Below are 59325 nucleotides of genomic sequence, written 5' to 3'. Positions count from 1 at the left end.
GTTATGCTGAAGGAAATCGTTACAAGATGTGCACGATGGTAGCGCAAATTATGGTCCATGAAGACGAATGCCTCGCTAATATGCTGCCAATATAGTTGCACTATCGTTCGGAGGATGGAATTCACGTATCGTGCTGCCATTATGGCCCCTTCCATGACCACCAGTGGCGTACGTCGGCCCCACGTAATGCCACCCGAAAAGAGCAGGGAACTTCCATCTTGCTGCACTCGCTGGGCAGTGTATCTAATGCGTTCATCCTGACTGGGTCACCTCCAAACACATCTCTGACAGTTGTCTGACTGAAGGCATATACGACTGTTATCGGTGAAGAGAACTTGATGCCAGTCCTGAGGGATGCATTCACATATTGTTGGGCCCACCTGTACCACACTGCATGGTATTGTGGTTGCAAAGATGGACCTCACCATCGACATCTGGACTGAAGTTGTGCATCATGCAGCCTATTCCACACAGTTTGAGTTGTAACACGACGTCCTGTGGCTGCGCAAAAAGCATTATGCAACATGGTGGCGTTGCTGTCAGGGTTACTCCGAGCCGTAATCCGTGGGAAGCGATCATGCACTGCAATACTAGCCCTTGGGCAGCCTGAGCGAGGGATGTCATCGACAGTTCCTCTCTCTCTTTGTCTCCTCCATGTCTGAACAACATCACTTTGATTCACTCTGAGACGCCTGGACACTTCCCTTCTTGAGAGCCTTTCCTGACACAAACAATGCGAACGCAATCAGACCGCAGTACTGACCGTCTAGGCAGGGTTGAACTACAGACAACACTAGCCATATACCTTCTTCTTGGTGGAATGACTGGAACTGATCAGCTGTCGGTCTCCCTCTGTCTACTAGGCGCTGCTCATACATGGCTGTTTACATCTTTGGGTGGGTATAGACAACTCTGAACAGTAAAATAGACTGTTTCCGTGATACAGTAGCCAAAGTCAACATCTATCTTCAGGAGTTCTGGGAACTGGGGTGATGCAAAACTGTTTTTCATGTATGTAATTGGCTTAGAATAACATGTAAACATAATCTTAAATTACTCTAGATGAGATACAGCTCAGAGCATTGTTTGATAGATTGTTACATTAACTCTTAAGGCCATATTAATAATATTTTACCTTTTATTTCTTTAAGTTGTCGTGATCTTACGGTTTCCACTTTGTGCAGCATACTACATGGAAGAACCAGTCAGTAATTGTTTTACCAAAGATGATTTATTTTCATGTATGTGGACTCCTTCAATGAAAATTTCTGTGGGTGTATACCTTATCATAAATTTTGGAAATTGTTGCATTGTGAACACATTTGCATCTCCGCAAGACATGGATATAATTAGTGAGTGTGTTTCTCTTGTAAATGCTTGTCCTTGGCAAGTAAGAAAATTCTTGATGTTATTTTTTCCACAGCTACTGTGATACTATATTACAGTATTCTGAGACACAAACTAAGCCTCTGGGGTTTCCTTGGGGATGACTGATCTTCCTGCTCAATAAAACGTGCTCTTTCCCTGTTCAGATGGCTGTCTTTGGACTTTCATCATAACTGTTTACTTAAAGTCATACTTGATGGACACTCACTGGCAGAGTTTGCAAACTGTGCAGTTGGCTGAATAAATAAATTGTTGTTGATTAAATTGAAGATTTATTGTTACTGTAGTCCAGCAACTTACCGCAACAGTACGGCGCCTTACTGCCACACTGGCTGTGGTGTTGTGTGTAATAGCATATTTTTACCAATTACTTTACAATAATGAATTTAGTTAAAACATGTTTATTATTAATGATATACGTTTCGATTATTGTTGAGTTTTCATGGAAGGAAACTCGCTTCTTGCTACACACATCAGTGTATATGAATCTCACATTGTCGCTACTGTTGTGATTTTACTAGAGCAATGTTCTATTTACTTCACAGGTGTGTATTGTAGTGATAGTCTCGTGTTATCCTGTCTATCCAGTGTTGGTGGTTGAACTGCCTGGCGCGGTCCACTGGGGTTTTCCCCTTGTGATTCCTGGCCCCGCTGTCAGCCCCTGCATCGAGTAGTGCAGTCGCCTCCTCCGTGCGGCCATGCTCGGCCGCGAAGTGCAGCGGCGTGTCCCCGTCCACATTCCTGGCATTGGTGTCTGCAGAGGCCGCCGCCAGCAGCCGCACCACGGCCGGCCGGCCGCCCCATGCAGCCCAGTGGAGCGGCGTGTTCTGGACCCAGTTCCCGGCGTCCACCTCCGCGCCAGCCCCCACCAGACAGCTCGCCGCTTCCACGTGACCCTCCCAGGCTGCCCAGTGCAGTGCAGTATTCTTGTTCCCATCCGTCGCACCCTCATCAGCCCCAGCTGCCAGCAGCATCTGCAGCTCTTGCTCTGTCCCATCGCTAGCTGCCTTGATCAGCCTCCTGCCTTTCTCCGCTGCAGAGAGGGTCCTACACAAAACACAGAAACTCTCATACTTTCCTTCAGACACACACTTCTGATGAAGAAGCGTATCAGAGTGATACCACTGTAACCAATTCTAAAACTCATCTCTCTGACAACTGATAAATCTCCCTTCTGTGATACAGAACACTGAGAAAGTTGTTTTATATTAACGTACAGATGCACAGTTACGTCATCCTCTCAAATTCTTCATGCACTCTTAACAAAAATTTCCTACACTCCAACTCTCAAGATACAAAGTTATCACATTTTGTCACTTTAATTCGTGATCGTTAGTTTTTTGACCTTAGAATTCAGTCGTTACAGAAGTTGTTGCCTTCCATTTCATTCAGCCATTACTACGTCTCTGTGTGCAGCAGTCCTCTGACACTTGAAAATGTGACAAATAATGCTAATGACGTCTCCTGCTATTTAAAGAGAAGTTTCTGTTATTACAGGAGCAAAAGTAAACCCAATTATCAACAAGTTTCTTGTCACAAACTCGTCAAACAGAGAAAGCTACTGTGAACCAGGAAACCATTTAGTAGTGACGTTTCGGATACAGCAATGATACCAAACTGGACTCCTCTACCCCTACACACAATCACACTCATTGACAGATGCACATACACACAAGAACTAACACAAACAAACAAACAAACACACACACACACACACACACACACACACACACACACACACACACACACAGACAAAGAAACATACACATAGAGAAAGAGAGAGAGATAGAGAGAGAGAGAGAGAGAGAGAGAGAGAGAGAGAGAGAGAGACCAAGAGAGAGAGAGAGAAACTTTCGTCTTATATTCCTCTCGCTGTGATGCGCCTTAAGGCGACAGCGAGATCATGAGAGTAAATTAAAGTTTAATGTACTTGTCTCGATATGACAACAGTTGGAAAGTAAATCTTTACATGCGACAATCTCGCTAGGACGGGTCTAAACGAAAATACCTACATGCTGATACAATGCACTGTGCGGCATGTGTTCAGGAGAAGAATTTAGTAACATTTTCTGAAACTAAAGTCAATTAAGAAGTAATTATTTCCATTACTCTGGTAAATGACGTATTAAAATAATGAATCCAATATCCGCTGATCGATAAAATATATAATTCCTTTTTCTAGAAATATTTTGGGCAAACAGATTTGCAAATGTAGCTGATTCTATTTAAAATCATACAGTTGACATACTCAAAACTCATTTTATAGTTCTGATAACTGCATGAGATAATAATGGTTCTTTTCTATATGGAGAGAAACAGACGTGAATCCTGAATGACTGTACAGGAACCAACAGCTCTGAAGCCGTTTTGACTCCCACAGTGCTTAACTTGGTGTGGTCCCGGTGAAGGCAGTGTATTTATGTTTGCCTCACACACATGTTTGAGTGTGTGTGTGTGTGTGTGTGTGTGTGTGTTTTGCGTGTGTGTGTGTGTGTGTGTGTGTGTGTGTGTGTGTGTAGTCTGGTGAAGGTGTAATCACGGTGTGACACTGAATATTTGAAGTAGTGCTACTTAGTTTTTAAATGCACAGATCACTGACAGACGTCAAAGTCACATCTCCAGATTCAAAAAACTCCTACAGATGAGAGCCAGACTCTGAGCTGTTAGGGCAATTTAATACGGAGCAGTGCACGCTGCTTCACAAACAGGCGTTAATCTATCATTACTGGTGCTTTAATGGTAATCATTTATAACCTGACCAGAATCAGTGAAGATTTAAGACACTTAATCTACTACGGTTTCTCATTACTACTGAATATTTTATGGAATCCCCACTTTAATTACAGCTCGCTGCCTCATGAGTACACCCAGTGCATGATCCCCTCTCCTCCAATCCAACAGATTTTCTGGGTGGACAAGATGCTGCAAGTCTATGTTCTGTTAGATCAGTCGTATGTAGGCTTCTGTGCCACAAAGTTTTTCGCTGTTAAAAAATGATCCAATACTCTGTACTCTAAATCTGTTGCTGAAGCAGCCACACACAACTTCTACAGAGCGATGAGTCTTTGCCTTTCATATGTGTGGTTATTGGGGCTGGTATTGGTTCCACCCAGCATGGGCGTGCCTCAGCTGTGAACCGATGATAGCCACCTTCTATACACGAGTGATCTCTGATGGGGTGTGGTGTAGCAGGCAATTTATTGAGTGGTGTTTCTAGCACTGATGTACAATGGATATGGTGGAGACCGGCAAACGATGCCCAAAATTGCATGCATGAAAATGAAAACTACACGCCATAAGCTGTCCTAGTATTTTCTCCGATATTTTTGACAAATATTACATACACATAAACTTTGTTAGTAATAATGAGTCACTCCCAATTCTTTCAGTATTTAGCAGCGGTCCTTCCACTGCCCAAAAAATTTCCTAACAGAACACAGCCAGTGGTGTGTCACTTTCTATGTAATGACAGCATCTTCAAGACTGCCTTTAGTGTCACAATGCTACAGTGCATGCAGATGTAGGATCTCAAACCATGGGACTGACTGTGCTCCCATAAATTAAAAGTTCGCTCTCTGCATATGGATTACTGTGCGTAGAATACTAACAGGAAATGGGGTAATTTATGATTCACTCTGAAATGTAAGAATGACTTTATAAAATATATGTTATACTTAACGGACTTTTAGCCGAATGATTCTCAAAACAGTGTTTTTCATTTATAATTTTGGCACACAATTTTTCCTCTATAGTGATGAAAAATAATGTTTCACCTCATGAAAGTAGCAGGAACACAAACCTACTATAAAAATATAATTCAGTTATAGTAAGATGTTTTGAGAGGCACCCAGCCAGGGTGGCCGAGCGGTTCTAGGCGCTACAGTTGGAACCGCGCGACCGCTACGGTCGCAGGTTTGAATCCTGCCAGGGCATGGATATGTGTGATGTCCTTAGGTTATATCGGTGTAAGTAGTTCTAAGTTCTAGGGAACTGATGACCTTAGAAGTTAAGTTCCATAGTGCTCAGAGCCATTTGAACCATTTGAGAGACAGTATGTGTCATAAACAAAAATTGAAGTGAAATTAATCTAATGCACTAAGAAAGAAGAAGCCAATCACACTGAAAACAATGAATTTGCACTGAAGTGAAATGATATCCTGGAAAACCACTCAGAAAAGTTGAATTTGCAAAGTAATGTAATGAACATTATTGACAGTTTAAATTTTGTTTCACATCACGACCGCAAGTTAGATTTCCTGCTTAGCATGAACAGGCACTTTAACAGATTTTTTAATCTTTCACTTTGAGAGACGGTTAATAGGATTTCTTTTCTTTAAAATGGTGATTTAGTGCATTGGTGATCAGTATATTTCGGTTTAGGAATGCACTTGAATTCCGTGTGTTTGTAAGTTGCTCTGTTGGTGAACATGTTTTTTCCAACATGCAGCTCCATTCATCGTTTGTCTACTATTCAGAATTGCAGGCAAAGTAAACTTGGAGGGATAGGAAACTGTATAATTTATCTGTGATGGGAACATTATCACAATTTACCTCCTACCTGCTGGCTCTGAGTTTTGTGGTCAGTAAGGGATTATTTAGATTATTCCCAGAAAAAAAACTGTGTCCAACTAATACTCGGAAACAGAATCTAGCTTCTGATTTATTAGATCTACATTGATCGACGTGTATCTGCTAGATGCTTCATATGGAATGAGAATGCATTTGGACATAGCAGTAATTTCTTGTCTTTCGTGACGTTCAGTTCCGTGGCTTGAGATCCAACATCTGCATGTCCTGTAGCATTGTGACACTAAAGATGGTCTTGAAGGTGCTGTCATTACACATGAAGGAATACATCACTGCCTGTGTTCTGTTTGGAAATGTTGTGGACAGTGGAAATACTACTGCTAAATACTTTTACCAATGGTATAAGTCTTCATGAAAGTTACCACTTGTATCTTATAAGTAATTTTTGTGTCACAGCCGTCTAGCCTTTGAAGCACTGACATACGGTTATGTTCCTAACTAACTCAAACCATATTGTAAATTGTGGGAAAATACATAAGATCCGCGAGCATTCTCTCGTCTGTTACATTTATGGAGATGATATTTAGGCTAGTTTTATGAGCTGGAACTGTTTCGTAGTCAATTACTGTTCTCGCTGTTCTAACGTGTGCAGTTTTCTGCAAATTTTAGTTCCTGTTGAACTGCAAACTGATTTATGAGCATTTTCCTTACATATCTTCTTCATCTTGGAAACCTGAAGTCCTTGTCATATTACGAGATGTGATTTAAAATCAGAAGCATGTGATGTTGCTGGCAGCAGCCATCCCATACTAACCTGGGTATAGTGGTGTCATAATATGCTGACTAACGATGACTGTGGATGCCTCGTTAATTATAACACTGTATATCATGTTAGTCACTCATCTGTTAAATCGCATTTTGCTCACAGACATATTAAAAATTGTTTTTCACTCAGTCATATGTATTGTCAAACCCAACTATCATTTTCGCTGGATGTGATTTACAAGCTGAGGTCTGATATAAAATATATCTGTACATTCTGGCAATAGATCTGACATGTTCCTAGCTATAGTACAACGAAAACTGCATTGAGTTCGATTCTTTATGAGAGCAGTTTTAATTGGTTGGTTGGTGTGGGGAGTAAAGGGATCAAACTACGCTGACATCTGTCCCTTTCCCAACATTCAAACAGCTCTCAGGTTAAAAACATTACCAAAACGATTTCAGGAAAGTAAAAGGCGAAAGACTGACTCGAAACGACACTGAAGAAGAAAACAAAAAAGGCTAACAAAAGGGGAAAACGTAAACTAAAAGAAAAAACAGTGGATGGTATCAGAACAATGTAGCAGATGGCCAGGACTGGGTGATCACAACAGGGATAAAGGATGAGCGAGCCACTCTGCAACACACTAAAACCTCCAGCCTTAAAGACAAGACTAGACGAACTTGGAAAGGGAAAATACGAACACCAAGGCTAAAAAACAGCAAGGAAAGAGTGAGGAAGAGTTACAATAAAGGTAGAAAAAGCCAGATGCTCACCATTAGATTGTGTGATAAAAATTCCCCTCACAAATAAAACGTAAAACGATGTCAATCGTTAAGACATTGACTCCCAACACCGTTAACAGTGTGATGGGAAGGTTGAAAGTCCACTGTAGAGCAACTAAACTAGGGCAGTCCAGTGAGATGAGGACGACAGTCAAGTGGGACCTACAGCAACACTGAGGTACGTCCTAGCGACGGAGGAGGTGTCTATGTGTCAGCCAGGTGCGGCTGATGTGGGGTTAGCAAAGGACAACAGGCTCCCTGCGAGTGGCTTGCATGGATGATTATCACAGATTTGTATTCTCCTTGACAACACATAGTTTATTTGGTGTACTGACCGTGTGTCATTAAGCATCCCAGATCCTGAAGGCTTTACAGCGTAAGACCAACTGGAGATCAGTGTCCAGTGCGAAGATTTACAGAGTTGGTTTACTGGTAGCATGTTTGGTCAGCCTGCCAGCAAGTTCAATGCCCAGGATCCCAGCATGTCCTGAGGTCCTAATGTAGGTCACTGAATGTCCGCTGTCGCCGAGGGCACAAAGAGACTGCTGGATAGTTAACAGCAAAGGGTGGTGAGGGAAGCACTGATTGAGAGCTTTTATGCTTCTTAAAGACTCACTAGAGATGACGAAGGACTCACCTGTGCAGGAATGGATATGCTGAAGAGTGCGCGAGATAGCTACCAACTGTGCAGTGAAAACACTGAAGCAATCCAGCTAGGAGCTCTGTTCAGCATGTCCAACGTGAGCATAAGTGAAGCCAACAAGAGCCATTGAGCCATCTGTGTAGACTGTTTCTGAGTCCTGGAACTCACCAAGAATAGAGAAAAACTGCCAGTGGAGGCCACAGGTAGAAGTGAGCCTTTTGGGCTATGAGATAGGTCCAGACAAACCAGTGGCTGTGGTATGGACCACAAAGTGAACACATAGAAAAGTGATTTTTCTGACGTTTCGCCAGCACGAGTGGCTGGCATTGTCAAAGTTTCACCCTCCATTGCCGGTGGTGAACTGGAGGCGAGCTGGCGAAACGTCAGAAAAATCAATAGATGAACGTCGGCTGAAGAACCCGAGACAGAAGCCAATAGGCAGTTTGTCAACAAGTGGCCACGAAAGCCTTAACAATTTTGTATTACGCCTCTACGGGGAGGAGATCTGCAGATTGTACCGACGCCTTGACCAACGACGGAAGAAGAAAGCGCGACTGATGTCCTCTCTCGCCTTTCTGTCACGGTGCCGAGATGAATGTGCTACACCTAAGTTCTTGAGATGCAAGCGCCTATTCACCACCGCCCAAGCACATCGTATCTACGACAGAATGGAACGAGTTTTTCTTCGTAAGCGAATACTTACAACACGGAGAGACTTGGCAAGAACGGATCAGGAACTTCTGGACATTTTCTATCAACTAAGTAGCAGAATGCATCGAGACGACTGGGACAAGATCGGCAGCATCACTCACAGGAGCATGCAGAACGAACTCGAGCGCTGCACCGAGCGGCAAAAGAAAAAGTTTGAAAGATGCCGGAAGCAGACCGACAAGGCGATTCCCGAGATGTCACACACAGTGGTCAACTTCACTGAACGACAATTGATCGAAGAGGAAGTGTCTGTTCTTCAAAAAGGAGGGAATTTCGCTATCATCCCGAGAAATATACCTATGGAGGACATCATTGCCAACACCGAAGCAGCCATTCGGACCCTTCCTTGTGAAAGGGCAGAGGAAATACGCACTGAAACAGGCAGGATACTGCGCCGATCAAAATCACCAGCTTGCAACCTGAAGAAAGAAGAAGTACAAGCCATTAAGAATCTCAACGCCGACAAGAGTATATTGGTACTGCGTGCCGATAAGGGGAATGCGACCGTCGTAATGAAGACCGAAGATTATGAGCAAAAGATCCGAGACCTATTAGATCCGACGACGTACCGAAAACTAAGCGCAGATCCGACGCAACGTATCACTCGGAATACGAATCGATTAATCAAGGCGTCTTCTCTGCCGGCGGACATACAGAGAAACCTGCGCAACACAGAAGCCCTACCACCTCGGCTGTATGGATTACCCAAGATCCATAAGAACAACGTTCCACTGAGACCGATCGTTAGCGCTCCTGGCTCACCAACGTATAAACTGGCGAAACACTTGGCCTCTCTGCTCCTGCCACACGTGGGGAAGACCGACACATACATTAAGGACTCAGGACATTTCATTGAGAAGCTGAAGAAACTGAAACTTGCGCCAAACGACATCCTGGTCAGTTTTGATGTTGTTTCGTTATTTACGAAAGTGCCACTCAGTGACGCTCTGGAGCACATCGGTTCCATGTTCCCGCAAGACATCAAAAAGCTCTTCCATGCATGTCTCACCACGAGCTATTTCACGTGGAATGGCGATTTCTACGAACAGCTGGAAGGTGTCGCCATGGGTAATCCTCTCAGTCCAGTGGTGGCCAACTTCTACATGGAACAATTCGAAGCACAGGCACTGGACTCGGCGACTAGCAAACCTAAGGTGTGGTACAGGTATGTCGCTGATACTTTCGTGGTGTGGAGCCATGGTGAAGAACAGCTCGGTGAATTCCTGAGACACTTGAACAGCCTCCATGCCAACATAACATTTACCATGGAAGTAGAAACGGACAAGAAACTGCCATTTCTAGATGTGCTGGTCACAAGGGTCGGCGAAAACCTGGGACACAGCGTGTATCGGAAACCGACACACACGGACCGATACCTGCACAAACTGTCAAACCACCACCCGAGCCAGAAAAGAGGCACGATTAGTACGCTCGTAACGAGAGTAGGACGAATATGTGAGCCTCAACACCTCAAACGAGAAATGCAACACCTGGAAACTGTTCTGCGGAGCAATGGGTACTCCACAAATTACATTAGAAGTGTAACAGAGCCAAACACTCGGCGAAGTAATGAACCAGGAAAAGAAATGTCGGATACGGCCTTTCTGCCATACATTCCCAGAGTGACGGTCAGAATCGGCCGTTCATTGCGCAAACACGGCGTAAAGACGATTTTCAAACCGACAAGGAAGATCAAAGAGTGTCTTAGATCGGCGAAGGAGAAAAGAGACCCACTTGCAATGTCGGGAATATACCGTATACCATGCACATGCGGAAAAGTTTATGTCGGAATGACTGGACGATCAATTAACACCAGGATCAAAGAGCATAAGCGACATTGCAGGTTGAGGCAGGTGGAGAAATCGGCCGTGGTAGAGCATGCACTGAATGAGACCGACCACGTAATAAAATTCGCCGACACGGAAGTTCTGGCTGTAGAGAAGCACTATCACACGTGCTTGTTCAGAGAAGCTGTAGAAATCCAAAAACACGCGAACAGTTTCAACAAGAAAGAGGAAAGCCTTAAGGTAAACGGATCCTGGCTGCCCGTACTGCAGCGAACGACCGTCGCAGGAAGCAAGAGGAGAACCGCGCCGGAAATGACCGCGGAGAAGCCCTCGGACGTTGGCGCGCCAGGTACCTATAGTCTGCGGCCTCCAGTTCACCACCGGCAATGGAGGGTGAAGCTTTGACAATGCCAGCCACTCGTGCTGGCGAAACGTCAGAAAAATCATTAGATGTACGTCGGCCGAAGAACCCGAGACAGAAGCCAATAGGCAGTTCGTCAACAAGTGGCCACGAAAGGCTTAACAATTTTGTACATAGAAAAGTGATAGAAGGAAAGTGTCGAAATCAGTAAGAAGCAAACACAAACTGCAATTGGCATCCCCAATCTGCGCTGCTGTTGTCAGGGATGGATAGCCATATTAGGGAAAGGAGATCATAATTTGAATGGTAAGGCGAATAATGAATATGGGCAGTATAATTCGCAAGCAACTGCTGTCACCTAATTCGCAATGGAGAAACACCAGCCTTTACAAGGACGCTGGTTTGGGAAGCTCCTGTCGCACAGTGGTGTATAGAGTCCAGCAGCTGGAATGCTGAGGGCAAAGCAGAACCACACACCAGGCATCCATAGGGAAGAAGGGACTGCAAAGTGCTTTGCACAGCTGCAGCAGTGTAGGGCGATCAGCACCCCATTCGTTGTGGTGCAGGCATTGAATAACATTAACATACTGCCAGCACATTTCCTTTAGCTGACGAAGATGAGAAGCCAAGTTAAGCAAGTATCAAAGACCAGTCCCAAAAAGCAGAATGTCTCCACTACATTAAGTAGTTGGTCATCAAGGTAAAGTTCCAGATGGAGATAGCAGTACAACAAAAACAGAAGGGCATGACAAGTCTTGGCAGCTGAAAACTGAAACCTGTGAGTGAGGCCCCCTGCTGCACCTTTTGTATGACTTCCAGCAGTCGACGTTCAGCCACACCAACAGAAGAGGAGCAAAGGGAAATACAAAAATCATCAGCATATAGGTGGGGAGATATTGAGGACCATTAACGATGATTAAAAAGATTGGAACGCTCAGGACAGAGCCGTGTGGGACCCCATTCTCTTGGATGTGAGGCGGACAGTGTGAGGCACTAGCTCGAGCTCTGAAATGCGTAGCGACAAAAAGTTCCGTATAAAAATCGGGAGCGGGCCCCAAAGACACCACTCATGCAGAGTAGAGAGGATGTGGTGTCGCCAAGTGATATTGTAGGCTTTTGTCAGACCTAAAAAGGCGGAAATGAGGTGCTTACACAGGGAAAAGACCATTCAGATGGCAGTCTCCGGGTAGAGTAAGTTGTCAGTGGTGGAGCGAACTCGCCAAAAACCGCCCTGGGAGGGAGCCAGAAGACGCTGAGACTTGAGGAGCCAACACAACGGCCAGCTCATCATACATTCAAGCAGCTTGCACAGAACGTTGGCGAGGCTGATAGGACGATAACAGTCCAAATCTAGCAGGTTCTTACGAGGCTTCAGCACTGGGATGATCATACTTTCCTGGCACTGCGATGGGGAGTCGCCATCGCTCAAGATTCAGTTGATGATGACAAGGAAGTGACACTGATAATCCACTGACAGACGTTTAAGCTTTTGGGAATTGATGTGGTCTGCGCCAGTGGTTGAGTCAGGAAAATTGGCAAGGGCACTGAGCAATTCCCACTCACTGAAGGGAGCACTATATGGCTCGGATTGGTGTGGAGCGAGAGATAGGAATTGTCGTTTCACCACTGTTTAATTCTCAGATGCTGAGGTGCGAAGATAATGATCCACAAGACATTCTCCAATTATGTGTGGATCGGCATATACAGCTCCATCTAGAAATTCCATGTACACCTGCAGGAGTCTCATATCCGTAAAAGCATCTGAGCTTGGTCCAGACCTGGGAAGGAGAGGTTCTTGTGCCAATGGTGGAGTTGTATCGTCCCCAATACTACCATCATTCAATGAGCTGACATACCTGGACACGATGCTGTTTGAAGGCAATGACGTGCTCTAGAAATCCATGGTGCTTATGATGTTGAAGGGCCCACCTACAGTTTCTAATGGCCACAGAAATTTAGAGTGACCACCAAGGCACTGACTTCCACTGGGGCAACCTGAGGAACTAGAGATTCAAGACTCAGCTTGAGCAACAATGGTAGTAATGGTGGTCCTATACAAAGGAGATTCAACAGTTGTAGTGCACTTGGAAGCATCCCATTCAGCCTTGGTAAGAGCCCATATGGGCAAGTGTCCAGGCTATGCTGGGGTAGGACAGAAAGAGTGGAAAGTGGTCACTACCACACAAGTCGTCGTGAGATCTCCAGTGGATATAAAGGAGCAGACCAGCACTGCAAACCAAGGGATCAACGGCTCAGTATGTGTCATATGCCACACTAAAGTGACTGGGGGCACCTGTAATGAGGAGGCAAAAACTGAGGTGAGTTAGTAGATCATTGAAAACCTTACAACAGCAACAATTTTGGTTCCACCCCAAACAAAGTTAGGGGCATTAAAATAACCAAGAAGTGGGAAAAGTGGGGGTGGGGGTAGGACTTGAGAAATTAGGGCAGCTAATACATGGTGCAAAACTTCATCGTCTGGAGGGACGTATATATTGCTGATGGTAATTTCCTGCATTGTCCTCACAGCTCCCTCCCAAAAGTGTTTCAAGGGGCATAGGTTCACTACTGACATAGACATAGATTCAGACTCCACGTGTCACAGTCAGTACATTTCTTGTAGTACCCATGTCAGGCACAAAGGGCTGGGGTCCACATTACAGGAAACCACGTTTCCTGAAAAGCAATGCAAAACGCAAATGTAATGCTTAAAAGTTGTCATAATTCAGCGAGGTGGGACAAAAAAACCGCCGCAGTTCCACTGGAACAATAGGTAGTCAGTCATTTGGGAATGCATGAAGGGATCAAGGAGACAGTTTATGCCTCTGTGTCACCATGAGTGCTGGTATCCAGGACTGTCTGAAGCGTCAGCAAGATCTAGGGCCTTGAGGGATTGTACTATCTCCACCTCGTCCTCAGACCTGGAACTGCTTCACGCTACGTGCTGTGGCGCGCGTTTCAAAGCTAACTGCTAGGGACTGGTGGTGCTGGGACCACTGGTGAGCCATAGTAAAGTTAGCTTTGAAAAGCGCGCCACAGCACGTAGCGTGAAGCAGTCGCCCTCCTTTCTCTGACGGTGGTGCTGTTGTCGCAATTGAAGGCTTCGGTGTCTCCCTCTAGAGGGAAAGGGGAAAAGTGAGCTGTTCGCGTGGGTTTATGATGTGGCTGTATGGGCTCTTGTGGAGAGTTTGCAGTTGCGGCATGAAGAAGCGACTTCTCTGCTGGTGCCAGAGGGACAGGGCGCAGACCGCGGCATCAGCGTAAGCGACGCGAACAGCGGCTACATGGTATGCTGCGTTAACTGCTCGTCGCGAAAGGAATCTTCCTGAGCGTGGGTCGCGAGGGGCCTAATTTGCAGTTCGGCCGTATGCTGTCGACCGGCGAGGAGGTTCTGAAAATCGGCGTGCCTTCCTGCGTCCGTTGAAATGGCTGGCAGCGGGCGGCTCGGCAGAGGTGTTGCGTTGGTTCAGCCTGGGAGTCGTAACGCACCACAAGTTGAGTACTGATTGTTACAGATTTTATGAAGTTTAATTGAATTCAATTTAGTTATTTTTGTTAATTATATCAACCGTATATTTTGGGGGTTTCCCGCCATTCATTCTCGTCTTCCCACCTGCGGGAAGGTGGTAATATTAGAAAGGGTGGTCCGTTTGTCCCCTTTTGAGGACGAAAGGGGGGGGGGGGGCGAGTCAGAGTAAATCTGTGGTTAGGTTTGCTTCTTTCCTCTCCCAAATTACCTTCGGGTTTGGTTCAAATGGCTCTGAGCACTATGAGACTTAACATCTGAGGTCATCAGTCCCCTAGAACATATAACTACTTAAACCTAACTAACCTAAGGACATCACACATCCATGCCCGAGGCAGGATTCAAACCTGTGACTGTAGCAGTCGCGCGGCTCCGGACTGAAGCGGCTAGAACCGCTCGGCCACCGCGGCCGGCAACCTACGGGTTTATTCGACTGTTAGCCTCTGCTATGTCTCTGAAAGTCTAAGACACCAATGATTGTACTGTTTAAAATGCAAGGCACTAAGAGTGATTCATTCTCTCGCCTGCCATAACTGGTATTACTAGACTCACATGTAAAAGGTACTCCAAGAAAGAAGAAAAAATTCCTTTTTCTTCTTAGTAAGAACTAGTCAATTGCATAAGGAATTCCTGCTCATCTGGAAGCTCTAACTTACGTAAATTTGTGTTTATGTATATATGGCTATTAACAAGCAAGGTTGTTAATGTATGCCATAGTGGATTATTTTATATTGTTTATAGCCAGCAAGAACTGTTGTGTGTCTTTTCAATTCAGTACCTTTTAAGGCTTTTACTCAACGTGCGTACGTGTTTTATACAGTTAGTTGGTTATGAGTGTGTTTTCTTGCCATGAAAAAGTTTGCCATTTCATTACGGGTAGAAATTGTTGCCCTGAAAGGAGAATGTTGTAACAGTTCGCAAGTCTCAACATGTGGTGCTAGAATTGCTGTGGGAAAACATATGCCCAAATTACCAGCAGTTAAAGCACCATATAGGGGGTAGGACGTATGGTTTTACATCACATCTATATACCATCACCTTGATTTTTTGGGAAATGAACCAACCTCAATGGGCAAGATGTAGGCACCAGTAGCAACCCTATTGGTTTTCAGTCCCGTATAGATATGCCGAATGAAGTGAACACCCCACTGTTCTAAATTGGTGTGGTGCTTGTCATCAGATTGCAAGAGAAGATTGTGGTGGAAAATAATCCCCTCGACCATGTTGTGGGGGACCATGTTGATGGGGGATGACAGAAAGAGGAATATGACTGAGCAGGTCACAGGCGAGTAATGCTCAGGGCTGAGCTGAGGATACTGTCTAATTTAGGACTGCCACATTTCTCATTTTCGACAATACAGCCACTTCATCAAACTTGTCCTCCAGGTTCTTGATAAAGAAAATAGAGGCTTTATAGCCAGAAAGCAGTGCCCATCTATTCTGCTGCAGGCTAAATACCTTGGCGAACAAGGTTCTCTCTTTTCCATACTCCTTTGTTCCTCCCATGGTGTAACTACGGAGGGGAACAATTCAGGATCATATCTGTCAACGTTTTAGTTTACCCTGCCCTTCTTAGAGATTGCTGGCGCCAATCACCAACAACAGATGACTTGGTGCACTTTATTGCAAGTCGTGCGCCCTGATGCCACACACTCTGATCAGAGGCTCTCCCCACAGGCGCCACCCAGCCACAGCAAAGGCCAAAGAATCAGATTCAGTATAACTGTCACCCTTATTTATCCTTCCTGTGCATAATTCTGATTAAATTTATGTGTGCGTTATCTCTACATTTACACAGCACTGTGCTCTCGAAAATTATGGACTACTGCTTTGTAGGCGTGGAGGTGCCGTCTGATAGCGAGCTATATGTGTTCCATCAGGTTCACACGATGCAAATTATGTGGACGATACAAGACGAGTTCAGTATCATTCTGCTCCAGTCAATGTACCACAATCCTGTCTTCGTGACAGGGTCATCGTCGTTGAGCATGAAAATGTACAGGTTATCTGCATTAGTGTACAGGTAATCCTCAGCTGTCATGGTGGCATCGGTGACAGATGTCATCTAAGCCCAGATGATTGCACCCACCTCATAGTCCGGCTTTCGCTGTGCAGCATATATGGACCTGTGCATCTTTTGGGTAACTGTCCACCTGGACGATGGCATGTCTGGACATGGCCATCAGCATAATGTAACCAAAAGAACATGATTCATCCTACTAGAACATACGTTTCCAGTGATCCACTGTCCAGCCGGCCGAAGTGGCCGTGCGGTTAAAGGCGCTGCAGTCTGGCACCGCAGGACCGCTACGGTCGCAGGTTCGAATCCTGCCTTGGGCATGGATGTTTGTGATGTCCTTAGGTTAGTTAGGTTTAACTAGTTCTAAGTTCTAGGGGACTAATGACCTCAGCAGTTGAGTCCCATAGTGCTCAGAGCCATTTGAACCATTTTCCACTGTCCAGTCTCGATGAGCCTGCTCCCACTACAGTGGTAGTGACGGTTCTGGCGTAACCACGAGCGCCGGAACGAAGACGAAGAACGCAATACCAGAGAAGGCAGTGAAACGACATGGGCCAATGGTGCACTGATTAGGGCCGCACCATACCTGCAAGAAGTGAATATAAGCGCCGCTCCTGACAGCCTCGCCTGGACATTTGTCGACAGAATTAGCATGGCATAGCAGAGAGTGCTACGAGAACTGATAGTTGTGATCCACAAACTTTGTGACAGACTTGCCTAAACACTGCATGTTGCACAAGACTCTGATTTATATTGCATGTCGCTCATCGTTTGCGACACCTTTGTACATTAAAATTATGCATTGTCAATCTGCTTTAAGGAAGTGAAACTATTAAAGTTATTAACTTGAATTGTTGTATAGAATTCCGAGAAGGCAGCATGCCTTAGGCAACCTATACGAGGCGAGTGGGGAAGACCCAACAGTTGGCGACAAGGATGGGATGGTCCGTTGACTTGGCGCTTGCATGTATCTTCTTTAAGTTTCAGATGCTTTGCAGTGCCGCCATCAAAATCAACTTCGCCACTGTCCTGTACACAATGATTTTTGAGTGTCTCTTCCCCCTGATTCACGGGTCCAGAGAGCAAAGCGGCCACAGCACATCAAGACACCGCATGACAACCCCATTGAGGTGGAGCCTTCGCCTCCTCCGCCTCCTCTCGTCCTACCGATAGAGCTGGATCCGCCCACAACACAGCAGTCGCCGCGTTCTACATCCTCTACACCAAGAGGTGGACGCATACCCTTTTGGTGGTATCCAGGGGGGCCATTTTTGCCAGAGCACAGTCCGGATGGCGGGGTACGGCTGGAAGCTTGATGTCCCCAGCAGCCACAGCTTTCGGCCCATCGTTGCGCCTACACTCATTCATCCCCCGCCATGGTCGCACTCAATACAAGACCCCTTTAACGAAGACGAAGAACGCAAGACCAGAGAAGGCAGTGCGACATGGGCCAATGGTGCACTGATTAGGACCGCACCATGAATGGATTGACACCTGCAAGAAATGAATATAGGCGCCGCTCCTGCCAGCCTCGGCCCGACATTTGTGGACATCATTAGCATGGCCTAGCAGAGAGTGCTACGAGAACTGATAGTTGAGATCCACAAACTGAGAGACAGACTTGCCTGAACATTGCATATTGCACTAGACTAGTTTATATTGCATGTCGCTCATCGGTTGTGACACCTTTTTACATTAAAGTTAAGTATTGTCAATCTGCTTTATAGAAATAAAACTACTAACGTTTTATGCTTAAGTTATTGTGTAGAATTCTGAGAACGCAGCATCCATTAGGCACCCTATACAAGACGAGTGGGCGAGATCCAACAGTGATGATTTAATCTGTCCACATGCAAACTTGTATCAGATCATGCAGTATGCATATTCACATTCAACAACGTGTGCCAGGTTTTTGCTGTGAACCACTTGTGCTGGCACCAGAATTCTACTCTGCCGCCAGACCACCACCTGCCCTGCTGTACAAAACTCTGACCTCAGTGTTCAGAGATGGGATGTGGGCGCTCAACACTCTGCTCGTGGTTTCACTGGTCTCCAGCCACTTTCTCTAGATGCCGACGACTCTGGCACGTTCGAAGCCTCTCCGTTTCTGAGGTTATCGTTCGTAGGCACTTAGTCTTTCATATCTTGTGATCTTTTATGTAAGGTGTTTTACGCGTTCGCACAGCCGTCAGCGAGGAAGGTCTTAACTTTCTTCTACCTGTACATCGATGTGCTTATTGGAACCATGCATAACAAAAGTATTTCTCGACACACGTTCTGATCTCTTCTTGTTATCCTTACTAACACAATTCTCGACCAGTCTTTTAAATACTGTCGTAGTTTGTTTTGTGTTCTGTTCTAACACTTATTTCCTTCTCCAGTGGTTCCCTCATCGCTTTTTTAGAAATTTTATTAGGATTGCGTCCCTCAGGTTTTCGTAACTCTATAAATTGGTATAATTCCTTTCCTGTCACGTACTTCACTGAGATTCCACTAATTTTGAATATACTGCATACAATATATTTTAAACTTTTTCCTCGACAGTATGTACACTGTGCTTAACGATGTCGTATGTTTTGCGGTGTGCATGTTTGCTTGTCACCTCAAGCAGACAGGTACCTGGCATTTCTACTGATTCCCGCTGTGGTCTGTCTGTTTAGTAATTTTTTTGTATACTTTCTTCTCGTTGGCTGTTAGCATGCACCTCTTCTTGTGTTACATCACCTGCATTACTTTTATGCACCACATTTGGCTAATGCTTGTCAGTTTCCAGTTCGTGATGTAACTTCAGAATAAGTGTTCTGTCTTCCATGATTATGTGTGTGAATTGTATTGTCCTCCTATGGCGTACGAGGCTTTTAAATGTAAATTGAATCTACAGTTTATGCATTCCCATAGCTGAATGTCCTGGTTCACCAAAGCACGAAGTACTGGAATCTCTGTGGAGCAGGCGTTGTGTTTCCTTAAATTCACATATGGACTTTGTACCAAAATATAAACTTTACAATACTTCTTTCGCTCCCATATATCCCCTTGAATAATAAAGAAATTCTTATGTCACACAATACCTTATTTTATTACGCCTTAATTACATTAAGAAAGCATGTTGAATACTGTCATTGTTGCTAATTGAGGGCATGTATATGCATAGTTCACGTGCAAAATACATAGTCTTTGACTTTAACAGTAAGTGCATTGGCAATGAAATCACTATATAGCCCTGTGCATTCACTACAAACATATGACACAGCTCTCTTGGAAGCCATACTATGCTTCACAGCAGGTGCATAAACATACTGCCTGTGTACAGTGGCCTATGGAAGGACAGTGAGGCTAGGACAGAGGAGCATGCTGCTCAGAATGCTGCGTGCTTTTGGCACCACGTCAGTAGAAGCCTTGTGTGTGGTTCTGGGGTCTTGCCGCATTGACATCATTATCCACCACAGAGCGGCGGTGTGCTGGGTAAAGAGGGGTACACACTACAAGATTCCAGTAATAACAGGGGAAAACTTTGTAGACATGACTCAATTAAATAACAGCCACCTTGAGACCTGAAAAATGGACTGGGAGATGATCGACAAAGGCCATCGTGTTTTCTGCTCCTTCCACAATTTACAGGTACAGCTTCATCACAAGCATACGGATCCAAGCCGTGCCGTTGTTCACATTGCGACTGGGCTTGAACGGAGTGGGTCTTAGCTAGAGTACTACACGCACATGTGGGGCATATGGGTCTCCTGAACATGTGACATTACATTCAACACCCTCACACATATAAGATCTGTAACAGAGTATAAGGACATCAAAGAAATGCTACGAGACCCAGACAAATAGTGTGCCCTAAGCAACGCAACTGTTAAGGTTTCAAGAACACTGCACGAACAGACGAGGAAACTCATACGGCAGATCTCAGACAAGCACATGACAACCATAACAACAGGATCCTTGGGACGACAAAAACTGAGACACACCACAGTCATTGATGTAGATGCAGGCACAGAAAATGACACAAGCACGGCAACAACATCAGACAAAGACTCATATTATAAGAGGTTCAATACCTAAAACAGACAAAAAAAGATAACTATAAGAAAGGAGGCATCGCATGTGATTTTTTCATTTACCTGATATGCATTTTCAATACAACAGTTAAAAATGGGAAGGACAACGACTAACTGAAGAACTGAGACACTCATTACATCTAAGGAATATTCTATATGGTGAGGCGAATCTTTAGGTTCTGTGGTTCCACTCCAGCCTATGACATTGCTTAAAGATAAAAACATCATGCTCAGAGACATACAAGATAACATACGACATGTATATGGGTAACTACATCTAGCCATGGCAACACAAATAGTGCAATAGTATGCCCTAGATAAGATCTAATTAGTGTCACTACTCCATAGACAGTATAAACAAATACACTCGCACTCACTCATGATGTATTTCATTTAGTAAGGTTTCTGCCAAGCCCTCCCACATGGAATGGCAACCGCACAAATCATAATTTATATGTTATATTTTGTTTTAACAGTAAAATAATATTTGGAGATCATTCCTTTCCTATGTTTCTATTTTCTGTTCTAAATTACTATGATTTATTAATAATTTATTTCCTACAACTAATTTAATTTACTTTGTAATTAATTGTTGTTACCCTCCATTTATAGCTCAAAACTAATTTTACTAGTGATGTAGAACAATGCAGTATTATATGTAAAATTGCATAATGCACGAGATGCTTTTTAAAATGTCAGGTAGCAGGTCTTTAAATATGCAACAAATGTAATGCATTGTGCACTCACAGTTTTTCTTGAAGTCAACTACCATTATTTGCTACCATCGACAATCGATTTGCATAAATATAAGTCGATATCAGGATCCATTTAGGCAGAAATTTCCCCATGCTGAGTCAAGATCTGTTTACAGAAGACCTAGTATGCCACTACAAACGACTCCACCCGACCACACGCGGAGCAGGATTGCAGATTAGCACGAGCAGCCATCTTGACCATTATGTAGTGACCACCGAAAATTTGTCCCATACTGGCTGTCGAATACGGACTTCTTGCTCATCACAAGCAGTCGCCGTTACTACTAGGCTGCCTTACCACACGACTGCATGTGTGACTTCCAGTTTCATTGAGTCTGATGTTCCAAACAAATGAATTCCAAGAACTACTGCCAGACGACCTCATATTCAGCTCTCGTGGCAGACTGAACCTCCGTCTCTTACAGACGCCATTCATCCAATGGTGCTGTTCCGGCTCATTCTGTGAAACGCAATTATAGTGTCTGCAAAACAAACATGGAAATAAAACTGACAGCTGAAAGTTTGAGCCAAGTGAGGTCGTTTGATAGGATGACCTACTAGTTAAGGCTACTGCTTGTTGCAAATGTTAAACAAGTATTTTACTCCCAGTATGGCGCAAATTTTCAGTTGTTGCTAAATACTGAAACGTCAAAAACTAATTTGAAGAAAAAATGCAGGAAATCACATAAAAATGAACCTTCACTGTAGAACATTCCATAACCTTATTCTGCTGATGGATATTATTTTTACGTCTTTTCCTTCATAATGACCCATCATCATTTCCTTTTGACGACCATAACGAACTTGTACATAATTATTTATTCGCATTAAAGTAATATTTTTAGTTACAATGCATAAATGTAGCTGTAAAACCAATTTTATACAAATTTACTTTAGGAGATGGGAAACCACCACTCACACGATAACTTTCACCCAACACACCTATTCATTCACTAAATTTGGAGAGAAAATGTTGTTTATCGTACCTTTGTCAAATAACTGCGTGAGTGGACCAACTGTGGTCTGAACAGGTTGTAATTCACACTCTGTTCCCACAAAAATATCTCGAGAAACACAATGATAAATGCTTACACAAACATCAAAAATTAACAAATAAAATGCCGTTTCTTGACAATTATAACTTCTATTTTATCGAAAAATACAATAAAGTGAAATTCTGTGTTAGGATAAGATCACTTGGCTAACGCCCTCATAAGTGGTATAGTGAATGTGGAAATCGTGCATGTATAGCATTAGTACTCACCGCAGGAAAGAGACGGAAGCATCGTCAAATGTGGGAGGGGGGCAGGTAGCTGTGTGCTGTGCAGCTGGAACAGGAGCCCTGCTGCAGTTTTTGTGGCCAGTGTGCAGCTGACTGGTGGGGGTGACCTCGCTGTCTCCAGTGGCTGGAATGCTGTGCAGAGACAGAGGGTGTGGTCACGCAGTGCACACGGCCGACAAAGGGCAGCCTACTGCAGACAATGCTGCTGAGAATTTGTCCAGACACAACTAATAGAACACACACTTTCAACATCAGTAGTGGGTCCTCTGAGACGAAGGACTTACCCCTGTGCTAATCGGTTTAGCCCCCACACTAGTAGCATCGCTTATCAAACAACAGGCTGAATAAATTAAAGTACAAATAAAAGATACATGCTAAGGTCAACATTTAGGTTGAACTGACATGACAACTAGTCATCAGCGTAGTTTAAATACATAAAAACAACATTCCTACAGAAATAAAAATGGAAATAATCTTTACATGTACAACTTGTACCATTATCATCAGATAGTATCGGTAGCTGTTAGGGACTTGGCTGTAGGATGCACAGCTGGTAAACTACAGAAGAGTAGATTCTGAACTGTGCACCAAAAGAAATTTAGAGAAGCAAGGGATGCAGAATGTGAGATACTGTGCAGCTATTCCCTTAATACGTTTAACTGTCACCAAAATAGGCAGGTAAATATATTTGTTTCACGTTGGCCAACGAGCACTGTAAATAAACTAGCGAACATTGAGCATTGAGTAAGATAAAAAAGGCAAACAGAAGCATTCTATACATACACTTATGGGTGATATGTAGTCGGAAGTTATTAATTGAATGAAAATAGAAATTCTGTTTAATTCTTATGTTCTATATATACAGTTCTATCACACTGTGGTAAGAAGATTTCCTGTAGAACGAAGAAAAGAGTTGGATTTAAATTAAGGAGACATGGGTTACGTAACACAGGAGACAATGTAATGTTGTGTAAAGACGCATTAAATCATTATTAGTCATTAAATGTGACTAAAGTAAGCTGTGGTTGCTACAAGTGAGGAGAAGATACAGGTTGATAAGTGGAAACTCTATCAGTGATGGAAGCATACATAGGGTGTTCGGAAATTCTCTTTACAAACTGCTAGGACTTGTAGAGGGGGCAGAGTACTTAATATTTTGAACAGGAATCCTGTTTGGAAATGTACTGTATGCATTCTACGACAGTTTGAGTTCACATGTTTAAATCATGTACTTCTGCTTCAGGAAGTGAATTAGGCATGATGTAGTGCAGTTATTAGGTAACAGACCGAAAGTAAACATAACGAAACATCCATTTATCAGTTCCGCACATTTCTTTGCATTAACACTTAAACAATACCTTCTGCATGTACAGTATTCTAGGTTGATTTTGTGTGTTGGAGTAATGAGAACACGTAATATTTAAGTGATAATACAAACAAGGAGGCTTAGCTGATAAACGGATCTTTCGTTGTGTTTCTTTCGAATTGTTATCTAATGACTGTACTGCATCACACCTAACTCAGCTGCTCAAGCAGAAGTGGATGAGTTAAACATCTGAACTGAGACCATTGTAGGAGGGAAACGGTAGCCGGCCGAAGTGGCCGTGCGGTTAAAGGCGCTGCAGTCTGGAACCGCAAGACCACTACGGTCGCAGGTTCGAATCCTGCCTCGGGCATGGATGTTTGTGATGTCCTTAGGTTAGTTAGGTTTAACTAGTTCTAAGTTCTAGGGGACTAATTACCTCAGCAGTTGAGTCCCATAGTGCTCAGAGCCATTTGAACCATTTGAGGGAAACGGTCCTCACTCCCCTCTACAAATCATATAAGTCTCTAAAGGAAATTTCTGAACACACTGTACACACACTCACTCTCTCTCTCTCTCTCTCTCTCTCTCTCTCTCTCTCTCACACACACACACACACACACACACACACACACACACATATATATATATATATATATATATATATATATATATATATATACATAACAATATTTAAAAAACATCTGCAAAAACAAAATGTGTGTGAACTATTGGGCATTAGGATTTTATGGTGTATTTGTTAAGTGAAATAGCATATAAAAAATTATAATGAGACAAAAAGTCTTATGAATACTCATATTGTGGGAGATCTATCAGTAACTGCAATGTATGGGATAGGGAAGGTCCTAACACTGTGAAGTTCTTTGGGCAGCCTTCAGAAACAGCATAGAGAAGTACAAGCAAGGCCGGCATGTTATTAGACAACTGACAGATGTTCCACCAAGAAGCACATACAGCGTTTTGACTAATAAAACCACCTGTCCTAATGTGCTAGAAAATGGGGATGTCCAAATTACAGCATATATCCTTTGGAACAACTGAACAAAATGCAAAAGGAAATGGGGAAGCGTTGTGTGAATCTGCGCATTTTGTGGATCTTCATGAGTTGTAGAGAATGGCCTGTTGTCTCCTGAAGTGGCCGCCGGCTGTTTGAGGACTGAGTACCTACAGCTTCCTGCAGATGTACTTGTGTCACGTCCTGCAACGGAAGTCTTCCTCATGATTCGATTCAGGACCGCACCCTTCTTCTTGGAACCTAGCACACATCTTAAGACGTGTATCTAATAACACTGTACTATTTGTGGAGAATAAACAAAGTTTGTTCTCTGAACTGTATGTATATTTCAGAAATAAACATAGAAAGTGAAGGAGAAACATAGAAATGAAAATGCAGTAGTTATGTGGAAATAGCGATCAGTCTGACCGTCTTCTGTAGAGCACCTATTTTTTCCAAGGTTTGATATTTATGTCATGACAACATCAGAGATGGAAAGTTTTAAATTCTTTTCTGATCTGTTTGAACTGCGCTGTAGAGTTCCTGGTGTTAATGTCGGACTACACGCTTGTTGATCAACGCCATCTTTCCATTATGCAGCATATGTCGCTTGTAAGTATCTCATTGTGAACACCAGCAGAGACAGCAGACAACAATATATGTAATACTGAGTAAACAGATTTATGGTGAATTGCACATCACACAGAATAAAGCCTGTAGGCTCGCTGCCCTCGCTGCTCACACTACACATCGTTGTTTCTGTTGTACATCTGCTGTGAGCAGCACATCACTGTGTCCACCACTGATATGGCTCCTGCTGTCTTCACAGCAAATTTACCACTTATTCAGATACTTTACACCACAACCTATATGGCTGTTGCACATATGCAGTTCAGCACAAACAATGACCGCAAATAATGATAAAATCATTTATAAATCAATGAATAATTTAGTTCTCCAATGACTTTTTTAACCTAACCTATCCGCTAATAAGTCCAGTGGGACCTAGTACTTCTTTAAATCTAACAGGTGTGAATATTACAGTTTAACAAGTCAAGGCTGCATAATACTAAACACGAATTCTTTACAGACGAATGGAAATGGTAGAAAGCGAGCACAGGAAGACCAGTTTGGATTCAATAAAAATGTTGCAAGACGTGAGGCAATACTGACCCTACGACTTGAAGATAGATTAACGGTACGTAAACTCACGTTTGTAATATTTGGGGACATAGAGAAAGCTTTTGAGAAAGTTGACTGGAATACTCTTTTTAAAATTTTGAAGGTGGCAGGGGTCAAATACAGGCAGCGATAGGCTATTTACAATTAGTACAGAAACCAGATGGCAGCTATAAAAATTGACAGGCATGACAGGGAAGCAGTGTTTGGGAAGGGACTGAGACAGGGCTGTAGCCTGTCCCTGATGTTATTCAATCTATATATTGAGCAAGCAGTAAAGGGAAAAAAAGAAAAATTAGGAGTAGGAATTAAAATCCATGGAGATGAAATAAAGACTCTGAGGTTTGGCGACAACATTGCAATTCTGTCACAGACAGCAAAGGACCAGGAAGAGCAGTTGAAAGAAATGGACAGTGTCTTGAAAGGAAGATATAAGATGGACATCAACAAAAGCAAAAGGCAGATAATGGAATGTAGTTGAATTAAATCAGGTTATGCTGAGGGAATTAGATTAGGAAATGACAAACTTAAAGTAGTAGATGCGTTTTGCTATTTGGGGAGCAAAGTAGCTGATGATAGTCGAAGTAGAGGGCATATAAAATGTAGACCAGCAGTGGCAAGGAAAGCGTTTCTGAAGAAGAGATATTTGTTAACATCGAGTATAGGTTCAAGAGTCAGGAAGCCTTTTCTGAAAGTATTTGTATGGAGTGTAGCCATGTAAGGAAGTGAAAGATGGATGATAAATAGTTTAGACAATAAATGAATAGAAGCTTTCCAAATGTGGTGCTACAGAAAAATGCTGGAGATTAGATAGGTAGATCACATAACTAATGAGGATGCATTGAATAGAATTGGAGAGAAGAGGAATTTGTAGCACTTGAATAAAGGAAGGGATCCGTTGGTTGGACATATTCTGAGGCATCAAGGGATCAATGATTTAGTATTTCAGGGTAGCGTGGGGGGTAAAAACTGTAGAGGGAGACCCAGACATGAATATATTAAGCTGGTTCAGAAGGATGTTGGTTGCAGTAGGTACTGGGAGATGAAAAAGCTTGCACAGGATAGAGTAGCATGGAGAGCTCCTTCGAACCAGTCTCTGGACAGAAGACCACAACAATAACATTAATCTAACATGAGAAATCAATGAAAGCATCGCCAGATATCAGAAAATGTCTGACAGTGATGGTTTATTTTGCTGCACAGATACACGTAAGGAAACTCAGGAGCTGTAAATACACGCACACACACAGAACTACACAGGACTGGACAACGTATACATGTATCTTCTCTTGTGATTACCTGGTTTCTGCTGGTGGCTCAGACAGCAGCTTGAGCACTTCAATTAGATCTTCAGGCTGACAATGTAGCGCATCTGCCCAGCCCTTCGTGGCCATCACGTGTAAAATATGAGTCTTTATGAAGGCGGTGGCGGCCTTCCTAAGGCTGCTACAGGAGTTCCGAATAGCGAGCACAGCTGTGGCCACCGCAGTCTCAACAGACAGCTGTGCGGCCAACTGCTGCTCGCACTGTGCCTTCAGGCCTGACAAGCCGTACTTATCAGCCACGACTAGCAGCTGGAGGGGCATTCTGACCAGCTGCGGGGCCTGCAGGGTATACATGTAGGCCACGAGATGGCGCAGCAACTGGCCCCCCACGTCTTGGACTGCGGCCTCCAGCGTGCCGTGGCTGAACATAGAGGCAAACACGGGACTCCTGGCGGCCAGGACGGCCCTGTGCGCTGCCAGACGGGTGTCGCCCGCCACCAGAGTCACCACGGCGCTGCCTCCAGCGTCCAGCAGGGTGCCCAGGTCCACAGCTGCAGCCTCTTTCCCCTCCTGGACCTGTCCTGCTGTGGGCGATTCTGAACCACAGCGTCACTGAGTAGACCCTTCCCCTTGCACAGCACCATCCATGTGAGAACATGCTTGAGCCACAAGTGGATCTGCTTCAACCATCACTTCCTAACACTAAGAGAACCAGACTTCGCCATACCCCTGGTAGTACCATGTGGGTCATTTTTTACCTGCAGTAGAAAACCACCATTTTGTTCGTATTTGGGTGGTATTTTGAGTGTCTTCATGTTGACAATACGTCTCTAAAATGAATAGTACACGGTCAAATATAAATTTTCTCTAAGTAAACATTTCTTTATTTTAAATGTTACAGAAGAAATTCCACAATCTTTCGTAAATTTGGTAAAGCACTGCTGTAATGTTTTGCTTTATAAAAAGATTGAAACAGAATCAAAACATATTGTTTATGTGAGTATTAATAGTATTTTTCCTTTTATAGAAGAATATGATAAGTACCAAATATTTGTGAAAGATTGTAAAAAGCAGTAGGTGACTAAAATGCTCTTCATTTTTTGTGGTTATTGCAATGAAGGAAATAAAACATAAGAGCAAATAACTTCAGCCCATAATTATAAACATTTAAGTATATTTAAGAACAAGGACGTGACATAATTACCTAAACTGGGATTCAGAAAGCCGACAAGAGTTTTTGCTAGTCAACTTTTGCACACATACTTGTTGCACTTGACGTTTTATTTCCCTTTGTTGTTTTGTTGTCCGCAGGAAACCTGAATTTGAGAAGACCTTCTAATTCCTTGTTGGCCATTGGCAGTATCGAGTGGCTGTAAGGGGAGACTGACTTTTGTCTGCAGTGTGTAACAGGCAGCGAGGTCATCCGCTACTCTGAGGATAAGGTCCCGACGTGAAATCTTCTCAGAGGTACGTAACTTAAAACTTGTGCGAGCGTTAATCATGGCGAGGTCAAGGAAAAGACACTTACAGGGCATCGTTGTGTAACAACTCGGAGACCGTAGTATCTAGCGATTTGGTCAAAAATATCGACTCCATCCTTAGTGTCATTATAAAACTTCACTGTTTCTGGAAGATACTTCTCAGTATTCTCATTCTTCTGACATCCAGCATGCATGTTACTCAGGATACGGATATCTTTTACGTTTTCCCATCGTAAGCTGTGAGAAGATGGTCGCCTGACTTGTGAGTGTGTTGCATACAGTGTGTCGTCTCCACTTCAGCGCTCATCTGCCGGTTTAATGGAGGTGAGGAAGCTGTCAGTCGTGACGTTCCATAAGGGCGACGCGACTGACATCTGCTGCAGTGTGAGAGAACTGTTAGCAGTGCTCCAGACAGTAGTGTAGGAGGGGCGTTGGCATTCTGCACTGTATAATACGTTGTCTCGAATGAAAAACAGCCCACAGTTGCACTAAATTTTGTCTCTTTTAAATCTGGACCATGGTTTCTGCTATAATAATATAGCCTTCTTCAGAACTCATACACACACATAAATGAATAATCTCTTAGACCAGCAGCTGTGTCAAGACCAATAAAATAGTTTCAAGAGACATAAGCCTGTTTCGAACATAAATACAATTACATATGGGAGCGTATGTCCTCCGCCACTACCTCTGTTATACTGTCACTGCCACGATGAAAATAATGAAGTATAATATGTCACATGTTATTCTGTAGTTTTGCAATGTTACTTCGCGTAGGTCAGCATGTCGCCAGTCCATAGAAAACGGAAAGCCTCGCTGATATGAAGTATAATTCGACAACCGAATACTTCGTATTTAACGTTCTTTTTGGCCCAAAGTATAATATACCCTAACAGCTCGTGAATAACGTCGAGGCGTGCCCAGATCATATTTAGTGACAGAAAACCGGTACTACTGGTATAACAGAGAAATTTTTCATACTTCTAGGTGAGTGAGCTAGGGGGGATGAAATTGTGGTAAGTTGTACAACCCCATAAATGATGAAATGTCACGGGAGCGTTTAGTCTTGCGATGATTATAGAGGCGGGTAACGGCCTCGAAATTCCATCGTGCGTCAAAACTGACCCACATAGTACTCCTAGTAGAAATATTGTTCTTCACAAGTCAGTCAGTACAACAGTACGACATTCCTCCTGTGTCAAAATAATGAGTCACATGAATACCCACATATCCTTAACGACACCATTTGATCCAGCACATCTTAGATTCCGCCTTAAATGAGGTGGACAAAGTCATGACGAAACTGTATTACTAATGGTTTGTGACAAAACGACGACAAATCAGCGTCCAAGTACCTGTCGTGGATGGCCACGTACTCTGACACTTTGTTGGTGATATAGGAAACAAAATCGCTGGAGGAGTAAGAAGCGAGGAAAAAGTACGAATCAGAACAAAACCTTGAAAAAAGATGTTAGCCTCTAAAACTGACTGCTAACACACCAGAAAAATGCTTCCAAAAGCGCGTTTGTTGTGTTGCATCTTGTAAATGTGTGACCTGGACTCTGTGATGTAAGGAACTGAAAAACGGAGTACTTTTGAAATGTGTTGTTAAAGGCACACCGTGAAAAGTCAAAGGGACTAATAACGAGCAACGAAATCAATAAAATAATGCGGGCTAGAAGGGGTTTGTTGATTATCTGTTTAGGTGCAATGGACATATATATATATCATCAGAAAAATACCAGGGGAAGTCCACGGTTGAAGTTCGAGAATCAAACTACGAGAGATGCCTGCTGCTACATCCACACAGAGGTGGCAAAATCATGGGATAGCGGTATGCACTTTCACATATGGCGGTAGTCCGGCATACAAAAGGTATGAAGCGGCAGTTTATTGGCCGAGCTGTCGATTGTATTCAGGTGATTCACATGAAAAGGTTTCCAGCTTGATTATAGCCGCACGACGGGGTTTAATAAACCTTGAACGCTGACTGGAAGGAGGAGGTAGACAAATGGGACATTCCGTTTCGGAAATCGTTAGACAATTCGAGATCCACAGCGTCAAGAGTATGCTGAGAAAACCTCTGACCACAAACAAGGCAGTGGCCGACGGCGTTCATTTAGAGGCGGAGAGCAGCGGCGTTTGTCAGAGCTAAGAGGCGAGGAACACTACGCGAAACAACCGCAAAAATCAATGTGATACGGTTGATAAACGTATCCGTTAGGACAGTGCAGCGAAATTACGTAAATGGGCTATGACAGCAGGTGACCAACGTGAGTGCATTTGCATAACAGCACGACTTCCCCTGTAGCCCGTCTCCTGTGCTCGTGATCACATTGGCTGGACCCTAGACGACTGGAAGACGGTGGTCTGATTGGATGAGTACGGATTAAAGTTGGTAAGATCTGATTGTAGAGTTCGAGGATGGTGCAGACCCCGACGAAGTCATGGCCCAAATTGTCAACAAGACACGGTGCAAGCTGGTGCTAGCTTCATACTGGTGTGGACTGTGTTTACATGGAGTGGACTGGGTCCTCTGGTCCCATTGAGCCGATCATTGACTGGAAATAGTAATGTTTGGCTGCGTGGAGACAATACACGATCGGGCTGTAACTATGAGATAAGTATTTGTTCGCTAATTATCAAAAACTTTGATTACCACATGAAGCTACTACAATTCCAAAACTTTTCCGTGCCTAACGCAATTTATATATTTCCCCTCACTTTGCAAATTTGCCAATATCGTACATTCAACTTTATTTAGTTTACTCTGCCAAAGAGGACGGTGTCTTCTGTAAATACTGTTTGTTTTTCGCTGTGGTAAAGGTAGTAATCAAAATGTTACAGCCCTGGAAAACTCCAAGTTTCTGGTGTGGAAGCATGATCTTCAATAGTTCAACATCCATGCGTGCAACACTTACTATATAGTTACTCTAATCCATGGTCAAAATTTTGTTCACATGATGATGAACAAGGCAAGAGATATGAAACATCGCCAGGACCAAGGCTTGGCGAAGCTGGTGGGGAAGAAATGGAAAAGGACTAGACCCTATCATCGATGTGGTGAATATCAGTGGATGTCAGGAGATTGCATTAAGGCCCCCTTAATGACTTAGATCCTACTGAACTTGGCAAACAAGATGACAAGTACATGGGTAACTTTCGTGCCATTGTAAAGCATCTCCCGATAAAATTTAGTCCTGATGTCTCGTGTTTCCGACGTTAAGTCTATGACTGTGCTGCATCTATGCAGGGGAATTCCTGTGGGGTTTATGAATTCATACTACAGAACTACCCTTTAGCTGATAATTTCTGCAAAATCCATACATTTTTCGTTATGGAGTGTCCCAGTTCAAGCAAAATAGGTTCTTAGTTTCTTTGTGTCCGTTCAAAAGGCATATTAACTGTTTGTCACTATTTATCATTACAAACTGACTATACCTCCTCTGCGTTTCCGAACAAAATACAGTTCTGTGGATTTTGCTCCACGTAACTCCCTGGAGCCAGAACTAAACATTGAAATGACCAACACTCGGTGAGAGCTGTTTTCCAAACCAGAAACCTATTTCTCCCCGCTACACTGTCATCATCGATGGCGTATAGACGAATCGGGTAACTCCCGTCGATGGGTACTGTCCACCGCGATCACTGGGTTTTCTTAAATAGTTATTCTCCACGAAGAACCGTGCTGTCCCGTTCTAACTCGTGACTGGATAAAGGCATGGTCTGGCGATAAGGGCAGCGACCTTTTACTGTTGCTTGGCGAGATATATGTTGGTCTGTAGCTCTCGGTGCGCCTTCTGAAAATCTTGCAGGCTGCTATGGACTGCATGAGTGTTGCATTCTGTGGCTTACACATTACAACCATAATTCATGCAGCCACTGCCTGCCCTTCTCCCCCATCAGTGAAACTAGGCAACAGCAGGTCCTGGAGGCCTCGACTATGTTGCAGCATTAGCCATTCTGGGGGAAGGCGGGGGGGGGGGGGGGGGACTGGATCCACTTCTATCTGTGATGAGAGCCGTGACGAATTGTGGCTGGCCACGTGAGGTCTTGGGTGGGTAAATGGCTGATGACGCAAAGAGAGTCGCTTTACAGGCGTCTGCAGTGGAAGAAGGAGTTATGGTACCCATCAGTGGTTTGGATCCATGATGGGGCCATACTTAATGGACATGCCAGCAGCAACGGCATGGGTGGCGTTAGGGTGATATTGGCTACCACAGCCATATCCTGAGAGAAACAGAGCCCACAATGGCAACTGGTGCACTGTGTGAGTTGGTATTGTTAGGTAGATATTGATGATGAATACCTGAAGAGACGCATTAGAGGTTTATGATCTGTCATGAGTGTGAACCGGCGGCTATAGATGTAGTAATGGAAGCGTTTGCTGCCAAAGATGAGGACCACAGCCTCCTGTTCTATGTGTTTGTAGTTCCTCTATCCTGCTGTAAGTGTCTTGGATACAAATGCAGTGGGTCGCTCCACGCCATTCTCAATATGAGACAAACTGTGCCAGTCAGCATAAGCCACTAATACCAATTGTTTCATTGGATTGTAAGCCATGAGACAAGTAGATCTTCAGGTTTTGGAACGCCTTATTACATTAGGGTGGCCACTTGCAGGGAACTCTGTTACAGAGCGAGTGGTGCCACAATCGCTGAAGCATGGGGCATGAATGGTCGATAGCAGTTCTGCTGACTTAAGACAGACTTCAGCTGGGATGCATCTATCGAGGCCAGAAAATTTTGGATGGTAGGCACACAATGTGGTATAAGACACATGCCTGATGTCGTGAGGATGTGTCCTAATTATTCGACCTGGTGGACGAAAAATGAAAATTTGCCAAGATTACAACGAAGGTAAGCTGCTGTGAATGTGGAGAAGAGCAACATCAGCTGTATTCTTTCCGACAACCAGAAAATCATCAAGGTAGCTAATGATACCTGAGATGTCCTTTAAGATTTCCTCATAGTACCTCCAAAAAATTGATGTAACACTGGCTATGCCACACGGAAGCTGTGTATATTGGAGCAATCCAAAAGGAGTGGTTATGGTAGTTATGATTACAATCTCCTGGGAGCTGTTACGCAGTGCGAGGTGGAGCTAAGCATCATGAAGGTCATTTTTGGCAAATACCATAGATCCAGCGAGATGGAAACAGTGTCCTGAAGCATGGGAGTGGGATATCAGGCGACTACAGATTGGGCATTCACAGTGGCATGGAAGTCACCACAAATGCAGCCAGCACCTGATGATTTCTCCACAGTCAAAATGGAAGAGCCCATTGGCCATGTGTTACTGGGATGAGGACGCTCTCATCCTGAAGGTGTTGCAAGTCCTGTTGAACCTTGTCCTGGTATGCAAACTCAACGCTACAGGCCTTAAACAATTGTGCAGCTACAATAGGTGTAAGGGATGTATGTGACTAGAACCCCAGAATGCTCACTGGCAAAACACTGGTCCTAATTTGACCTAGATGTTGGTGTGTAGGGAGAGGCCCAGGGCTTGGACTGTATCAGAGGTGGTGCAGATCTCAAGCCCCAAGGCATGGAATGGGTCTAGGCTGGACAGGTTAGAGACCCCAGGGGCCACAACTATCAGAATCCCAGCAGGAGTTACTGTGCACCACAGTAGCATCTTCTGTGCAAATGTCCTGTAACAGATACGTCTTGTAACAGAAATGGTGTTGTTACTAAAAGTACATAACTTTGTTGTGAAGGGGTGCCTGGAGGAGTCTTAATGGCTTGTGTAGCCCAGTCGATTACTGTAGCTGATGACCCAGTGTCAACTTGACTTGTATAGACAGCAACTGAGTTGACTGCAGGAGGATAGCCTCTACCGGTGTCGCTTCTGTAAAATATGGTTGGGAAGAATATTCCTTGGCATGACCCAGTCACAAGTCCATAGATATAGAACTGGAGGTGTGGCAGATTTCAGCTTTGTGGGCACACTAATTCCTAGCAACACAGTTCGCCTTGTGAAAATGGCATCGGGGACTTTTCCAGACTTGGGGCAACAACCAATGTGGTAAAGTTTCCACTTCGGAATAGGTGGCAAATACCAGAGTTGGGTCTTTGATAAAAGCTGCTGCCATCGCAGACTGCTCAGAAACTCGAATGACAGGAAGTTGATGAGAAATGGATCTTTGAGGTTCAGGAGATTCTGCTGGAGGTTTTCATCAGGAGTGTGAGCTAAAATCATGTCCAGATGATCATGAGGAGGACCCGTGGTCTAGGGGTAGCGTCTTTGATTCATAATCAAAACGTCTTCGGTCCCGGGTTCGATCCCTGCCACTGCCTAAATTTTGATAAATAATAAGCATTGGCGGCCGAAGACTTCCGGCATAAGAAGTCAGCCTCATCCTGCCAATGGCCTTGTGAAAGAGGGCAGAGGAGCGGATAGAGGTTCAGGGCACTCTCTTGTCCTAGGGGTGGGAAATTGCCCCTAAAGGCGGAAGAATCAGCAATGATCAACGACATGAGGATGCAGAAGGCAATGGAAACCACTGCATTAAAGACACGTAACGTGTATCCACAGGACATGTGGCCTGTAATTGACGAAGTGTCATGATGATCTCTCCATTGGCAAAAGATTCCGGAATAGTCCCCATTCGGATCTTCGGGAGGGGACTGCCAAGGGGGAGGTTACCATGAGAAAAAGATTGAATAATCAACGAAAGGATAACGTTCTACGAGTCGGGGCGTGGAATGTCAGATGCTTGAACGTGGTAAGGAAACTAGAAAATCTGAAAAGGGAAATGCAAAGGCTCAATCTAGATATAGTAGGGGTCAGTGAAGTGGAAGGAAGACAAGGATTTCTGGTCAGATATATCAACAGCAGCAGAAAATTGTATAACAGGTGTAGGATTCGTTATGAATAAGAAGGTAGGGCAGAGGTTGTGTTACTGTGAACAGTTCAGTGACCGGGTTGTTCTAATCAGAATCGACACCAGACCAACACCGACAACGATAGTTCAGGTATACATGCCGACGTCACAAGCTGAAGATGAACAGATAGAGAAAGTGTATGAGGATATTGAAAGGGTAATGCAGTATGTAAAGGACGAAAATCTAATAGTCATGGGCGACTGGAATGCAGTTGTAGGGGAAGGAGTAGAAGAAAAGGTTACAGGAGATTATGGGCTTGGGACGAGGAATGAAAGAGGAGAAAGACTAATTGAGTTCTGTAACAAGTTTCAGCTAGTAATAGTGAATACCCTGATCAAGAATCACAAGAGGAGGAGGTATACTTGGAAAAGGCCGGGAGATACGGGAAGATTTCAATTAGATTACGTCATGGTCAGACCGAGATTCCGAAATCAGATACTGGATTGTAAGGCGTACCCAGGAGCAGATATAGACTCAGATCACAATATAGTAGTGATGAAGAGTAGGCTAAAGTTCAAGACATTAGTCAGGAAGAATCAAGATGCAAAGAAGTGGGATACGGAAGTACTAAGGAATGACGAGATATGTTTGAAGTTCTCTAACGCTATAGATACAGCAATAAGGAATAGCGCAGTAGGCAGTACAATTGAAGAGGAATGGACATCTCTAAAAAGGGCCATGACAGAAGTTGGGAAGGAAAACATAGGTACAAAGAAGGTAGCTGCGAAGAAACCATGGGTAACAGAAGAAATACTTCAGTTGATTGATGAAAGGAGGAAGTACAAACATGTTCCGGGAAAATCAGGAATACAGAAATACAAGTCGCTGAGGAATGAAATAAATAGGCAGTGCGGGGAAGCTAAGACGAAATGACTGCAGTAAAAACGTGAAGACATCGAAAAGATATGATTGTCGGAAGGACAGACTCAGCATACAGGAAAGTCAAAACAACCTTTGGTGACATTAAAACAATGGTGGTAACATTCAGAGTGCAACGGGAATTCCACTGTTAAATGCAGAGGAGAGAGCAGATAGGTGGAAAGAATACATAGAAAGCATCTATGAGGATGAAGATTTGTCTGATGTAATAGAAGAAGAAACAGCAGTCGATTAAGAAGAGATAGGGGATCCAGTATTAGAATCGGAATTTAAAAGAGCTTTGGAAGACTTACGGTCAAATAAGGCAGAAGGGATAGATAACATTCCATCAGAATTTCTAAAATCATTGGGGGAAGTGGCAACAAAACGACTATACAAGTTGGTGTGTAGAATATATGAGTCTGGCGACATACCATCTGACTTTCGGAAAAGCATCATCCACACAATCCCGAAGACGGCAAGAGCTGACAAGTGCGAGAATTATCGCACAATCAGCTTAATAGCTCATGCATCGAAGCTGCTTACAAGAATAATATACAGAAGACTGGAAAAGAAAATTGAGAATGCGCTAGGTGACGATCAGTTTCGCTTTAGGAAAAGTAAAGGGACGAGAGAGGCAATTCTGACGTTACGGCTAATAATGGAAGCAAGGCTAAAGAAAAATCAAGACACTTTCATAGGATTTGTCGACCTGGAAAAAGCGTTCGGCAATATAAAATGGTGCAAGCTGTTCGAGATTCTGAAAAAAGTAGGGGTAAGCTATAGGGAGAGACGGGTCATATACAATATGTACAACAACCAAGAGGGAATAATAAGAGTGGACGATCAAGAACGAAGTGCTCGTAATAAGAAGAGTGTAAGACAAGGCTGCAGCCTTTCGCCCCTACTCTTCAATCTGTACATCGAGGAAGCAATGATGGAAATAAAAGCAAGGTTCAGGAGTGGAATTAAAATACAAGGTGAAAGGATATCAATGATACGATTCGCTGATGACATTGCTATCCTGAGTGAAAGTGAAGAAGAATTAAATGATATGCTGAACGGAATGAACAGCCTAATGAGTACACAGTATGGTTGAGAGTAAATCTGAGAAAGACGAAGGTAATGAGAAGTAGTAGAAATGAGAACAGCGAGAAACTTAACATCTGGATTGATGGTCACGAAGTCAATGAAGTTAAGGAATTCTGCTACCTAGGCAGTAAAGGGAGCAAGGAGCCCATCAAAAGCAGACTCGCTATGGCAAAAAAGGCATTTCTGGCCAAAAGAGGTCTACTAATATCAAATACCGGCCTTAATTTGAGGAAGAAATTTCTGAGGATGTACGTCTGGAGTACAGCATTGTATGGTAGTGAAACATGGACTGTGGGAAATCCGGAAGAGAAGAGAATCGAAGCACTTGAGATGTGGTGCTATAGACGAATGTTGAAGATTAGGTGGACTGATAAGGTAAGGAATGAGGAGGTTCTACGCAGAATCGGAAAGGAATATGTGGAAAACACTGATAAGGAGAAGGGACAGGTTGATAGGACATCTTCTAAGACATGAGGGAATGACTTCCATGGTACTAGAGGGAGCTGTAGAGGGCAAAAACTGTAGAGGAAGACAGAGATTGGAATATGTCAAGCAAATAATTGAGGACGTAGGTTGCAAGAGCTAATCTGAGATGAAAAGGTTAGCACAGGAAAGGAATTCGTGGCGGGCCGCATCAAACCAGTCAGTAGACTGATGACCAAAAAAAAAAAAAAATGAGAGCTGATGCTCAAGGGAGCTGGCATTGCGGCACATGGGGACCAGCATTCCTGGGAGATGCTGTAGTGCCTAGCTACCGATTTAGCGATTTAGGAATGTAGATTCTGACAGCTAAAGAACTTGCTTTGAGCTGCAGCAATGTGTGTCTGAGCATTGGAGTTTTATGCGGCTTTCATGCGTTCATGGCTGTACTATGGGTGCATGGCTTATGCTTTGGGGAGGCCTTCTGATTTGAAGAGAATTGACACTGTCCACCTTGAGGGACTCCAGTTGGCCACAGGTCGCTATAGGACCAGCCCCATACCAAGCCTATGTGTTGAGGCTCGGGAATCACCACTTATCGTCCACCAGCAGCTCCTCCTAGTGCATCAGGTGTGCAAGTTCCTCACTGCTACAACTTCACCCACACACTATAATGCTGCTCATCCGTCTTATTTCCAACCGTTTAAGAGCCACAGTGCCATTTGGGATCCACGTGCACCGTGTGCTGGGGTCTCTCAGTGAGGAGCCAGTAGTGCCCCAAATCCAGGGTTTTAACTGCCTGCTGCCCTGGTTACTGGAGAGACCCAGAACTATTTTAGATTTGGGGCGCTACAAGAGAGATTACACTCCTGCTTCCGTTTTTAATGACATATTTTCTGATATTTTACCTGGGCTCTACAACAATATAGCGGTTTTAATGCATGGATCGCTACAAGGGGATTCTGCTGGTTGCTCTGTTGTTTTGCCAGATCTTGTCTTCAAGATAAGACTGCCTTAAGCGTTTACTGTCTTTCATGCAGAATTTTATGCGATCTTGGGGTCATTGGAGTAGGTGAGACATTCTTCCAGTGATAAATTTCTTGTCTCTTCCGATTCTCTAAGTGCCCTTCACTCTGTGAAACGTTAGTACTCAGCAAGGAAGCTATTCCCTGCTCCATTTACAACGACTGGGAATTTTGGTGTGATTTTGCTGGGTACCAGGACACTTCGGAATTGCGAGGAACGAAAGGACAGATCTGGCAGCCAAGAGGATTGCCTCGATTCTCAAGTATTACAATGTGCCATCCCCCTGTATATATCACCTCGCTGTTAAGCTTAAGAGTCTTGCGTCGTTGGGAGGGTGAGGGGCTGGAAGAGACTGTGGTCCACATACAAAGCTCCGTTCAGGAGAACAGATGTAGCGTCGGTGCATAAGAAACACGACAGAATGCAAAAGACAACTGCTAAATTCCAATTGGTAATGTATGCAAGAGTTAGGAAGAATCAGGATACTTGCATAGAATTCTTCGACCTAGAAAAAGCGTTCTACAGCGTAAAAGATTATAAATACTCGGAAATTTGGGTAATATATAACATGTATGGGAACGAAAAATAAGCTATAAGAACGGAAGACTATGAGAAAAGATGTCGGCTTAATGAGAGTGTAAGGTAATGAAACGGTGTTTCTCCCCCGCTGTCTAATCAGTACATTTAGGAAACCGTAATGAAAATAAAAGACAAGTGCGGGAGTTGGATTAACATTCATTGTTATAAAGTGCCATGGAGAAGATTAATTTAAAACACGTCAGGAAGAATTACAAGGTCTGTGGTATGGAATGGGGGGTCAAATGAATGCAGATATGTACTGAGTGTAAACAAATGAAAGATAAACGTAATGAAGAATACCAGAAATGAGATTAGCTTTAAACTTAACGTCAAAGTCTGCGATCACAAAATAGAGGAAGTGAAGGAATTTTGCTTCCTTGAAAGCAAGATTACGGATGAAGGACAAAGTAATGCGGATTTAAGAGGCAGACTTGCAGAGGGAAAGATGGTTTTCCTCCACCGAAGATGTCTACTACAATCAAACATAAAGAAAGTATTTCTAAGATTTTTCGTCCTGAGTACAGTCGTGTATGAATTTTGAACATTGAACGGGAGATAACAAGTTCTACTCTGAAGGTAAGAGGTTGGCACAGGGAGGAAGTTGCGATAGTGCATCAGACTAGGCAGACGGCATATGAGACACACTGAGCAGGCACATGAGATGCTCAAATGTCACTGACATTAGACTTGCAATGTATATCCTAGAACAACTAACTCCCAATATTTTACATGAAAGTTATGAGTCGCCTGTGTGTAACCACTGGGTAACTCAACAAAACCATCCTGCCTTCCAGAAATAAGCGTCACATGATATGGCAGTACACAGCCGAAAACAAACTCTGGGGAAATAGAGGCAATACATGGATTTCACTCATGTTTTAATGCAGCACTTCACCACGGTATTTGTCTTATCAAAATGAAATACACCATCATGTGAACTCTTTCGAAAAAGGCACCACACACAAATTCCCAGGGAACTCTATGTGGATATTACAAATGTGGAGAACCTCAAATTATTAAAATAATTAATTCATACAATCAAATGTATTGAATGTTTTGCAAATACGAATAAAAATACTTTGGTTTTCAGACGAATATTCCAATCTTTGTATTTGTGAATATCTTAGAGCGATGAAAAAGAATTTGTTTTTCTCTAAATACCTTGTGTGATTTGACTAAAGCCTTAGTGCTCTTCAGCCTGCCATTAGCAATTATAAAATCAGTAACTCATCAGGTAACTGGCTAAAACCTTGTCTCATTCACAGGAAGTTTCCGTGGTATCAGAATAGGGAGTTACATTTTTGTAGAGCCTGGCGTCCTCTTCTGCTTCCAATTTCTGGTAACAATCTGCACACAGCAGGCGTTAATTAGATGTGAAATTAAATTAATGCTTACAGACGACACCAACGTGGTTACTACACATTTATGGTCTACAGACGTTTGTTTACCACGTGGTTCCTTTCAAACAATGTACGTATCAAGTACATACTATTACGAAAATGTAGACGTGGTTTCTTTCTATAACGTATTGTTACAGAAATTAAATAGCAATAATTTGATGGACATTCACTCAGATAACAATCGTAATAGGGGACATTACATATCTCACACTGTGAAGAGGTAACTCGACGGGTTTTGGTTTATTATTGGTTTAGTAATGTTACTAACAAGAAAATCACAAAGCTACTGGTATAGTTACAGCATGCGCCACGTAACTGGTTCTTAAGGGCATACCTGTCTTCCTAAAATAACCATTATTACCAAGAAAAGAGACTAGCACATTGTTCAAAATAAATTGAAGGAGTAAGTGCTACAAGTTGTCTTTATAGATGGGAATAGTTAACACTCCTTCAAAATTTACTTTTTGCCTCATGTGAACGGTTCTATGGAACTCTGTTTTACGCGAAAGCAAATGTTCAGCTGAACCACAATGATGACATCCACTATTAATTTAAAAATTCTACCATTGATGAAAGGACACGTTGGAAGCAAACGTACCATAATTTTGAACGCACACCTCACTGAATTAAAAAACATAAAACACAGGGATATAATGTAGTTATCACAAGCCTCACAATTTCTGATGGATACCTCCTGAGATGATTACTATTATCAGATTCATATTTTTAATTGGTTATGTGAAGCGTGCGCACGAATAACGCTGTATGGCACATTTTGCAGTTGTTGGGAAATTGACAAAAACTGTTAGTTCCAGAGAATTAATACGATATAATAATGTAATAGCAGATATGTATTGTTTGTGCATACAGACTGTGGAAAATACTAATTTCTCGTTATTTAAATTGCGCTAAGCACAGATTTTTCGAAAATAAGTAAGTTTTAAAATGGAATAACGCTGTATGGCAATGGATAGACAGTCTTATTCCACATCAGCCAATGGTCTGCTGTAAATATAAGGTGTCTAGAATCCAAAAATAGTAAGTAAGAGATTTAAAACAAGATACCAAATAATATCTGTTGTAAACTGAATTGCTTGACTTAAAAAAATACAACATTAGTTTATCAAGTTTAGGCTCAAATTTAGTGCATTCTAGTCAGTTGCCGCACAGCAGGTTTTCATAAAACTTCCTGTATTTTGGTTCCATATATTTCGTCATGTCCAATAGATCCCTTTTCTTCTCCTTATGAACTTTCAGTGTCCCGTTATAGAGCAACCGGAATTCAGAAGGCAATGGACAATTTTTTACTTGATGTTCACAACCATGCTTTACAATACAGTGTCTTTCCTATGGGCGAAGCACATTGTGGGTACGGCGCACGCTTATACCTCGAGTATCGTCAGTATACGGCTTCAACCAAAGTACACCGGTAATTTTCAAAGCAGGCGGCTTCTTCAAAAGCAACTCGATGGATCCAATGTCCTTGAAGTCTTCCATCATCATCTCGTGAATGATCAGTTTTGAAGGATCGAGAAAGGCGTTAGCAATGACGTGCTTCCATTCTGAAGGAACCATAACTTTTTACACTTTCTTTCTTTTCTCGATGACAGCAAAATCCCTGTCACAAGGTAGGAAACTGTGACCCGAACATAGAAACTTTTGATGTATTTCTGTAAAGTAGTTGCAGCTGATCAGATAGAAATAAAGCGCTAAAACTCTCCAGTTGTTCTGCCCGACACAGCGGTCAGACCAAACAATTAGTTTTCGTTCCATACCTTCTTCAAGCGTATCATAATTGTCACAAATTTAAGCAGACAGGAAACTACTTCGGCTGAACCTCTCCTTGCGGTGGATTCATCCCACAAACTTACGGTGATGTTTCCAGTACCAACGTCACGAATCGTGAAATTATACGACGACAGCTCTCTCTGGTACAATACCGTGGAATGAGTCAATGTAGGATAAAGTAAAACCTGTTGTAGGTCAACACATATAACATGTATATTGTTATTCCTCTTAGCCATTTCCGTATCGTTTTTTTAGGGCTTTGTATGTTTGGTCTGCCCTTGAATGATGCAACTGACTCAATTTCGATCTTGTGCAGTTCTATTTCATCAGAAGCTGCAATCATTTTGTTAAACAACAAAGGCCGGCCGAAGTGGCCGCGCGGTTCTGGCGCTGCAGTCTGGAACCGGGAGACCGCTACGGTCGCAGGTTCGAATCCTGCCTCGGGCATGGATGTGTGTGAAGTCCTTAGGTTAGTTAGGTTTAACTAGTTCTAAGTTCTAGGGGACTAATGACCTCAGCAGTTGAGTCCCATAGTGCTCAGAGCCATTTGAACCATTTTTTTTAAACAACAAATCGCACAGTCTGCAAGTATCTGATCTAGGTATTCAGAAATGCAGATTAAAATCTGTTTGAAACACACTTTGATAGTATGACCTGCTTATTGACTTATCAGGAAACTTTTCGATAAACAACCGATACATTCTATAGAGGTTGAGATCGGAGTGCAGACATTCTTTTGAGGATTTATTCCTGCTGCAATGGCTCATCTGCTTTGGGAAACTCGATATGTGTTGCCGCATAAGAGCCCTGTCGTCATTTAATATGGCGTGTGGCCTTTTGTAATGTTTACCGTCTTTGGGAGTGGTTATTCCACCTTTTACTTTACGTTGCAGTCTGCATTCGTCGCTAGGTGATGGAGAATATGTCAAGCAATGTTTTTTGACACACATCTTTTGAGTAAACTTTGTGTTTGAAAGTAGCTTATTTCCGTGAAGTATCGTCTGTCTTACCTCTCTTGCGCTTGGCTGGCACGTCAATTTCCATGGATTTTATTAAGTATATGGACTGCTCATCGTATGGTAAGGCATGATATTCTTCGTACAGCTTTAACTTCATATCCAGATTTATGTCCTTGCGTCCTTCTTTTGAGCACACTTCTGCATTGCATACGCGATCCTGAATGACGAAAACAATCACTATTACTAACTAATATTCAACTAGATTATCAAATTTCACATTCTCTTTTAATAATACAGCATTACTAAGACTTAGTATTCTACTTTTTCGCCAATGATAACTACAGAACTGTAGTTAATTTCATTCACGTTACATACTTTTACTGTAATGTTTTTAGAAGATACACATAACATGTCATTAGAGCCATGTACTCTACAGGGCACGTCGCTGCTTTACAGGACACATATGCTTCTCTAAAGACATACAAATATTTGTAAAACCCATACAGCATTATTCCACTCACCTGTGTTGGAGGCTGTTTCGCACGGACTACCTTTCCTCTTCGTGATTTATGTTCCAGTCCAGCATCACGAAGCCTTTTCCTCTTAATATCCTGCTGTCAGTGTTGATTTTCCTTTTCCGTGCATTATTTGCACGTTTCAAACCACTTGCGGTAAGCGTCATTTGCTGCACTCCGCCATTCTTGTAACATACAGCATTGTTCTCGCAGAGGTGCGAAAACTGTGCACGTCTCGTCGCTGTTTAGTGTTGCCCTCGCACGGTGAACATGTCAATTATAACAGCAGGCGATGCAGACTGCTGTATACAGCATTATTCCACACGATTCTACGAAATGTCAAAATGTGCCATACAGCGTTATTCGTGCGCACGCTTCATATAAGTATTTTGAACGTGACAATGTTTTTCTGTAGTCAATATAAATTTATGGAAGGCGGTGTACAATGTACTTCTGTAATCCTGGAAGACATGTAAAATATCTGTATACCATAACTACTTATGTAAATTAGATGCTGTTTAGTTTCGTCTGTTCATGTGTTATACTGATCTAGAAGTGGACATCTGAATCCTTATGAAAGTATTATTAACACGTGTCACAAAATGGGTTGATTATCACTCTAAAGATCTACCAACACGTGTGTAACACATAAGTAAACTGTATTCCAACTCCTATCGCGTATAGGATATAGAAACTCAGTGATGTTACGGATTCCATACATAATAATCAAATGATTAAACGGTGACCGAAATCAGTTATTAAATCAAGAAGTAAGCCTAGCACAATGACATAAGTTTGCACTGCATGAATTTCTTGAACCATGAAAAGTTTCTGGAAGTAGTGGAAAATAATGACACTTACACGGATTGCCAGTTCCAAAGTGGTAGACTGTGAGTTCAGGGTCGAATCCTGAAAAACAAATTTATAAATTACTTAATGAAAATATTGAATATGTTTTTCATTACCTACTAAAACTGGTTATTCATTATCATGTACAGACTGACGTCAATTTATGCAAGTAAAATCTGTACCTGTACTGGAGTGAGAGTCGCTATAGTCGGCAGCTGTAAGTACTGCGACAAAAGTGCCGATGAACCAACTAACTCTTCTGCAGAACATGATGTAAGGACAATGTTGTCAGGCCAAATAAACAACTGCTGGAGGATCTGTAATTTAATGAGTAAATATAGCTCCAAAATTCATTTACTTTCAACAAACTGGATAGAAAATCGACAAATCTAAATAAATATTATAACCTAATTTAGATTGCGACGGTTAATGGGGAAACCGCACTAGGAGGTTCTAAAAATCGAATTTTTATTGTATGAATCGTTAACTATCCAAGAACACTCTGTCAAAATTTCATAGCGAAATTCGCATTCGTTTGGATTTTGTGAGCATAGAATAGACGTACAGAAGGAAATTCTCCCGAAATAAGATTTATCAAGGGATGAATTACTAGAGAAATGTTTAGATGGCCACACCAAAATGCGAACGAAACTTTTAATTCGACTATTTGGCGGTTAGCTCCCAAACACTTGCACTCCGGACTAAAATTGGTTGATTTGGCACGTATTTAGCAGCTGGATTATTCAATGAAGGAAATTCATCCCTTCTGATGGTCATGAACGAGGCAGGAATTGTAGGAGCCACGTGAAGCTTCAATAATGCCGAACAAATGGATAACCAGCGCGTGCGCCAGCAGAATCGACGAAGCTCATTGAATCGAAGGAAGGTCGGAAAGCTCGGAAAGCACTGCTGCAAGCGCAAAATGAGGCCTGTGAGGAAGAAGACTGATTACTATATGGCGCTGGAATCGCAAATTAATTGGTAAACATTTTATATTATTGTTGACTTTCTTGACTTTCCAGTTTCCAAGAATTTATTTTTCAAACGGGTTCATTTCGAAATGACTTTTTTTCACATTTGCGTACAGTCTAACTCAAAAAGTATTCAATCGATCATTATTAAAAGTGATAGTATGATTGTGTATAAAATTATGAATTATATGAACCAACTTATGAGGAGATTTTAACGGTATTTTTCTTATCTTAACTGGAGAAAAATCGTGAAGATCAAAGTAAATTGTTCCAACTGCTGCACAATTTTTAATTTTCATTATGTTCACCTGAATTGATGTTCATATTCTTAGAAAATGAGTTATTAATGTAAAATCAGTTCCTTTCTGATTTCAGATGAAAATCGGAATAGCTACACTGCACTTAATTGGAGAAATATACCCACAACCTTCTGCGGATATCATAGAGCAACTTTGTTATTTTTGGCTGAAATTAATCAAAAAATTCACAAAAATTCACGGACTTCGAACATGGTCAGGCGATTAGACGTCGCTTGTATAATACGTCTGTACGCGAGATTTCCACACTACTACACATCCACAGGTCCACTATCTGCCATGTGATAGTGAGATGGAAACGTGAAGCGACACATACAGCACAAAAGCGTACAGTCTGACCTCGTCTGTTGACTGACAGAGACTGCCGACAGTTGAAGAGGGCCGTAATGTGTAATAGGCAGACATCTATCCAGACCATCACACAGGAATTCCAAGCTGCATCAGGATCCACTGTAACTACTGTGACAGTAAACTTGATCGAGCGGCTGCTCGTAAGCCACACACCACGCAGGTAAATGCCAAACAAAGCCGCGCTTGCTGTAAGGAGCGTAAACATTGGACGACTGAACAGTGGAAGAACGTTGTGTGGAGTGACAATCTCGGTACACAATTTGGCGAGCCGATGGCAGGTGTGGTTATCGAGAATGTCCAGTGAACGTCATCTGCCAGCGTGTGTAGTGCAAACAGTAAAATTCGGAGGCGGTGGTGTTATGGTGTGGTCGTGTTTTTCAAAAATGGTTCAAATGGCTCTGAGCACTATGGGAGTTAACTTCTAAGGTCATCAGTCCTCTAGACTTAGAACTACTTAAACCTAACTAACCTAAGGACATAACACACATCCATACCCGAGGCAGGATTCGAACCTGCGACCGTAGCGGTCGCGCGGTTCCGGACTGTAGCGCCTGGAACCGCTCGGCCACTCAGGCCGGCTGGTCGTATTTTTCATGGAGGGAGCTTGCACCCCTTGTTTTTTGCGTGGCACTATCACAGCACAGGCCTATATTGATATATTAAGCATCTCATTGCTTCTCACTGTTGAAGAGCAATTCGGGGATGGCGATTGCAGCTTTCAACACGATCGAGCACCTGTTCATAATGCAAGGTTTAAGGCGGAGTGGTTAGACGACTATAACATTGCTGTAATGAACTGTCCTGCACAGATTCCTGACCTGTGTACTATGGAACACCTTTGGATTCTTCTGGAACGCCGACATCATGCCAGGCATCACCGAAAGATATTGATATCTCTCTTCAGTGCAGCACTTGATGAAGAATGGGCTGCCATTCCCCAAGAAACCTTCCACCACCTGGTTTAACGTATGCCTGCGAGACTGGAAGCTGTCATCAAGGCAAAGGGTGAGCCAACACCATATTGTATTCTAGAATTACCGGTGGAGAGGCCACGAACTTGTAAGTCCGGATACTGTTGATCACATTGTGGATCTTCAAGGTCAAAAGTTTACATGACTCATCTGGCATATATTAAGGAAAATCCGGTACTCCCTCATACATTACTCACTCACTATCTTTATGTACAACAAATGTTACCAGTTTTCTGTGTAGTGGTAAAGTCAAAACCAGTTCACAACAATTGTACAAATCACACCAATTGTGAAAGTGGACTGTGTCAAAAATGTGAGAGAAGAGCACTAGCAGGGAAACCAACCTCATTGTACATTTTGTAAATTACGGAATTCACAAGGTCTTGTCCAGAATGGACTTTAGGGACATTCATCACTCTGTTAGTGAACTACTGGTGTAGGAAAGAGAGAAGAAGGTAGCGCGTGTTATGAGCAAGCTGGTTTCTGGTCCCAGAGAGCAGAGAAGGGAACAGTCGGCAAAGGGCCGTCAGATGCGACTGAAAGCTGCAAATACAAGAGCGTCTGCTCTGCATGGCGACTGCGTCACAAGAGGGCGACACTTCAGTGTCCTCTGCTCCACAGGTTGGGCCCAGTGGCAACATGTGCCCCTTTCTCAAGCTTCCCAAATGACTGTTGGGTACATTCAGCAGAGGAATGAAATCGTACGCTGTCAGTGGATTTTTTTAGATAGAACCCCACATGCTATGAAGGGTTCTATATCTACACCTATATCTACGTGATTGCTCTGCTGCTCACATTAAAGTGCCTGGCAGAGGGTTAAATGAACCACCTTCAAGCAGTCGCTCTACCGTTCCTCTCTCGAATGGCGCGTGGGAAAAACCAGTACTTAAATTTTTCTATGTGAGCCAGGATCGCTCTTGTTTTATCGTGATGATATTTTCTCCCTATGTAGGTGGGTGCCAACAGAATGTTTTCGCAATCGGAGGAAGAAAATGGTGATTGATATTTCATAAGAAGATCCCATTGCGACGAAAAACGCCTTTGTTTTAATGATTGCCAGTCCAATTCACATATCATTTCTGTGGCACTATCTCCCCTATTTCGTGATAATATAAAACGAGCAACCCTTCTTTGAACTTTTTCGGTGTCATCCGTCAGTACCACCTGATGGGGATACCACACCGCATAGCAATACTCCAGAACAGGACGGACAAGCGTGGTGTAAGCAGTCACTTTAGTTGACCTGTTGCACCTTCTAAGTGTTCTGCCAATGAATCACAGTCTTTGATTTGCTCTACCCACAACATCATTCCAATTTAGGTTATTTGTAATTGCAATCCCAACGTATTTAGTTGAATTTACAGCCTTCAGATTTGTGTGACTTATCCTGTAATCGAAATTTAGTGGATTTCTTTTAGTACTTTAGAATAACTTCACACTTTTTTTTTATTCAGGGTCAATTGCCATTTTCCGCACCACACAGGTATTTTACCTAAATCATTTTGCTATTCGGTTAGGTCATCTGATGACATAACAAGACGATGAATGACAGCATCATCTGCAGAGATCCTAAGAAGGCTACTCAGTTTTTCTCGTATGTCTTTAATATTTATTTATTTTTATTTATTTATTGATTTTTTTAACCTGGCAAGAGGCCCTCTCTTACATCTAACCAGGCATTTTACTTATTTTACATTCATATATTTTAAACTACATCTAGTACAAAAAGTGAAATAAACAAATAGAAAGGCTCACCTGGAAAAATACATACATATAGAGTTTATATTCTTAGATCATAAGCACTGTTATAATTAGACATTATTCAAGAGAGAGATTTTAGATAGGAGTGTTGGCAGCAAGGAGTATGAGGGAGACTCATGGTGGAGGGAGGAGAAGAATAGAGAGACATGATGAAACATAATTAAGGAAATATAAAGGAAAAGAAGATTGCGTGGCTAATAGAGATAGATGCAGAGGAAGAAGAGAAAGGAGCAAGATAGGAGAAGCTAGCGTTGCTATTTGACATATGAGAGGATTGGACTTGTACATTAATTTTGTGGAGAACTTTACGAGGATGATAGTAGGAAATGCTTCAACTTCTTCTTGAAAGCAGCAGGAGATTGAATTTTGCGCAAGGTAAGGGGCAATTTGTTCCAGAGGCGGACAGCGGCAACTGAGAAGGAGTTTGCAAAAGTTTTTGTTTTTTGGGTAGGCACAGTTAGGATACCAAATAAGAGTGACCTCGTGTTTCGATTATGATGGCATGACAGGTGTTTAATCTCTGAAGCAAGGTACTGGGGTGCTTGTGCGACGAGGAGTCGGTGAAGTAGACATAGAGTGAAGTAGTCACGCAATTTGTCCGGCCGCAGCCACCCTAGCTCGGAGTATGAAGCACTAACATGATCATATCGGCGAATGTTGCAGGTGTAACGCACACAGGCATTCATGGTTAGCTCTAGCCGTCTTTTGGTTTCACTACTCATGCCTTGTTGAATCACATCACAATATATATATAGATTTCCGCACCACACAGGTATCTTACCTAAATCATTTTGCAATTCGGTTAAGTCATCTGCTGACATAACAAGACGATATATAATATAGATTAGGAACAATAGAGGGCCTATAGCACTTCCTTGGGGAACGCCGGATATTACTTCTGTTTTACTCTATATATTTTCGTTGTTACTTCGAACTGTGACATTTCGGACAGGAAATCACGAATCCAGTCGCACAACTGAGGTGATATTCCATAGGCACGCAGTTTGGTTAGAAGATGCTTGTGAGGAACGGTGTCGAAAGCCTTCTGGATATCTAAAAATAGGAGTCCCCCGTCGATAGCACTTATTACTTCGTGAGTAAAAAGAGCTAGTCGTGTTTTAAAAGAACGATATTTTATGAGTCTGTGCTGATTATGTGTCAATCGTTCGTTTTCTTCTCGGTGCTTCATAATGTTCAGATGTACCGGTTGGTCACATAGGAGCTGCAAGAACTCATGCTAGTTTCCAGGACAGTAGCTTGGTTGCTGCTATACGTGTAAAAGAAAATTTAAAGTATACATACAGGGTGACTTACATAAAATTTGCACCGAAAATATTGCGGAGATGGAGAGTGCTATTGATGCGCAGTTATCAAGAGTGTGTTGATAGTCAGGGGCCAATGTTGTTGGCCAATAAACAGTTTGTAATAATATTTATAAAGTGTACTTTTTGTGCAAAAGTTCACTTTTTGAATGGAACAATGCTTATTGACATTAAGAAACTAAAAATAGCATAAATTATAATGTTAGTTGGTTTGTTGCAGGATTCTAGTGCAAGCAGTTTACAATCTCGTAAATACTTTGGAAAGTTGCCACCTGTCACTTGTGGTAGTACACACTAAACGACAACACAAATGCATGCACTACGTATGTGGATTCTTGGCAGTAACGAGGTAACTGACTGACCATCGCAGGTTGTGTTCAGAATGACCACCTGAGTGGCAGCACTCGTCTCCTATCTGGTATGGAGCGACTGCTGCACACATGCTAGCGTTTCGCCGAACATCTCCGAGCAGGCTGCAGTCGTGCGTCGTTGCGTATCATGAAGTGTAGTCGGTATGCCCTTGCAGACAGCGTCTTTCAGCTTTCCCCACAGAAAAAGTCTACAGGCATAAAATATAGAAAATGGGGCAGCTAACGTACTGGTCCTCTGCATCCAATCTAACGTTTTGGAAACAATTTGTGAAGACACGCTGTAATACTCCACCCACTATGTACTGGACAGCGGTCGTATTGGTAACACAGGTTCTTCCATGTGTGCAGAGGGAAGCCTTCCAGTATCTGTGGGAGATGGTTTGTTAGGGGGCTCTGACAGTTGTGCGCATTCAGTGTTCTGCCTGTGAAACGCATGCCTGTGATCTGATTGTTTACTATCCCACAGCAAATGTTTACACTTCATAGGCGCTGATGTACCACCTGAGGAAGCCAATGGGGATTGTCAACATACCCATAGTGCAAGTTCTGGGGATTTACCTGGCTTCACTACTAAACTAGACACATGAAACATCTGGAGTACTAGTCTTAATGCCCATGTACAGAAGTTAACACTAATCTTATAATTGTTTCCATGGAGCTCTTGATTCAGGTAGGCGTAACAGTGATGGAATTTAGGCTGATGGACAATGCGTAAGACACTTGCCTGACCCATGCCACTTCCACAAGCGATTGCACAGGAGGTAATGTGTTGATCAACTGCAACAACAGCAAGAAAATTAATTACCCCCATCTGTCATAACTTGTTTCATTCTGTTATGTTCCCTACTTGTTACACTATCACTTTTACACAACTGATTGAGAAGATGGCAGAGATTGGGAACCTGCCGCATGCACTGTAGAAGAACTAACTGCATTCTTCCTACACTCTCCATGCATCATGAACATGTCGGCTTCTACTGCAGTGATAAATTCCATTGTACACACATGAGCTACTGCTTAGGCTGTCACATAGTAACTGATAGCAGTGCAATCCAGGAACACACAAGTACACCGTAAACCAACATAACAACATCGATCTAACAACTACACAGGTTGAATGGCACAAAGTAGTGTCAATGTGGAAACTTTTCACAATGTGATATCCCATAACTGGCTCGCACTAGACTTCTGCAGCAAACAGCACTGAAATTCTAGTTGACTCTGTTTTTAGTTTGTTACTGGCAGTAAGATTTATTTCATTTGAAAAATTGCAGATACAGAAAATATACTTTCTAAGTATTGTTGCAATCTGTGTATTGGCTAACAGTACGAGACCCTGGCTTCCAATTCATTCTGTGAAAACTGCACGTCAAGATCACTTCCCGTTTCCATAATATTTGCAGTGCAAGTTTTAGATGGTTCACCCTGCAGACGCCATACAGAGCACCACAACATACAAATCAACAGAGGAAATTAGTTTCAAGCCCCTGACATGTACGCCACCCAGTTTTATAGGTGTGTTGTGGGAGTATTATCGGCTTGTTTTGTCATCACGTTCAATAGGGGCTACATGTCTGGATGGGTATGGCTGGGGGGAGGTTGAAATACATAGCGAAGGGATGCTAGAGAGAGGGGCAGATGGTGGTGGATGGGGATAAAGAGGAATGGAAAGAGAGATGGAGCACCAAGAAATGAATAATGAGAGCTTTATAGCGTGAACTCACGAAACCATGAATGCGATTTTATTAGAAGCTGGTTGTGAGGAATTGTGTCAAAAGCTATCTATAGGTCTAGAATTATGAAATCAACTACAGGTACTCTGTCAATAGCAATAATTACTTTGTGTGAACAAATATCCAGTAGTGTACCATAAGAAAGATATTTTCTAGGTGAGTGCTGTCCATGTGCCAATGATTTAAAGTACTTTATAAAGTTGGAACAGCCTGTACGTTCCAAAATCTTACTAACTATAATGTTTGTGATATGGGCGTAAAGTTTAGAGGACCAGTTGTATGTTACTGTTCCCACAGTTTCAGTTGCAAACGTATATGGCACATATATTGTATACATCTCTGCCTGCACACTGTCTTCATCCATCTCCTCCTCACCCCTCTGTCTGTCTCGTCCTATGCCATCATTTTCCATCTTACTGCTACCCATCTACACTATCCATCTGGCTCCGGCATCCTCCCCCCTCTCAGTTCACCTCATTCTCCCTCTACCTCTGATTATCTCCTCCACACTCTCTCTACATCTCCTCCTCCCCTCTCTCAGTCCATCTTCTTCACCCCCCTCTCTCCATTTTCTCCTTCCCCTTTTCTCAGTCCATATCCTCCTCCCAACTTTGTCGATAGCCTCTCCTCACTCTCCATCTCTTTCTGCCCCCAATCTGTTATTCCATCTAAATCTGCCCTCTGTATATACATTTCCTCTTGCACCCTCTCCCTTAGCTTCCCCATCCTTCCCTAACCATCTTCTTCTGGCCTCTTTCTCTTATCCATCCCCTTCTGCCACCATTTCTCTTTCCTCTTTATCTTTCTGTCCTCATCTCCCTCTTCTCCAAACCCATCTCTTCTTCACTGGCCATTGTGGATTGGTTCTAGGTGCTTCAGTCCGGAACCACGCTGCTGCTATGGTCTCAGATTCAAATCCTGCCTTGGGCATGGATGTGAGTGATGTCCTTAGTTTAGTTAGGTTTAAGTAGTTCTAAGTCTACCGGACTGATGACTTCAGATGTTAAGTCCCATAGTGCTTAGAGCCATTTTGAACCATCTCTTCTTCCCCATCGTTGTTCCTCTCCTGTCTAACTCTCTCACCCATCTGCTTCTATCCCCCACTCATCTTCCCCAGTCCCCTCTCCTCAACCATCTTCTACTCCCAGCCACTCAGTTTTCATCTCCTCCCACTCCAATCTCTATATTTTCTCCTGCCCCTTCTCTCTTGGTCCATCACCTCCTATCATCTCACCCTGTCCATCATTTCATGGTCCCTCCCTCAGTCCATCCCCTCCTCTATCCATTTCAACATTCCCCAGCCATGGTCACCCACATATGTAGCCCCCACTAAACAAGTCGATAAAGTATTGTGGAGTACAGCTTTCTCATCAGGGGCTTGAAACCAATCGCTGCCCCTGACAGATATGTTGTCATGGAAAGAAAATCGATAAACCAGGAAGTTTCTACTTGAACCCAACACAATGTCGTTCAGTACAGCCTACCCACTGTAAAACCACTTCATACTCTCGAGTAGTAGGCTTCACAGTAATTCAGGTTCCTTAGGCCAGCCACTACTATTCAAACACAACATGCCTATTATATGGAGCAGCCAATATGGCATGGGAGATCATAGGCATACACTATGTGAACAAAAGTATCCGAAAGCCCCCATAAAAAAATGGTTCAAATGGCTCTGAGCACTATGGGACTTAACATCTGACGTCATCAGTCCCCTAGAACTTAGAACTACTTAAACCTAACTAACCTAAGCACATCACACACATCCATGCCCGAAGCAGGATTCGAACCTGCGACCGTTGCAGTCACGCGGTTCCGGACTGACGTGCCTAGAACCGCACGGCCACCGCGGCCGGCCGGACGCCCCCATAAACATAAGTTGGTAGAGCACTTGTCCGCGAAAGGCAAAGGTCCCGAGTTCGAGTCTCGGTCTGGCACACAGTTTTAATCTGCCAGGAAGTTTCATAAGTTTTTCATATTAGGTGCATTGTTCTGCTACCTACTGTCAGGTACTCCATATGACCGACTCTGTAGTCATTAGTCACCGTGAGATAGCAGAATGGGGCGCTTTGCAAGACTCACAATGTGGCCAGGTCATTGGGTGTCACTTGTGTCATATGTCCGCACATGAGATACCAAAGTCCTAAATATCACTAGGTCCACTGTTTCCAATGTGATACAGCACAAAAGCGTACAGGCCGATCTCGTCTGTTGAATGACAGAGAGCACCTGCAGTTGTATGAACAGACATCTACCCAGACCATCACACTGAAATTCCAAACTGCAATACGATCCACAGCAAGTACTGTGGCTTAGGTTGGCGGCGAGAAAACTTGGGTTTCGTGTTCGAGCGGCTGCTCATAAGCCAAACATCACGCTAGTAAATGCCAAACGACGCCTCGCTTGGTGTAAGGAGTGTAAACGTTGGAAGATTGAACAGTGGAAAAACATTGTGTGGAGTGACGACTCACGGTAGACAATGTGGAGATCCGAGGTCAAGGTGTGTATGGCGAATTCCCAGTGAACGCCATCTGCCGTGGTGTATAGTGCCAACAGTACAATTCGGAGACGGTGGTGTTATGGTGTAGTCGCGTTTTTCATGGAGGGGTTTCTACCCCTTGTTGTTTTGCGTGGCACCATCACACCACAGGCCTAAATTGATGTTTTAAGCACCTTCGTGCTTCTCACTGTTGAAGAGCAATTCGGGGATTGTGATTGCATCTTTCAACAAGATCGAGCGCCTGCTAATAATGCACAGCCATTGGCCGAGTGGTTACACGACAATAACATCCCTGTAATGGACTGGCCTGCACAGAGTCCTGACCTGAATCCTATAGAACACCTTAGCTATGTTTTGGAACGCCGTGCCAGGCCACACCGACTGACATCGATACCTCTCCTCAGTGCATCACTCCTTGAAGAATGGGCTGCCATTCCTTAAGAAACCTTCCAGCACCTGATTGAACGTATTCCTGCGTGAGTGGACGCTGCCATCAAGGCTAAGGGTGGGCCAACACCATATTGTATTCCAGCATTACTGATGGAGGGCGCCACGAACTTGTAAGTCATTTCCAGCTAGGTGCCCGGAGACTTTTAATCACAGTTCACGTTTTGCACACCAGAATGTCTTCAGTATCGCGACTGCCACATTCACTTCAGTGCATAACATCTTTGCAGAGAAGTCTGGTGCGCTCTCTCGAATACATTAGGCATCTACTCGTGGGAAAACCTTCATCACATGCAGCAGGTATCCTCGCGAGGAGAGGTCCAACGTTGGAAACTGGTGGCACATACCCGGGGCCTTTGTTATGAGCCCTGCTCCCCCACCGCTGCCAAGCGACGTTCGAAAACAAAACTCAAGAGGTTGCAAGTTGAGTCAGTTATCAATCCTGAGTGTCTCAAGCTGGGCCACGTCGCAAATACATCTTCCATACAGGGTGATTCACGAAGATATGTAAATATTTTAATATGTTATTCTACATGTAAAAATAAAGAGAAAAGTTCATATAAACATAGGTCCGCAAATGTGTAATAAAGGGTTTTGCCTGAAATTTAGCAACTTCGCTAATATGAAGACATCGCAAAACTGTATGAGGTTAAAGTAAAGCACTATTTCCATTTACCTTACTGATCTGTTGAATCTAATAAAAGATGTCCCAGACGTGTATCTGCAGTGAAACGTCCAGAGAAGGAAAGGTTGTAATAGAAGTAAATTTGTTTACTTTTTATTAACAATGTAGAAACGTTTAAGTCATTGTTGGCTACCGTTGTGAGTTGTTCCCTAACCTTGAAACGAGTTAGTTTTCTGTACTGTTCAGTCAAAGAACACAATAAGAACAGTGTATTGAAGTAAAACCACGTAGTAACTGTTGTAGTTTGTAGATTATTTCTGAAATAGGGATGCCTTTCAAATTTACGACGTAGGAATACGCCGCTATGGTGTTTATTTATGGAAAATGTGATGGCAATGCTACGGCTGAAATTAACGAATATCGCGTACGTTATCCAACTCGGAGGATTCCGAATGGACGAATCAGTAGTGGAGTATTTCGAATGCTACGGGAGACAGGTACTCTACCTAGCGTTCATAATCAGTACGAGAGTTCGGTACGTGAAGGCGATGATGAGCATATCATGGATGCTGTTCAACGTAGCCCGGGTACAGTACACGACGTATCTCTCAACGGTTAGGCATTTCACAATGTAAGTTATGGTGTACACTGAAGTACAATAATGTGTGTCTCTACCATAAACAAAAAGTGGATCATTTAGATCCGGGAGATCCTGCCCTTCGCTTGGAGTTGTGCAACTGGTTAAAAAGTAATCGACAGTTACACAAATACGTTTTATTTATTGATGAGGCACAGTTTTCTCGAGATGGTATAAACAATTTTTTCAACGAGCACATATGGTCTGAAGCAAACCCACAAGCAACAGTTCAACGCAATTTCTAGCAGCGATTTAGCATAAATTTGTGGTCTCGTACAATCAACGCACACTTTATTGGACCGTTCATTTCCAAAGGACGTCTAGCTGGCGAGTCGTACTTACAATTTCTTCAAGAAGAAATGCCCCACTTGACCGAAGATATTCCGCTTGCTACGCGATTGCAAATGTATTTTCAACATGACGGCGTGCCTGCACATTTCACCAACGCAGTTACTGCACATTTAAATCAACATTTTTCCCAGAAAAGGATTGGTCGCGGTGCTACACGTCTGTGGCCACACAGATTGCCCGATTTAACACTAATGGATTTTTGTATATGGGGATGGGTGGAAGACATGGATTATAAGGACAAAGTCAATACACGTGAGGTGTTACTTGGTCGCATTATGAATGAAATAGACGAAATTAAGAACAACCCTGTGAAACTGAAACGAGCAACAAAATCTGTTCATTCAAGTGCAGCTGAATGCACTGATCTCGGTGGAGACGTTTTTGAACATTTATTGTGATTGTGACTGTATTGCGAAATTGTATGTACTTTGTACAAGGTTCTTAATAGTGAGCTTTGCTTTTTTCCGGTTTAACAGGAATTCACGTGTGCTGTGGTATAAATAAAAACAGATTATGTGGCACATTCATACAGTTTCAGTTAACGCTTTTACCATAATTTTTCCAAGTTCTTTACAACTTCTGTTGAAAACTTTCTGCAATTGTCTGGAATTTAAAAAACAAAGTGGGCCAAGTAGTTAATAAATTTAAAATTTTACAAAATTACGCCTTTGCTTGTCTGGATATTCTGGGAAACTGTTGCAGATACACGTCTGGGACATGTTTTATTATATTGATCAGACCAATAACAACAAAATAAATGGAAATCGTGCTTTACTTTAACGTCGTACGGTTTTGCGACGGCCTCATGTTAACGAAGTTGCTAAATTTCAGGCAAAATTCTTACTAGCCGTAACTCCGTAAATAAACATTTGCATATCTTCGTGAATCACCCTGTACATTAGGACTGTATGGCAGTATTCCAGCAGATCTACTGTCGGATCTGACAAGTTTGCATCGAAAGTAGCATGCGGTCGGGAACCTGTTTCTGCGGCACACAACATGTAACAATAGTTAGTGTGGCCAGTGGCGCCATTACGTAGACTGTGCCGTAGCAATGAGTAGCTGCTGAAATGCGTAGATGACGGGAACCGGTACCGGAATGCATATCAAGAGCTATTGCGCTAGAGGTGGTAGAAACGTTTGAGAAAATTGTATTAAAACTCGGTTCTACCTCTAGCTACTCTCGTTTTCACAGATACTGATTTTAAGGAGGGTACCATTGAGGACAGGAGACTGTCAACTTGAGGAAAATGATACGGACAGCACACCGCACAGTGCTGGAAGAAACATGTAGAGACTTACCAGATGTGTGAGTTCTGCTCCGTGCCGCTGCAGCCAGTGTAGTGTTGGCTGTGGTGAAGACAGCCTTGTATCTATATCCAGGCCACTGCCGGACTGGGCTGACACCTCCCACCTACTGTGTCTCCAGTCTGCCCTCTGCTCCAGAACCCCTCCCCCTCTCACCCCCTGCCCCTGCCTTCCACCGATCCCTCGTCAAACTTTCTCGGCGTCCGACGTTGGAAGTATTCTTGCGCAACGCCTCGCAGCAAAGAGGCTACACGGAGCAATGACATGCAAAAGTTCTACAACTGGCTCACCATTTACAGTCAGCCCAGGAGTTCGCCGTTAACTTGCACGCCAGGGTAAACCCCGCGCTCTGCTCAGGATTCCAGACAGACCCGACTCTTTCAACAGAGCCCGTGTTGACCGGTGACTGCTTCCGCCAGACCCAGGCGCCGGAGTGT

The 59325-nt window shown here is 43.1% G+C and overlaps 1 protein-coding gene across 1 annotated transcript; it reads right to left on the bottom strand.

The window, feature by feature from the left end:
- Nucleotides 1-1688: 1688 nt before the first annotated feature.
- On the bottom strand, nt 1689-58898 carry LOC126442702 (ankyrin-3-like). The gene is made up of 4 exons (XM_050090751.1): nt 58883-58898; nt 27404-27965; nt 22590-22739; nt 1689-2433 (listed from the first exon to the last, which is right to left on the bottom strand). Exons 2-4 carry the CDS (start codon nt 27796-27798, stop codon nt 1926-1928), a joined length of 1053 nt encoding a protein of 350 aa, XP_049946708.1. The 5' UTR covers nt 27799-27965; nt 58883-58898; the 3' UTR covers nt 1689-1925.
- Nucleotides 58899-59325: the final 427 nt, after the last annotated feature.

Source organism: Schistocerca serialis, unplaced genomic scaffold (assembly GCF_023864345.2).
Source record: "Schistocerca serialis cubense isolate TAMUIC-IGC-003099 unplaced genomic scaffold, iqSchSeri2.2 HiC_scaffold_1401, whole genome shotgun sequence".
Classification (NCBI taxonomy): Eukaryota; Metazoa; Arthropoda; class Insecta; order Orthoptera; family Acrididae; genus Schistocerca; species Schistocerca serialis.
Note: the sequence above shows the minus strand (reverse complement) of the source record. Positions and strands in the feature narration are given on the sequence as shown.

Coding starts and splice junctions, on each gene's coding strand:
- LOC126442702 (XM_050090751.1), bottom strand. CDS start 27,798: ATGTTCAGCCACGGCACGCTGGAGGCCGCAGTCCAAGACGTGGGGGGC. Junction 22,740..27,403: donor GAGCCACCAGCAGAAACCAG/GTAATCACAAGA, acceptor GTCTCTGCACAG/CATTCCAGCCACTGGAGACA. Junction 2,434..22,589: donor GCTTCCGTCTCTTTCCTGCG/GTGAGTACTAAT, acceptor TGTTTTGTGTAG/GACCCTCTCTGCAGCGGAGA.